This window comes from Chelonia mydas, chromosome 7 (genome assembly GCF_015237465.2).
Source record: "Chelonia mydas isolate rCheMyd1 chromosome 7, rCheMyd1.pri.v2, whole genome shotgun sequence".
Taxonomy (NCBI): domain Eukaryota; kingdom Metazoa; phylum Chordata; order Testudines; family Cheloniidae; genus Chelonia; species Chelonia mydas.
Genome location: NC_057853.1, coordinates 98,857,570 through 98,929,658, shown reverse-complemented (window position 1 = coordinate 98,929,658; position 72,089 = coordinate 98,857,570). Strand labels below are relative to the sequence as shown.

Sequence of the window (72,089 nt, the reverse complement as noted above, 5' to 3'; positions counted from 1 at the left end):
GATGAAGGGAGCAGCTGGGTAGGATCCGGGACCCTGGCAGGAACAGTTCACTTTGTGGATAGTGGTGAGTCAGAAGATTGGATCCTGAACCTCTAATACAGGAGGTCCATAGGATGGATTCGGGATCTGAGTCTGAGGACAACGAGGGTGGGCAAGAGCTGGTGAGCCTCACTCCCTTAAGCAGCCAAGAATCCAGTTTATGAAGAATGGCGGCCCAGGTCACTCCTCCTTCTGACAACCCCCTCAAGGGATATGGGATGACCTGGCAAAATCATTGGCATTGGTGGCCCATAGTTTGGGAAGTCTGCCTGACAAGCATGGGCCCCTCTCAATTGAGGGGGTAATGCTGTCACGGGTTCGGGGTGGATCTGATATCCCACAAAGGAATACAGAGCAATGAGGAAGGGACCCTGTCACCGGGTGGCAACGTTCCTATGGAACACAGGCAGGAGACATGTTGGCTAATGCCCCTAGAGTTTATGAAGGATCTAATCACCCATTCAGGAATCATCTGTCTAAAGAGGTTAAGGAAAACATTTGGATGAGGGAATTTGTGGATTTATGTACCTTTCTGTTTAGGGAAGAGCAGAGAGAGGAAGGGGGGAAAAAGGCCAAAAAAGAGAACTAACCCCACAGACCTAAGGTGTCTCAAACTCTTGAGAAGTGGTCTGTAGCCTTTCACTTTTATGTGAGTGTAATTTATTTGAGGAGCCCCGAGAGGTCTATTTTCTTGTTCAGGATTTAATAGCGGGGGCTTATGATACATATGGCGGGTGGGTTGCATGGTCAAGATATGACAGTTAATTTAGACAGGAGGAGGCAGAGGAGCCTGATTTACCCTAGGGTAAAACAGACCATGAACTTTGGTTGGAGTGTATGGCTCCTTATCACCCCGCCCAGCTGGCATTCACAGACAGCGGGTTGCCAATGCCAAAACCGCATTTTCAGAACATGAATATAAAAACCAATGTCTGCTTTGCACTTGATGATGGGAAATGTTTTTGTGCAAACACTACTGTAGGAGGTGCAGTAGTCAGAATAGTGCACTCTTCAGTTAGGGGAGTAAATGGCAGTTCCAACAGGGCAATAAAATAAGGGGTAGGCAAGGTCCCACTTTCTGGGAGATGCTACAAGGGTAGGTGATAACCACTGGAAAGGCTCCTTCTCCAATTAAGATACAGGTGTTATGTTATTGGACTACCCCAGGAAAAAAGAGGAAGTTAATTTATGGAATGGATTTTTGGCTGAATTTTAAAACCCATAGGAAGGAGTGAGGTGCCACACCTGAGTGGAGAACTTGAAGTCCGTTAAAGGCTTCAAGCATATAATAAGGGCAAAGATAGCCTCAGAGGTCGCAGCAGGGAGAGTGGCAAGGCCCTTCTCATGCATTCTGATGCCAGAATTGCTCATATTGCCCATGAGTGCAGTACCAAAGGGGAAGGGGAAACACAGGCTTATCCTGCCATCACCTGCCCTGCCCCCAGGGCTCATCAGTAAATGACTATATTGATCCCCTGTTGTGTTCAGTGAGAACTCATAATTTGATGCTGTGGTAGCCATGGTTAGGGAGTGCGACCCTGGGGTCATGTTGGTGAAATGCGACATCGAATCTGCATTCTGATTGCTTTCAGTGCATCCCAGGGATTTTAACTTGCTTGGATTTCAGTTTAAACTACTATTTTCATAAAGCCATGCCTATGGCATGCTCAGTGTCATGTGCCATTTTTGAAAGATTCAGTTCCATGTTGGAGTGGGTGACTGTGCGTGAGACTGGCCTGCATCACACAGTCCACTATGTTGATGACTTCTTATTTGCAGGAAGACAGGGGACAGGCAACTGCGAGTACATGCTTCAGGCATTTTGGAATCTCGCTAAGTGCCTTAGGGTTCCCCTCACCATGGACAAAACAGAAGATCCTGCCCATACTTTAACATACCTGGGCACTGAACTGAACAGAGTTTGGGGTATTTCTAGGTTACCTGCAGAGAAGTTGAAATTGGTCAGGGCACTGAGATGGGCTCTTAAAGGGGCAAAGAAAATTACACAAAGGGAACTACAGATAGTCATGGGGCAGCTAAACTTTATATGCTTGGTGGTGGCTCCTGTTCAGGCATTTTGTGCCCAGCTGGCATCTGCCTCCTCTGGAGTGTGAAAACCCCACCACTTTCTCAAGCTGGCAAGGGAAATGAAGGAAGACTTAGAAGTGCAGGAAAGGTTCCCGGAAGAGTTTAATGGGGTTTCAACATGGCGTTTGGACTGGTTGCTCAAGATTGAGTTGCAAGTACAATCCTCAAGATGCATAGGTTTTGGGGTTTACTTGCAAGGAGAGTAGTATGTGCAGAGGTGGCCAGAAAGTTGGGTGACTCGGGGTATTATAGGGGACATTACCTTCCTTCAGTTTTTTCCTATACTATTGGCAGTCACTATTTGGGGAGAAAACTTTCAAAACAAAAATTCCATTTCAGGTATGACCACCAATCCATGGTCCGTAAGTGAACAGAGAATCAGCTAATACTGTTTGGGTAATGAGGCTGGTGTGGGCCTTCATTTTACACTGCCTGAGGTTTAACATCCATTTTCATTTGGTGCATGTCCTGTGATTGGATAATGGTGTTTTGCTGATGCTCTATCTTGATTTCAGGATGACAGATTCTGGGAACTCACCTCACTGGTCAGCAGAGATCCACAATGATGACCCAACAACTCTGGAACCTTGACTTATAACAGCTTTGGGACTAGCTGAGGAGTCGATTGCCCCATGGACTCTGAGATCCTATAAAGCCAGCTTTTCAGAGTTCACAGAATGAAGTGCTCTGTCATGGGGACCCATACCCACACATCAGGTGGTGCAATACGAGTTTTCTTAACCCATTGTGGGTTGGTTCCTACCACTGTCTCTGGTCAGCTAGTGGGCCTCTCCTATTGGAGTAGGTTGGCAGGTTTCCCATACCAACGCAGCATTTCATAACATGGAAGCTCTTATAAGGGTAGTCCAGGAGGGGTGGGAGCTGGAGGGACAACAAATTACCCTAACACTAGAAATTCCGACAAGGTTATTAAAGGCTCTGCCATGTGTCTGCAGGTGTGGGAGGGAGGCCATTGCATTTAAAGTGGCATTTGTTGTTGCCTTTCTTGGTGCTTCCAGAGTGAGTGAGCTGGTGTCTATGGCAGCTGTGGACAGGTCCCAGTGTGCATTAAACATAACAGCAGTGAAACTATCTTCAGGATCAGTGTCCCTGTACTCAAAAGGTACTCAAAAACAGACCAGAAGAAAAGGAATGGGATTGAAGGAATGGACAGATGAGCACATTTGTGCCCCGTAAGGGAAATAAGTCTCACTATAAATCCAGGGTCCGCAGCCAGACCCACTGTTCACACATCGTGATGGAAGCTTCTTGACAAGGTACCAATTCAGCATGGCACAGAGCAAAATCTTCCGTTCCTGCAGTCCTGACCTTGGTACTCGTTCTTTCAGGATTGGGGCAGTGACGTCAGTGGCTGCAGGGGTTTTGGCCTGCGGCAGGTGCAGACAATAGGGCACTGGCAATCAAGGTGTTACAAGACTTACATCCACACCACAGAAGATGGCTGGGAACAGTAAAACGTAATTAACCCAATACACTTGTTTGTTTCAGAGGCTACCCAGAGTGTATGCAATATTTGGATTTGCAGGCACTCAATAGTGCATTGGGCCCATAAGAGCGCAGTCAGGATGGCAGCTGGAGCTCAGCTGGGGTTCAAGACCAAAGCTGTTTGCATCCAGCGGATCAGCAGAAGAGGCATCCAGTGGAATCAGCTTATGCCACTTCTGCACTCACTGAAGAACTGCATGGATCCACCTCAGGTCCTAGTTATTCACCTTGAGGAGAACAATCACGGGCTGTACAGGAGTCAACTTAAGGGACAGAATCCAGAAGGATGTTTTCTTGATTAGACAATCATGGCTGGCAGTGAGGTTAATATGGTTAGAAATATTCACAAGGTGGGTTTGGTGGGGAGCCACAAGATGATTGTTTCTTGCGTGGTGCTTAAACCGAAGTGAATAGGCAAGTCACCAAGATGTTCCTGGAAACAGGGGGTTCAGTGATACAGCACAGGGGCATTTACAATCGGCCTCAAGTTTTCAGAGACGATGGCATATGTTTGTCAAATGGAGGTGCTGACATACACCTACAGGATGTGGGGGAATGGGCTGAACAGGAGTTGTGACACCAGGTGGCATGATTGGGGAGGGTATGACTAAGCTAGTCGAGGGCACCCCTGTGGCCAGTTTCCAGGGCTGTTAAAAGGATCAAATGAACAGTTCCCAGAGGTAAAAGATTTGGGATTTGGTGATAGGCTTTGGGATCATGGGATATGGTGAGACCTCATGGCCTTGAGGGCCCTTCTGGGCCAAGGTCCCCACCTTCCTGCACCCTCTGTCTTCCTCGCAGGGTGAGGGTGCTAGGACTCATAGAGAGCTGTGTCCTGGGGGTAGGCTGAGCGGAGCCTAAGCAGAGTTCCGAGTTATATGATGAGCCCTGAAACCCCTGCACTGGAACCAATTAAATGCCTGGTATAGGTGAGGGGTGGTAGACCTCCTCCCGTGTGTTATAGTTTAATAAAAGTAGTGGCCTGCTACTTAATTCCATGCATGTGTCTGTTCTCATCAAGTGGTTCCAAATTATACTTGAAGCAGCTCATAGTAAGAGAGACAACAAGTAATGCTACATTAGAACTAATGATACCATGACCAAAAAAGAAACAGGCCAGTTGCCCATCACCCAAAATATGGCAGACCTGGCCAAAATATGCACAACATTTACAACAGAAGCATGCCATATGGCAGGAGAGAAGTGACTTGGTACTGAGGGGTTGCAGAGCAGTTCAGGGCAGCTTATATTTGGTGGGAATTTGCAGACAGCTGTTTCTTACTGGAGCTCTCAAAGGGTTGTAAATCTTGTTGCTGCTTCTGCTGTTTGAGCCATGCTTGCTCAAAGTGTTAGTAGGAACTATAGGCCAATCTATCTTCCATTAAAGTCAATAGGAGATGAGCCCTATATGCATGTTTTAAATAAAGACTGCATAGAAAACAATACCTAGTCTAAAGACTTGGTAAGAACTAGGAAATATAAACTGAATCACTGTCCACTGATTTATCTCCCAATGAGAACTTGACCCCTCAAGAATTGTAAACCTTTCCTGACTGCTCAGAAGCTTGGGCAATACTTTCAAAGAGAATCTAAATATTTTGTGGGGGAAGCATATTGATGTGATAGTGTCTGAGCTGCAAGTGACCAGTTCAAATTCTAATCAATATATACACTATGAAACTGCATTGTGTTTTAAGATTATTATAGTACACTAAATAATAATTTCACACTATGCAAACAAAATGATTCTTTTACTAACTCAATCAGTGAATTTAGTGAGGACTAAGGCACAGATTTAGTGAAGACTATACACAGATTTTAGAAATGAAATGGGAGACAATCTAACAAATCTATCAGGAATAAAATCAACAACTTAAAAGTTTAAACCAATCATCTTGAGTATATATTTGAACTTGGATATGCAGATGTGGTGCACAAGTCCCAATGGTTCAGCAATACACTCAAAGGATCAACAGCCCTATAGACAGCTAAATTACTCGGAAAGCCAGGGAATTTATCAAACATGAATTTCAAAGTGGATTCTAGCCTCCAGGAAAAATGGAGTTGCCCATTAATGTACATACAAAATAAATGTTGTGTTCAAGCTCCTCCAACTATTTATTTTTGACACAGAACTAGCTAAAGATTTTTAATTTACATAAAGAGGGACAAAGAATGTTACCTCTTTGATGAAAGTACTCTGAGTATATATGGTGGGTCTTGTTTATTTTTAAAATCAGTAGCGTAACAGTCTTACAGGTACAACACAAAGGAATCATTTACACTCTTTCACATCTATTAGTGCATTATTTATAAACATCTCCAATTTCAGAATGTTAACATTAAATATGTTTCACACATGTAGAGGAAATTCTTACAAACTGATCATATATTATGGATGAAAATTGTAATAGCTACCCTGAAACTAGTTAAAGCAGGCATTTTTGAATTGAATACACTGAAGTATGCTGTATCTTTGCTAACTTAGGTACCGTTTAGCTTGTAACCTCAATATTTTCTTTATTGACCAAAAGAAATGTTAAGTTCATCCATTGTTGACAGATCATTTATCAAAATAAAATAATAATAATAATAATAATAATAATAATGTTTCTTAAATAATGGAACATTTCATAGTGAGATTGTTCTCAAAATCAGTCACTGGCCTTTCAGCTCCAAGACCTTGGTTTGAATTCATCTAGAGAACAGGGGATGAACCTCATTCTAATCAGATTACTGCAAGAAATCCTAGATGAAATAATCTTGACAGATTCTGGTCAACTCCTGATGGGCTCTAGTCCATATATTAAAACGAATACATAATTGACAGTGTTCAGTTCTAACAACAATCTGCTTCTCAAAAGAAGACTGTTAAATGTTGCCAACTGTAATTATTTTATCCTGAGTCTTGTGATTTGGGTTTTTTTCTTAAAGTCTCCAACTGCTGGAATCATGTTATTACCTGAGAATCTCAGCTTTCATTTCACTTCCGCACCCTGTGGCCACAGAATGCCTAGGATTGGCAATACTGTGTTTATGAAAGAATGGTGCCTGTACTACCCTTTTTTCCTACAGAAATAGGGAATGATCCTACCAGTTCAAAACTGACGTGCATTGGCAAATTCTTATTGGAAGACCACTCTACTCCCCATCCTCAAACTCACACACACTTTAAGTCTAGCTTATGGATAAATAAATATAATGATCTGCAAAACATATCCATATTTTGAAGTTCTGGTTAGAAACAGAATATTTCAAAATTAAGAAACTGTAGAAATCCTTCATTGTTTTCAACAGTTTGGCAGTAATGTGAATAGTATTGCAGCGTTAGATAATTAGCCCCAATGTACAAAAACGTAAAGACTTAAGACATTAACGGCTGATGAAGAATTACAGTTTTTTTGCTCTAGAAGTTAACTCTGAGAAATACCAACTCAGAATGTGAGGGATGGTGAATGATACCCCTATTCTCAAATACTGTTGGAACAGAATATAAATAGAATCAATAGAACAAATTATAGTAGCAATTCTGCAGAACAATCTGCATGTAAAGATCCATATGCTACACAGAAACAATGAAGGGGCCACATATGTAGACCTCTGTAAATGAGATATTACAAACTCTGACCACCTCCTCACAATGAAGACATCACAATAAATAAAATAAATAAATAAATAATAATAATACATAGGAGACTAACACAATTTATTTATTTTCTCATAACTAATATGAAGTTTCCCCACATAAGGAAAATTTTCAATATATTGAAAACATTTGTAGATACGACATGAAGCTAAAGAGAATGCTTTATTAATTTATAATGCACCACACATAATGAATGTTTGTTTAACAAAGACTGTATGAACTTCAGACATTAATCAAAAGTGAATGCTGCATGATTTGTATAATTAACTAGAAAGTCATATTCCAAGTGATAAATACCATGAACAACAAAATGAAATGAGCTAATATTAACCCTATGTGTTCATTAATAATGAAAGTTCTTGACAGTCCACAACACAATTAATACACTTAATTGAAGGATCACATTTCCCAAAGATTCATAATTAGAGTTGCAATGTTCCATTCATCAGAGATTCAAACTAACAAACAGCCCATTCTAGGCTCTCTTCAAAATTGAGCGGCTGACCTCTGTCCATTAGGCTCATGTTCTGCTTGCGGAAGCAAGAGAAAAAAATATCTTGACGTGCAGCCAAATACTGTCATTCTTACTCAAGAAAGGACCCCTTGACTTTAATGGAAGTTTTGCCTGAGTGAGGATGTTACAATCTGGTCATCGGTCATGATGCTCTGGGATTTACTCAGAGAGCCAATAAAGTATGGTGTGTAAGCCCTTGTAGAGCATTAAACATACAGATGTTGAAAAGAGGACTAAAAAGGAACAATAGAGCAGGTTATGAAAGAGCCCTGCATAACCAGGAAATATAAACTAGAACTAAAATCAGGAACAAGGTTAAGGAAATTAAAAAGTTAACCAAGATGCTTCTTCAAAGATTTTATACTTTTGTTCCTCAAAAGCAGAAAAAGCTGCTCTAATTCCATTCATTCTATGGAGACTGACTGACTGGAATCAAGTTTGGGGTGTAGGTACTAGCAAGCACTTGGAGTTACATGATTTTGGCTGCCCCATCGTCCTGCCCCAATGTAGCAAATCACAGGGAGGACTAATCTTCCCCTCAAGTGGTTGGACTAGAGGAGTAGGAAGCTAACCATTTGACACCACTAACTAATTTGATATAGAACAATAAATAGCTAAATAAAAACAAATTATGTTCACTACTGAAGTGGACTAGATTTAAAGAGGTGACAGAGGTGAAAATGTTCATAACCCATCACCAGTCCTCAGACACAACTTAATCTCTTTTCTCTACATTTCTGTAAACGAGCTAGCCTGTGATTTTTCACTATATTCATTCACAGCACAGGGTCTATTAATTTCATGTATTTTCTTTTATTGAAATTATCTTCAATTCACTACATTCAGAGGAAAGATTTTGATAGTTCAGGTCCCAAACCCACAAACACTTAGGCACATGCTAAACTTTATACACATGCGTAGTTCCATTGTAGTCTCAGTCACAAGTGTGTTTGCAGGATCAAAACCTCAGAATGTAGCAAGTACCATATGAGTGAGGCATGTAAGCTTTTCTTACAGCTTTTTCTTAAATGTATTAATTGTATTGCAAATAATTTTGGTGAACAATTCTTGATAAGATGCTCACACTCAAGCTATTCTTTGCAGGTATTCAGTATTCAAAGTTGAGCCAGTTGGTTATGAACCGTGATATAGGCTTCCAGTACATTTATGTTCCCTAAATAAATCAATGTAACTCTTAGAATCAGGTTTCTGGTGCTATTATTGGTACCTACAAATTTAAAATTCACTCTCCACAAATATTCTTCAATATTTGTTTAAAATTTGCTGTTTCTATTAACATTTCCAACAGTAAACTCATTCACTAGAATATTTGTGGAAAGTGAACATAAAACAAGGAAGCACACAGCCAAAGCAAATGTGTTTTAAAATTGGAACAAATATTGGTGGAAAATTTGTTGCTGTAGTCACCTAGCTCTAGTTTTTTATTATATATATAGCATGTGCATATAGATGTGCATATGTGTGTATGTACTGTACATATTTTTCATGTCTTAGATGCATAAAAATTATCGTATCAATATCTTCAGAATACAGGCAGAAATCTGAGTAAATGACATCCTTACTACACTAAATTTTATGTTTTGTTTTTATTTCCTTTACTTGCCTTTCAGTGTAAACAGTAGTTGTTGTTATAAGAGGTCAGTTTTATATGCCCGTGTACCACTGAACTGTTTAAGTTTAAAATGACACTACTGTTTAAGACCCCGTAATTTTCAGAACGTTTGATTTACTACTCTGGCACTCAATAAGCCTCATTTCATACCTCCAAGAATGAACTAGTCAAAGTGTTAAATAAACATGAAGCATAAGGCTTGTTTTTTTTCCAAAAGTGCAAGCACTGTGTTACTCTAATGATTAAATATTGTTTAAACATACAACTGAGCGACTAGTTGCACAGTTGATTCTTTCCCTGTGCTTCATTTTATGTATTAATTATTTTGTGTTCAGACAAAGACTTTAATTAGGAATCATAAAGAGTTTGTGAAGAGTGAAGTTGTAACGGTTTCATCTGCATTAAACTGACTGCAGATGGATACATTTCTGAAGGAGGAGTTGCCGCTAGGAAAACCTTAACTGATCCTGAATCTATGAAGCATTTAAAGGAATGGATCCTGCAACGTGCTTTAGGTCTTCTACTGCCATTCAGAGACCATCATTTTGTTATCTGTATATACAGTGCCTAGCACAATGGGCCTTGATCCCTGATTGGGGCCCGGAGGTGCTATTCCAAAGCAAAGAATAATAATAATAATAATAATAATAATAATAATGATTATGTGAGCTGAAGGTATTTAGGTCAGCAAGTTGCAGTATATAGAGCCCTAAATAAATATAGTTTAATATAATATTTTGTAGATAATAAGTGACAGCAAAATATAGAAAAGGTGACTTTAGTTTCAAAAAAGGGGAAAATAAAATAAAGGTTTGTTCATATAAATGATTTTGATGTGAAAAAATCAAATCAGTTTAAATTATCTGAAACTCAGCTGTTGAAAATCTTTTTGCAATTTAATACATTCAGCATTATTTTTGTTGCTTTTTTAAAAATTCAGTATATTCAGAATAACATTATCAGTGCTGTGTAGTTCCTCACTATGTGCTCATGGAAAAGAAATATTTATATCTCACTGAATATATGTATCCTTTTTTAAAAGATAAAGAAAAATTAAGGGCACAAATAAATATATATAGCCTAAGTAAACAAATAATTTAGCTAAGTCCATTATATATATACAATTTTTAAATGCACTTTTAGTTATTCTAATGACATTACGAAAACTTTTGTATCTAATGTAAAATACATCATTAAATTCATGGAAAGGTCTGTGCCATAGCAACAATCTCTCACAAATATTAGCATAATCAGCTATATCAAAATCCCTAGGGGGGAAAGGGCCATATGATGCCTTCAATGAAATCCATACCCTAATGAAAGAACCTTTTGTTGTGTTGCTTTTTGTTGTTGTTTTTCAAAACGTTATGCTTTTAAGTGAAAGTGCTCTCCATTGCCATGAGGGAGATTTAAGTGTGGATCCTGGTCATGATCTCTCACTCTCTGAACCAGCAGTGTTGGGAATGCCAGAAAGGCTTTGGCTACCATGTGACACCCTGGCAGGGCGTGGGGGTGGGAGACGGAAGGTGTAAATCAGTTGCAGAGTATAGGAAGATTCATGGAGACTGCAGCAAGAACAGAGGAGACACTAGAAGAAGAAAAAATACAACTAAAAATCATAAGAAGAGGTGTTTTGGTTTTATGCTATGTAAATATTCCAAATTAAAAGTGGAAGTCCATTTAAGGAAGTCCTCAGTGTGGTTTCTCTAGACTTTCACTGCATGGGTCTGATACAAAATCCATTCAAGTCAGTGGAAGTCTTTTCAGTGACTGCAATGAGCTCTGAATCAGGGCCTATATTGTGTGTATAAAATCACCATATTATAGGGAGCATAGTAGTACAACCTATTATTAAGATTCTCTGTCACTTCCCATTAGAAGACTCTGTTTTCAGTTGCTTATAATTTTGTCAAATTGTAACTGTTTTGTCTGAAATTTTCTATGCCAGGTGCATGCCTAAAACTGGGAACAAATTTATGGAAAAATACATTGTTCTGAACATGTTAAAAATTCTGGGAACCTTCTCTTTGAACAGCTCTAACATCCCCATGCTTTGGAGTTGGGACATGAAATTTAGCGGAGGGAAAAGAGTGGCCTCTGTGTCCAGTTGTGCATTTTATGGTCACTATAAAAATGTGGCCAAATATGGTCAAGTTATAAACCTTTAAAAAATCATAGTTCACGCATATTCAGGAAGACTTCTTTGATTTTAGTAGCTGAATTACCCAAAGATTCTGGGAACACTGGCATGCTCCAGCTCACAGCTGTGCAGAACTTCCCTTGTGATTGCAGCTCAGGGCTGCTGAAGGCCTTGCTCGATCCAGCCACCTGAACTCAGAGCAGGGAGCCTGTCTTTGCTGTTCTCCCACTTATCCCCCTACTGCACCTGGGCTGTATGGAGGAGGAAGCTTCCTAATTTGTATGCAGACAGGACAATAGCTGGACCTGGGGGTTGGGGGGGCAGCACAGATCAAGATAAGAAGCCTAGAGTGGGAAGACAGGAGATGGAGGCTGGCAGGGTGGGAAAGGAAAACTGGTACTGGGAATTGTGGGGGGGGGGAACTTGGACTATCTGGACCAGGAGACTAGGACTGGGATCCAGAGAGGGGTACTGCTACTATTTGGATAAGGAGACTGGGACGGGAACCCAGGGAAGGAAGCAGGGATGTGGACTGTGAGCCAGTAATCGGTGAGGGACTGAGACTGGATGAGGAGCTCCGGGAGGGAGACTGAGACTGGAAGCTAGTTGGGGTGAGAAATGTTGGCGGGGTATGATGGGAGGCTGGAGTGGAGGAACGAGAGATCAGATGAGGATCCTGTAGTACAGTGGAATGAGACTGGCTGACCAAGAAGACTGAGACTGGGACAAGAAGCCTGGAGGAGTGGCGACTGGGACTGGCAAGGTGAAGAGAAGGTGACTGAGACAAAGACAGGTTGGAGGGAACAGAGCAGAAGTTTCATGCTTGGCTGGAACAGTCAGAAGAGTCAGTCCCCGTTAGAGCTCATTTAGGGCAATGCTTGTAGCTGTCTTTTCAATCACAGGCTCACAACCGTATTGCAAAAGATGCAGTCTCGGCTGGCTATGTCACACTCACATTAAGCAAAAGGCAAAAGGAGAGGGATAGGAAATAGAAGAAATGAGATAGAAAAGAAAAGCACACAAAGTGGGAGGTGACAAAGTCTCGTGTCCCAGTTGGTGTTCAGGAGTCAGCCAGAGTTGGTGGAGAGGGTGATGTCATGTGTATGCCTGTCTGGTCGGGACATTCCTCAGGATTAGGATGATGAAGGCCCAGTGGTGTTAGAGTGGATCCTGGGATCCCAGGAAATGATGTGGGTAGTAGCCACAATGGTGAAGTTCACTCATTCCTGTTGTCCCACTCCCATCTTTTAGTCAGCCAGTGTTCGCTTCCCGATTTCCTCCCAAAAGTCTTTTCTTTGAAGAATGCCAAAAGGGAGCTATGGGCAGAATAGGCTGTCCTCTCATTAAGTTATCAACCAGTTAGGCCTAATTTCTGACACACTGATTTTGATGTATTGATTTACGGACCCACACTTCTCTTATCAGGTATGATCTTAACACACTTCTTGAGATATATCAATAGGCTTTTTAGTTTATACTAATTCAGTCTGTCTATCTTTTGCACCTTTTCCCATCAACATTTGTTATAGATTATTATGACATTTTATGAACTTTCACTTACTTTTCACAATTGAGATCAGCATTATGGTAAATTTGTAGGCCCGATTATTATAAACAGCCCCCTTATCCATATGCATTATGATATCATCTTTAACTACATGATCATGATGGTTTTTCTACGGGCCCCCTGCCTGATTCAGTACATGGATGGACCTGCTACATGCAGTGAAGGAGATTGTTGTCTGTAAGATCTCTGCTTCATTTTTTGCAGAAATTGGAAGGTGTGAAGAGAATGAAGCAGGGGACTCCAGGAACAGAAAGGATGGTTTCCTGGTTAAGGCAGCTGAATACTCCCCTGGAAAATTGGATTCTATCCCTGCCTCTGCCACAAAGTGCTTATGTGATGCTAATCAAGTCGCTTAAACCAAACTTTTCATGTGTAGTCACTAATTGTGTGTTCCTCATTTTCTGGGTGCCTGACTTGAGACCCTGGAGTCTGATTTGAAGAAGTGCTGAGAACTCACAGCTGCAACTCAAGTCATTGGAAGTTGTGCTTTCAACATATCAAGTGCTGCTTTAATGCTAAGTATCTGAAACATCAGCTGTTAGGCATCTCAGATTGAACACTCAAAATTAGTGGATACTTTTTACCACAGTTTCTTACAGTATGTCTACACTGCAATTAAAAACCTATGGCTGGCGTGTGCCAGTTGATTCAGGCTCTTGGGGTTCAGGCTAAGGGGCTGTTTAATTGCGGTGTAGATGTTTGGGCTTGAGCTGCAGCCCCGTCTCTGTGACTCTCCCATCTCACAGGGTCCTAGAGCCCAGGCTCCAGCCCAAGTCCAAACATCTACCACAATTACACAGCCCCTTAGCCCAAGCCCTGCAAGCCTGAGTCAGCTGGCGTGGGCCAGCCAAGGGTGTCTAATTGCAGTGTAGACATACCCTGCATGCCTCAGTTTTCCAGCTGCAAAATAGGGCAATATCACTCCACATCTCACAGGGGATGTTGTGAAAATAACATGTTTGTAAAGCACTTAGATAATGCAGTGATAAGCGCCACAGAAAAACCTATGAGGAAATTAATAATTCTGTCTTCAAAATAGGGTTTGCATAGTAAATAAGGCCTGGGGTCACACACTGAACAATAAGGAGAAGACAAAATATTGAATAGCTGCTCATTAAGTGAGCACTGTCCATTCTGTGCACTGAATGAGGCAGGGATCCAGTGGAAAAATAGTATGTGATCATGTAATTAAGGACTGCATCATAATGCAGGCACCCAAGAGGGCCAGAGGAAGGTTGCACAGAAAACCTCCTGCACAAAACCCAAGTAAAGAAGGCTTTGCAACAGGGAACCATGGAGGTACAAAAGGAGGCCACAGTCTACACATAGGCTTCAGTTGATACTGCATCCTACAGGCAGGATTAGTTACCATGACCCTCTGCACCGCATTTATTTGGGAGTTTGGCCCAGTGGAATCATGTTCTGTCCATTACCCATGGCCCACTATTCCCTTGGTCCTGGCCTGTACTCCCGCGAGGAGAACTGCCCTCAATGCTACTCTGTGGCAAGCCAGTGATTTAAAATCCCTGCACCCAGTGCAAGGAACAGAACAGGGGACCAGGACTATAACTTCTGTTTCATTTCCAACCTTGGGTGCCTGAGGATGGAGGAAAGGCAGAATGTGGCCCTTTGAGTGGATATCCACTTTTGAGTGGATAGCTACTGTAAGTTATATCAAATATGCACAGCCTATATTGTAATGGCTCAAAAACATACATGTGAATATTATAGACTGTACCAAAATGTGCTATGATACCTAGGCACAGTAGAATGGATTAAGGATGGACTCTTATTTCTAATTTTTCTGTCTTTGTTGTTTTAAATCAGATCATTAATATTATTTGAATGTACAGTTTTTTTCTGTGGTTTAATATAGCTATACCTTTTGCAACCAGCCACATATTCCAGCTCTGACACATCTGAAGATAGAAGATCTACAGGGAAATGTAGAATCAAGAGCCATAAGACACTGGGTTACAGTTCATGAGAATTTGCAATTTAAGTATATGATGACTGAGAAAGAGATGTAGATGCATTGTGAAATATATCTTTTAGCTGATACAGCTACAAGTAGGTTAATTAAGTCACCAACATTCTGCAGAGAAGAGGGTAAAACACAGTTATCAAGTGAACTCTTCTCAAGGGTTACACAATTTGTTCCCTAACTGTAAAAAAATGTAGAGCTCTCCACCCCAGTTACCTAATACACTGTGTTATACAATGGCTATCCTAACAACGTGCATTATGACACAAATAAAAAAAGTCCTCCTTTAATTCAATTAAGTCTTGAATGTCTAGATCAAATTTCCAAAGCTCTTATGATAATTATCACTGGAGGTTTTCTTACTCTGTCTTCAAGGAAGTGTGACCTATGTATCTTGTGAGTTATGCAAGTGAACTGATAACTGCTCAATTCTGCAAGGTACTGAGTGTCGTTAAATTCCCATTAAAGTCAATGGTAGCTAAGTTAACTCAGCTCCTTATAGGAGATAATCAGCACCTTACAGGATTGGGCCCTGTCGTATGGGTTATGTGACAGGGAGGAACGACTCTCCGCCCCCTGGTGGGTGGAGCCAGGCAAGCTATGCCCCGACCAGAAGCAGAGGTGGGACAGGAAGTTTAAAAGACAGGCCCTGCAGCTCAGTTGTGCAAGAGCCAGAGAAGGAAGCAGATGTCTGCCTGCCTGCCACACTGAGGACCCAGAAGAGGTGATGGGACTGCCAACCAACCAGTACCCAGAGGAGCTACTGGGACTGCCACTGGCCATGTACCCCAGGGAGATGAAGGAATCCTAGGAGATGGAGGTACACACAGAAGTAGCCCAGGGACACCAGACAATAGTCTGGTTGTGTTGCCAGAGTTCAGATCAGCATGTTTCAGTGGGATCCCTGAACTTTTCATCCACAGATCTCAGTGTGCTTTACAAACAAGGTAAGTATCATTATCGTGACCCAGTGGTAGAACCACATGCCATCGTTAGTTACCTAGTCTTGGACCTGATTGAGTAGGGTGGGCCCGGGTCCCCATACTCCCTGCAGCAACCCCACCCTGGGGTGGCCATTTACCCACCTTAGGCCAAGATGCCTGTGTTTACCTGCTGTCTGCCTGAGCCAGGAAACCAGGCAATAGACTGCTGATTGCTCTGCCCTGCACAGCCAGCCAGAACCCTGAGACCACTAATTCTCCATTGAGCCTTACATTTACAGACATGCAGCAGTGAGGGGGCTTGGCCTCCCTCCAAGACTGACGGGGAGGGATGGCCACAGGACCCTACACACCCTAAAATCCTCCAAATTATGAAAATTAGCATATGTAAATTCTGCTGTTGTGGAAGCAGTGGAGATGCATAAGTGATTTGTAGATTATAAAATCATAAGGAAGGATTGTGATCATCTAGTCTGATCTCCTGTATAGCACAGGCTATAGGACAGAAAAGGGTGCAGACAGTTAAACAGGATGAATTCAGACCAATAAGCAAGTTATGCATTGTCTCCAGTGAATTGTAAGTTACTGCAGTAACACACCCAAGTATAAGGTAGTTCTCCCAGAAAAAGTTGAAGCATCTCCAAAATACGTAAGGGAATACTCATACACATGTTCTGGAATTGTTCCTCGTTGTTGGAAAAGTATTGGAGGGAAGTGTTAAGTGCCATGTCTGATACTATGAAAATACCACTACACTATGTCCTAAACTTGGTACTCTTCATGTAACAAAAGACATTGCCCCAGATAAATATCAGAACAGATTTGTTAATGCTCTGTTACTGGCAGCTAAAAACCTGATCACTCTAGACTGGAAGTTTGAACTACTGCCAATAACAAATGGATGGCTCAGCTTAAGGAATTACAGCCAATGGTGAAAGTGCTATACAAATACAGAAATAAACTAAAAGAGTTGGAGAAAGCATTAACTTTGTTGCATGCTTTCCACAAAACATAGGCAGGTTGGCAGCAGACAAGAAAGAAGCTCCTAATAATTTAAACATTGCTCCCTGCCACCTTCCCACTCTCTTTGGAGTAGCACATGCCCCAGTGGCATGGGGAGGTGCAGTGTCAGTACTTTCCTGAGCACAGGGATGCAACTTTGCCTGGCTATTTATTCCGGCTGCGCAAGAGAATGGGAGAAGGCTCTTTATACCCTCCCCACACTATTGTGCTCCAGTGTAAGGACCAGACCCAAAACTGAGTCCGAATCAAAACTCAACAGTTGAGCACACATGAACTTTGGGAAAGTTTGGGTCCGAATCCAAACTGTAAAGGAGTCGTCAATCTCAAATAATGGAAAATATTCAGGGCCAGATTTTGGGAGTTGATTTTTTCCCCCTTCACATCACTCCAGCAGGATCCACAGTGCCTCCCATAGTTCATTCTACAGGGGGAGCCTATCCACCATGTCACCTCACGGCTCTGGAGAATGGTACACCGGGGAGGAAAGCATAGCTCTTTGGGGAAAGCTTGCAGCACAGAAAGGGTTAGTAGCGAGCTGGCAAGGAAGGGGCAGGCAGTGTGCACGATCATGAGAGCCAGCCACAATCAGGCCCCATAAATAGATTTTCCTAATAAAAACATATATAAAATAAAACAACACAGCTTTAACTCACATTGCAGCCACGTACCCATGTCTAAATACAGCTCTTCTGTTTCACTCTCTCCCCACCACTGGCACTGAAATCATTTAAGAGCAGATGGCAAAAAAAAACAAAACCTGACAAAAGCACACAAATCTCAAAGGCCAGGCTCTAGCCCAAACAGCCATGTACAAGCACTAAAGCCCCCATACCAATCTCCTATGTATGGCACCTAACACTGAAAAAATTCTGCTATATTACAACCACAGTAGGGTGTATTTTGAGATATCCTGGATATCACCGCCACATACCTGCAATTAGCTGAGACTTAAAGATAAGAATGTCTATTTTTTAAAAAAATTGTGATAATGCCAATGTGTTTTTGCCACCTCAGTCTAACAATAAGTAACTTGTAAGTGGGGAAACTGCCTAAGGGATTGATTTATCTGAATCTATGATAGCAAACATTTGAAACTTCGTATCCCTTTTCTTCTTTCACAGGAGGACATAATTCGGCCATTGAGGGTATTATCATAATTGTTTAGATTTAATGGCTTTTTGGGAAGATCAAGTTTTTTGTTGCCGTTGAACAACTTTGGATGCACTGAGGTCTTTCCAAGACACTACAAGATTTTTAAAAAGGTCTTTGAAGATTTATGTACAGAAATACTTCTGATTTTGCCCTGAATGTTCTCCTCGGTTGTATCAGTTTATTACTATTTTAGGAAATCCATTATATAATATACATATTTTAAACAGCACCATAATAATTATCACTCATTAACAGCTTGCTGGCAATCACAACAGAAAGGCCAAGGATTGAATAAGCAGGGAGAAGGAACTCACTTCTCACGCACAGTAGTCTGCTCCAGGTGATGGTTGTGGCACACTGATTGGGAAGCAAGGCCTCTACCCGTACTATACTGATTTAGTGATAAATTGAGGATTTTGCTCTCCTCCAGTTGCTGTCAAGCAGGCCACCTCCATGATCAGTAAGTTTACAGATGCACAAAAGTAGGGTTTTTAAAAAGTATTTATACACAGTAGCCACTTGTCAAATTAAATATCTTATCTGGTTTGATTTTTTTTTTAATTTCAGTCACTATACTGCCTCAAAAAAAAAAAATCTCAGAAGAGAATAGACAACATTATCTAATAAACAGTTTTTTAACAAAACAGTCCTTTAAAAATTGAGATATTTTGTAACATGGATGCAACTAGGGCACCTGAAACTGGTAGCTCTCTCTTTTTAAGCACTCAGAAATAAAGAAGCCCAGATATGTATTGGAAAATCTGAATAAATTTTTATGCTGGGTAGAGAACTTGCATGGTACATTTAAGCAATGACTATATTGTTATGACTGTTATATAATCCTGTGATTAGGTGATCAGTACCCACAGCTGACCAAGTTAATGATCTGTACTGGACAGGGAGACTGAAGTCAGGCCAGCAACACCTGCAGGTGATATGAAACCTAGTGAGAAGGCCCTCCAGGTGGAAAGAATAAAAAGAGAGGAACAGGCTTCAGAGTTGCTCTCCTGTCAGAAGGAAAGGAGTACTTGTGGCACCTTAGAGACTAACAAATTTATTTGAGCATAAGAATGCATCCAATGAAGTGAGCTGTAGCTCACGAAAGCTTATGCTCAAATAAATTTGTTAGTCTCTAAGGTGCCACAAGTACTCCTTTTCTTTTTGCGAATACAGACTAACACGGCTGCTACTCTGAAACCTGTCCTGTCAGAGAGATCTTGAGTCTGAGGCATAGAGGACTTGAGGGTTAGGCTGAACAGGTTAACCCTGTTCTAGGAACCCTAGGAGCAACTACACCTCAGGAGGAAGCTTTGGCTGGACTTAGCATACTGTGAACACAAAATAAACCACTTAAAGGAAAACCACTAAAACTTTAGTTTTGTTTTCAGCAATGTTTTCCAACCAGTTCTTTATCAAAGCCAAACCTTAAGAAAGAGGTAAGAGGGAGGCAGGTGGATTGTGTCTTGGAGGAAATGGGAAAGTCACCTTCGTACTAACCTCTTAAATACTGAATAACTCCTAACTGTAGAGGTGCCAATTTATATTGCCAGATATACAGAGACTTCATATTTTGTATTATTATTTCAGGAAAATACTTAAATGACCTAGAGAAGTTATACTGAAGGCTCAAGGGCTGATTTGCCACTCCATTACACAGGAGTGTAATCAGTAGAAAAACACCAGTATAACCCTGATATAACAGAGTGGAGAATCAGGCCCTATTATCTTAGAAAATTAATTACATCTATCAGGTAATTATTTGTACACAGCAGGTTATTAATCTTTGCACATTGAATATTAACAATTCCAAGACAAGACAGTTAAAATGTACATTACTCTATCACTGTAAATTTAGCAACAAGAATTAAAGACACAGTAAGGAGGACTATTTTATACAGTGAGTCTGGAACAGGAAAATCAAGACTACTAACTGTATTTAGAGGAGACTCGAAAGAGGAAAAAAGTTTCCTAGTGAACATAAAGATATGAATTTGATAATTACTTGGAACCCAATTAATATCAGAATGGCTGCCATTATTCTCAGAGGATAGCCATTTCATCTATTGTGCAGGTGTACTCTCCAGTAGAAGATCATACTGATGAAAGACTGAAAGAATTTCAATGACACCTTGAGGGATCTTATGAATAAAATATCAAAAATGGACATCTTTTTTGTCTATGAAGATTTTAATATCAGATTTGAAATAGGTCTATGGTATAGCAAGAACATTGAGATGATAAGGTTTATTCTGTCTCTAGCTAGACAGGCAGGTCATAGCCAAATCAAGCTTTTTGATAACGATGGAACCTTTTTGTATAGACTCAAGTTCTCCTAGTCTTTAACAAGACAGTCCCTCTAGTTAGAATAATACATAAACATAGCAACTACACATTAGTAAACCAACACAAGTCTCTCAGGCACAAAGCCACTCCCAACACCTGGAAAGTTGAAAGTTTAACATCACCAGGCTTTAATAAAATAAATATTTTTATTAAATATTTAATAAATTTCCTATTGTTCCACATGTTAAGATATGAACAATACAATAAAGAATAAAGAAATTGAAAAACTATTTACTTATATCTACACAAAGAATAACAACCTCGTTCTCAAGAAAAGGAAGCAGCAGAAAGTTGTTTAAAGGAATAAATTTATGATACATATTCCCAAGTCAATATTTAAATATATTACAGAATGGGCTTAGGGATTTTCTTCTTCGTTTTATCAGCTAGGTCTCAGCTGTGCATTGGAGCAAGTTGGTAAAATCGTGGTGTGACATCACCAGAAATGCCCAAAGGCTTTGGAAATCAGCTTTCACAGCTACACTCCTGTAAGTCTTTTCCATCTCCTAATTCTGCACTTGTAGGATAGAAGAGGGGAAATGTTGATGGGGTGGAAGGGGGAGTCAGTGGAGTGATATAAGGAGATGGTATAAGGCATGTCAGCTTGCAAGTGATGAAGGAGACAGCTTTAGTTACCATATTTTGAATGAACTGGAAAGGAGCAGTGGCACAAGTGCAGCAAACAGAGTTGTAAACAGGGGAGTTTGAATGGGAATTCTGTTGAAGGAGATGGGAGGAACAAGCCCCTGGTCTTTCAGGGCAATGAGTGAGTTTTTGTGAGTGTTATGTGGGGTTTTTTTCTGTTTTTGCAGGGTGGAGGTTCCTTAACAGGAATTTAGGTGGGAAGACTATGACAGTTACAGAGGTAACAGTGGTAGTGACCAAAGCCATGGAAGAGACAATGAAGATGAACGGATGTGGAAGCTGTGGGATGTACGTGATCCTGGAGTGGGTACCTGAAAAGAGCTTCATTTGTATGAAGTGCCACTTGATTGAGCTGATGAAAGAGAAGATCTGAGGCTTGGAGATGCAGGTGGAAACTATGGTTGAGTTTTGAAGGGGGTTTGAGCAGATGATGGTGCAAAGGCAAGAGGGGGCTGAATGGAAAAGTCAAGACTTGCAGATATATGCTGGACTGAAGAACTTGGAGGGAAGACTGCTGGGTGAGGAAAGTGGGAAGTGGAAGCATGTGACTACAAGAACCAAGCAGAGGAAAAGACAAGCTAGTGAACGTGAATTAGAACCCAGGAACTGGTTTGCTGAGTGGGAAAATGAAGAAGGAGCATAGCAGGCTGTAACTGAAGGAGGGAGGGCAAGGAAGAAGAGAAGAGCAGCTAGTCCTGTAAGAAGAGGAGAAAGCCAATGGAGATATGCAGAGTTCAGAGCCCCAGGAGGATACAGGATGACTTGCAGAAGATTGCAAGAGAGAATAAAAGACAAGAGGACTTGCAGCCAGAAAGAACAGGAGGAAGTCTGGAGAATCACACCATCACAAGGAAAAGGCAGGTCTACGTGACTGGGGACTCCCTACTAAGAAGAATAAACTGGACTGTCACTAGAGCTGATCTACAGAACAGAAAGGTATGCTGTCTTCCAGGAGCTAAGATACAGGATGTGGACCTGAGGCTGAAGAGGATCCTAATGTGAGCAGGAAAGAATCCTCTGATTCTCCTTCATGTGGGAACAAATGATACTGCTAGATTCTTGCTGGAACATATCAAGGGAGACTATGCCAGGCTGGGGAAGATGCTTAAAGAAATGGAGGCTCAGGTGATCTTCAGTGGGTTTCTGCCTCTCCATATGGGAGGAGAATGAAGGCAAGACAAGATTATGATGATCAACAGATGGCTCAGAAAGTGGTGCTATAAGGAGGGTTTGGGGATGTCTGACCACTTGAAGTCTTTCATGGACAGAGGACTGTTCTCATGGATGGACTCCACCTGAATAGGGCGGGAAATAGACTTCTGAGATGGTGGTTGACACAACTAGGAACTCAAGGGAGACGGTTGGGAGATGCTCATGTCATCTCCAGATCTGATTCTAACAGTGAGTGGGAAGAAAAATCAAGTAAGAGAGGATACAGCAATGGAGAAAGGAACAGCGGTGGGTAGGAGAATGGACATTAAGAGGAAAGATAGTGCCCATACCAATGAAGCTAACAGTCAGGTAGGCGATACTGGCAATAGAATGACTGTACCCAATCAGGTGAGAAACCTGGGCAAAGCCAGCCAGAAACAACTAAAATGTTGGTACACCAGGGGAAGGAGCCTGGATAACAAAATGGAGGAACTAGAACTAGTGGTGCAGGAAGTGAAACCAGATAGTATAGGGATAACAGAAATATGGTGGAAAAGTAGTCATGACTGAAGTACAGGTATCAAAGGGTATGTGCTGTTCAGAAAAGACAGAAATAAAGGTAAAGATGGTGGAGTAGCATTGTATATTAATGATGAAGTAGACAGTAAAGAAATTAGAAGTGAATTAAAACCAATAGTAAAAGGTTCTATAGCCATATAAATAAGAAGAAAAGAAGAGGTGGGACCACTAAGTACTGAGAATGGGGTGGAGATTAAAGATTATCTAGGTATGGCCCAACACCTAAACAAATACTTTGCCAAAGTTTTTAATGAGGCTAATGAAGAGCTTAGGGGTAGTGGCAGGGTGACTAATGGCAACAAGTATATGGAGGTAGAAATTACCACATCTGAGGTGGAAGTCAATCTCCTTCTTTGAGAAGATAGCTGATTTTTTTTAGACAAAGGAAATGCAGTAGGTCTACTCTACATGGATTTCCATAAGGCATTTGATACAGTTCCACACAGAAAATTATTAGTTAAATTGGAGAAGATGGGGATTAAAATGAGAATTGAAAGGTGGATAAGGAACTGGTTAAAGGGGCAACAACAACGGGTCATACTGAAAAGTGAAATGTCAGACAGAAGGGAGGCTACTAATGGAGTTCCTCAGGGATTGGTTTTGGGACCAATCTTATTTCACATTTTTATTACTGATGTTGCCACAAAAAGTGAGTGTGCACTAAAAAAATTTGTGGATGACACCAAGTTGGGAGGTACTGCCAATACAGAGGAGGACCGGAATATCATACAAGAAGATCTGGATGACCTTGTAAACTGGAGTTACAGAAATGGGATGAAATTTAATAGTGCAAAATGCAAGATCATACATTTAAGGGCCAACAAGAAGAATTTTTGCTATAAGCTGGGGATTTATCAATTGGAAGCAACAGAGGAGGAGAAAGACCTGCGTGTATTGGTTGATCATAGGATGACTATGACCCGTCAATGTCATGTAGCCATGAAAAAGGCAAATGCAGTCCTAGGATGCATCAGGCAAGGTATTTCCAGTAGACAGAGGGAAGTGTTAGTAGCATTATACAAGGCACTAGTGCAGGGGTGGGCAAACTATGGTCCAGGGGCCACATCCGGCCCTTCAGGTGTTTTAATCCGGCCCCCGAGCTCCTGCCAGGGAGTGGAGTTGGGGGCTTGCTCCACACAGCTCCTATGCGCAGGGACAGCCAGGGGGCTCCACATGCTTCCCCCACCCCAAGCACCACCCCTGCAGCTCCCATTGGCCAGCAAACGGGGCCAATGGGAGCTGCAGGGGCGGTGCCTGCAGATGGGGCAGTGTGCAGAGCCGCCTGGCCGTGCTTCCATGTAGGAGCTGGAGGGGGGACATGCCGCTGCTTCCGGGAGCTGCTAGAGGTAAGCACCGCCCAGAGCCTGCACTCCTGACCCCCTGTTGTGCCCCAACCCCCTGCCCTGATCCCCCTCCCGCCCTCTGAACCCCTCGGTCCCACCCTCCTGCACCCCAGAGCCCTCACCCCAACCCCCTGTCCCAGTCTGGAGCCCCCTCCCGCACCCTGAACTCCTCATTTCTGGCCCCACCCCAGAGCCCACACCCCAACCCCCAATTTCATGAGCATTCATGGCCCACCATACAATTTCCATACCCAGATGTGGCCCTCAGGCCAAAAAGTTTGCCCACCCCTGCATTAGTGAGACCTCATCTGGAATACTGTGTGTAATTCTGGTCTCCCATGTTTAAGAAAGATTAATTCAAACTGGAACAGGTGCAGAGAAGGGCTACTAGGATGATCCGAGGAATGAACAACCTACCTTATGAGAAGAGACACAAAGACCTTGGCTTATTTAGCCCAATCAAAAGGAGGGTGAGGGGAGATATAATTGTTCTCTCTAAATACATCAGAGAGATAAATACGAGGGAGAGAGAGGAGTTATTTAAGGTTGGGGTTAATTTCAGGAGTGAGTGAGGTTCTGTGCCCTGCAATGTCCATGAAGTCAGACTAGACACGATGGTCCCTTCTGAACTTAAAATCTATGAGTATATGACAAGGGATATTTGCATCAGAGAGGCCAGAAAGGAGAAGGCTGTAATAACCAAGATGGGTTATGATGAACGTGTGGACAAGCATTCTGCCTGCCTGGATAAAGATGGAATTTCAATATGTTGTGGAAGAAGAAATGGCAGGATTTGATTAAATGACCTGAATCACACCACTAGCTCAAGGGAGAGGAAAATTTGAAGCCTGAAGTGCCTTTGGTTTGTGATGTGTAGTGGTAACATGCAGTAAATTCAGAGATACCACACAAGCTACATCATATGAAATCATGTGACAGTGAAAACATTTTGTCCCATTGAAAAAAATTGAGATATTTTCCTATAAATCTCACAAAAATATATAATTCCTATGATACTTGTGAAATTACTGTGGTTGTCACCACTTTATGTAGAAGATTTAGGGCATATGGTAGAGAAAACAGTGGGTTACACAAAGAGCACTGGAATTTCTGCAGAAGTTTCTGAGTATTGGATTGACATGGTGCAGAATACAACGATGCAGAAACTACAACACTGTGAAAGGGAGTGATTTAAGAGAGTGATTTGGAAGCAAGCACAGTTTGTACAACTGCTGCCAATGCTCTTTGATGTCATCATAGAAAACGTGTGGCAGGAACCTTGGATGATGGCAAGGCAAGGCATAGCTGTGTAAGGATGTCACTGACAGAGATGAAGAGAGAAGCAGAAAACTGGAAGCGCTAGAAGTCAGCGGTGTGATGCACAGTTACCCCCACAACCATTCAGAAAGAAGATAGAAAAAGGGAAATGGTCTGCCTGTTGTCATTATGGCTTATTGCTTTTAATTTTCTTTTCATGGATAAGATCACCTTTTCTTGATTCATTTAACTATACTGCTACAATCCCAGGTACTTAGTAATGTATTGTGCCTCCCTCCCACTTATTCCTCTAGTGAGAAGGCTCTTTAAGACATTATGATGCACAGTAACATGCTACTGGGACTCGCAACATTTCAAATGTATATGTTTGCCTGCTAATCTGCATCTAGTCAGTTTATGTTATGTAAGCTGTTTAGGTTCAAGGGTGTTTTAGTAGCATAGCTTATTGGGGACTACATTTTCTCCAGGGTACAAGCCAAGCTCTACATCAAAGCCTGATTGAGCAGAAAATATGTGCTAATGTTCACAGCAGTACTCTATTATAGTATAAGTATGCTTGTAAATATTCACTACATGTTATTACGCCATTTGAACCAAGAATATTGCAGGGTTAAAGGTCAGCCCTAATGCTCTCTCAGGAGGCAGCAGTTTTGAATATAACCAAATGGGATAATGGTCAGGAATACCCAGAGGGGGCAATGTAGCACATCGTAAAGAATTGTGCTGTGAGTTTTAAGTTTTCAGGACAACAAAGATGCCAACGGGATGGCTCATAAGCAGTCATTATTAATGGAATGACAAGGCTAATGTTAAGCAGGATGTCTTTACTATAATAAATCTTGTCCCTGTGCCATTAGTAGTCCTTACAACTGCAAATAGCAGTTAGGTTGTAACCTAACATGGCAGAATTTTATCCTCTCAATCTCTAATGTATTTTATAATGCTGTTAAAGTCAGGAATAGCAACTGTTTAAGCTCACTTAATCTATGAGAAGTTTAAACACGAATTTTAAATCCAAAATCTGCTTTGATATTAGTTTCTTTTAATTAAATAGAAGATCTGTTTAGAAGTAGACCTTTTAAAATATACACTGTGCTGTATTAGAAGGTGGGAGGAACATTGTTGAATTTAAAATGTTAAACATATTCCTTCAGATATAACTCTTGAATTCCTGGGGAAAAACAGGTGCTTTTTTCATTTTAATAGAAAAACTGTTTCTTTTTATTACATCAATCTTCTGTTGTTCTAGTACTCTTATTATACCAGTCTAAAAAAGAAAATTCAAACAGTATTCTTTATATTTTAAATAAGTATTTTTTATAGTTAAAGATTCTCTCTTTTAAAAAGGCTCTCTTTTTAAAACTGTGGGTCAGATTCTGATCTCAACACAGTGGTGTAAATCCAGAGTAAAGTAAATGAATTTATTACAGAAGTATAATAAACTCAGAATCTGGTCCAAAGGAATTACATTATTTTCTAAATCATTCTTCAAAATGATTTACAGAGCGAGCATACCCAGGTATGCGTATATATACAATAATAATTATAATTATAATAATAATTTTCAAAGGTTAAAAACAAATACATTACTACAGCACAGCAATAATTCACCTTAATGTATCAAGTGCAGTGAACTTAAATACAGTACATGAAATGAAACATTCAAATGGAAGCTGAATTTTAGCAAATTGTTGAAATATTTTTTTAAACAGCTTCACTACAGGCCATCCATTCTACCTGCTTTGCTGGTTTTCTCCTGACCTCCTGAAATCTATAGAAATCTACGGCTCATCAGTTGTAACTAGTACACCTGGCATCATTGTAAGGTGCACTTTGCTGGACTAACCTGGTATATTAGTCAGGAGTCAATATGTTATTCTACAATATGATAATATGTTTCTGAAATCTGCCAGTCCGGGAGAGCTGATTAACTGTGGATCGAGCATTATTTTCCCTTTGAATAGAAAGCTGCCTTCTTGGCTGCCTGGTCCAAAAAAATCCACAATCTAATAATCCGTGAGCAAACTAGACTCTGGAGAGACCCCAAAATGTTGAAATTGTAACTAGAGATAGCCCAAATATACAGATACAGATTATTCCCCAAGGCAGAGGATGTTCAGAGCCACAAAGCTGGCTCAGCCCAGTTGTGACATTTTAAATCCAGATCTGAATCCAAACTTCTTTAAAGTTTGGGATTGTTCAGGCCTGGGATATTGGTTCATGTACATCTCTAGTTAAAATAGCCTATGATTTCAGTTACAGAGATAAAATAGTCTAGTGCAACATTTTTTTTTATTTTGGACAAGTAACAGCAACCCCTACCCTCAAAAGTAACAAACAAACTCAAATCAAACCATACCACAGAGAAACTTTAGGTCCAGTTTGAATTTTGTATAAAGAATAGTGACCTTAATCAGAGGGTTTGGTTTTCCATGACATTGCAATGAATGTCTAATTATTTTTTTAAAATTCTGAAATGTCGCCTGTTGCCTTGCCAGCTATAAACCACAATGGCAAAAAACATGTGACATGTTACTGTAAACCCAGATAGTTACTAGGTCACAGTTTTAGAACTAAGAGATTTTGGTCATATTTGAGTATTCTCAGGTATGTTTTGCAGCACAAGCAATTGTGGATTCAAGTTTTTGTAGTGCAGTAGAGTAGGCTGTACTCTGGCCTACTTGTCCAGAAGATAATAATGGTACACTATTTTCCAGAGGAGAGTGAGTATTAATTCTCTATTTAATATGCTCCACCTTCATCTTTGCAAAATCATTCATACTTAGAGTGAACCTAAATGAACCTCTTGAATAAACAGAACTACATAATTGGTTAGATGTACTGACATTATCTGAGCATGGGGGTTCACAGAGACATATGCCTCAGACGAAGTGAGTACAGCTTCAACTCAATGAAAAGATTGTGTGGATAGAGTAATTCTGTTGACTCTTTGTAGTCAATACTAGCACTGTAACACAAGAAACTGATTTCTTTCAACTATAAAAACACTTTTTGAACAGGATATATAATTAACCCCTCAGCTACTAGGATTGGGATCATTTGTTTTCTTACTATGAACAGGATGTTTGTGACACTCGAACACACTAGATATCTAACATCTTTATCAAGAAGGTACATTAACCTAAAGTTGTGTAGTTAAGAAGTAGCTCTGCTGTGCCTTAAAGCAAGTTGCATAAGACTCACATCCGCCCACACACTTCCCCCTACATCATTAAAATAATATATTGAACACCATTGTGTCCAATATACTGGATAATGCCATTTACACATGACAAATCAACATTAAATATGGGAATTGTACTAATACATACGAACAGTACCCATCTCTTTTCTTACCCCAACAGCATGTGTAGGTAACACAGTCCTGGAATTAGTATCCCCCATGCCAAGTAAAAATAACCTTATGGACTGAGGACCGAATTCATCACTGCACCACTGCAGACCTGAGCTCAGAACAGGGTCTGGGTTAGAGGGGGCTTTATGTTACCTTTGAAACTCCACTATGCTGGAGGTGCCAGGGCAGTATCGTAAAGGCTGAAGTACCCCTTCCCTTCCTGACCACCAGACCATCCTGCCTCCTATCTGCATAGACTGCCACAGAATTTCTCCCTCATCATGAAGAGACCAGGTTGATTCTCTTGCATGCCAACGGTACTCAAATAAGGTATGCCAATATGGGCAGCACATCATTTACACTATCCATACCAGTAAGGCCTCTGAACATTATGCTTTCTGCATATCTCTCAATCTTCTAAACACAACATTTCAGATTCTTACCACTGGCCTTTGATTTTGCAAATACAGTTTGGCACCTGCAAGTGGTTGCAGCTGCACAGAATTGCAGGTTTAAATATTAGGAGTGAAATGTCTAATTACCTATTATAGGTGGGAAATGAGGGTGAATGAATTACTCTGAAATGAAAATTTGACCCTAAATGTGTAGCAGAGACCTCCAAAGGTAGAAACAAGGGCCCAAATTGGTAGCAGTCACTTTTTCCCATGCTTACATACAACTGTGGTGCTACACCATTGGAAAGGATACATCTGTGGGTGCAGATTTTTTACAGCCTTACGTGGATGTCCAATGGGGAGGTGTGGCACAGATGACTGCACAAGGCTAGAAGCCATAGTAGTGCTAGTGTCGCAAAGTGAAGAGTTGCCACCTTTCATGGTTTTATCACGAGTTTAATAATAATTCGTGTTATTCTTAAAGTGTCGGTTTCTGGAGTCATGAGATTACATGAGACTCAATTTTCATTATAAGGATAGCAGGTAGTTACCCATATTTTAAGGTTACCTAACACTTTCCAAAAGATTCTTGCAGCCTTTTTTCAGAAGCTAGCTGTAAAACCTTCATTGTTTGCAGCAGGCTTTTGATTTTGGGCAGGGAGAAAGTCCTCAGGCTAGGGAAGTGCCTTTTCCTTTTCCCATTACATACACATTCAAGTTTAGCTGAGTGATAAACTACTAAAAAATACACTTTTATTCTCTGGGGGAAGAGAACCCCAGAAAAACTGTTACAGTCAGGAAAAGGATGCAGCGATTGCAGCCAGAACCAGAGTTGTGGCTGGGCAGCAAATACAAAGCATGCAGATGGGGGAGGGAGAGAGTAGAGCTGCTGAGCATTTCCGATTTTCCCACCCAAATGCAGAGCACTCTGCAGAATACAGAGTGCTTAAGAGGTCTTCTCTCTGGTGAGGTTCAACATTAAGATGTGACAAGCTCCTCATATACAAGAGTATAAATTATATGCAAAGTCTATAGTCTTTGTTCTGACAAGTGTCCAGAGGGAAAATGCTTTAGATAAAGCTGTAGCTTTCTATGTCATAAGGGTAGGGTGGGTAGCGTGAAGATTTTGTCAAAGGAGTTGAGCACAGGAGCACTAGAAATCCCAGCACTTCCTTTGTCCGCACCTTTTCCCCACTCAAATCTGTTGTCCTTATTTCATTGCCAGCCTGTCCAATCACCGAAAAGGACACAAAACTATTTCCAGCAAGGGAGCTAAATGAAGAAATAAAGTCTTGCTATTGGGGTCTGGGATTAAGCCACAGCTGAGTACTATCCATTCATATATCAGCATCAGTATATACATGCCTCCTGGAAGAAGATTGTTCATCTGCTGAATAATGCAGGTTTGTGTAAATATTCAGGTCTGGAGGAACAGCACTAGGGCTGAGAGCCAGGAATTCCTGAAAGCTAATCTCAGCTGTGACTAACTCATTGCACTGCCTTGGCTCCGTCACACCTCTGTCCCAGTCTCTCTAGCTGTAAAATAGGGGTGGTATTTATCTACTTGACATGAGCTGTTAGCTAACATATGTGTAGCATTCTACAAGTATAAGGTGCTTAATATTATTTTATATGGATGCACCAAAGCAAAATTTTGACTGACTGAAAAACAGTAAGAAAGACCACAGAGAACTCTTCCAAATAGCTCATCTGTTTGGCAAGTAAAGAGTAGCTTTGTGCCACAACCAAAATATAACAAGATCATGAATCAGTCATTCAAACACTAAGATCAGAAACTCATGTAGCAGTTAAACAATAATATACTGAATTCACTAATACTAATTATTGTGCCAACCAGGATTTCTACATATCAGACCAAATTCACCTAGTTTACTTATGCCAGCAGTTTGGCATGGAACTACTCATATGTGTAAACCAAGCCAGATTTAGGCCTAGAATATTATTAAAAATAGCTTAAAAAAACCATGTGACTTCATTTTCAAGAAAAATATATCATCTCACAGATAAACCTTCTAGTTCCTTCTGATGGTATGTTTTTAAAAATTACACAACAGGACTATTATTTTAAGGCCTCTCAATGGAAGCGTTCAATCTATCTGTCTAGGTACTTATGTGGCTCTTACCATGTTGGTCCAGTCTAGGACCAGAACCAAAATTATGGAAGCTAAAAGCATGTGTGTGTTGGGGGAAATGGGAAATAAACCCACTATTACCATCATATGCTTTAGAAACAGTCATAAGCCCTGATCTTGTGTTGAGTAACATGCAGATGGACGCCTGCTTTCATGTGGCACTAACTTCTATGCAGGCTAAGGAATCTGACCACATGGAGCACATTGTAAAATCAAGGCTACAGTGAGGTGGGTTTGTGATTCTGGCAAGCGCTGTACTTTCTGCACTTAGCAACGGTACGATGAACCAAGGCATACTGAAATTAAATAAGACACACAGAGTGGTTGCAAATCTCCATTAATAACAGTTGTCCATTAAAATAATTCTATAATTCCACAATCAAAACATCCTGTTTTAGTTTACTAGAGATTAACAAACTAATTCATTATTGTGATGACCCTGTGTAATTAGTGAATTTAAATCCCACTGATACAGGATAGTATGAATTTGATATTACAGCAATAATACTATAAACAAAGATAGAAGAGAGGAAATTTAAATTTTGGCTATCTTGTTGAAAGAGTTAAATCTATGTGAAATCTATTTTAATATTAGAGGACAGTTCTCTTTTACTGGCAACATGCTATTTAATTATTTTGTCCATACATCTACATTAAGTGGTTTAGCTGCTATACAGTAAATTTGGGATTTCATTTTCCCAAAGTGCTGTAACATGACTGTATTCCAAATTAAGTTATATTTTAATTTACATAGGATTCCTAAACAGTGACATCAAACCAAAGAAATATGCAAATAAGGCTTAAACATCAAACACAATGAAAATCACCCGGAAATGGTATTACAGAAAAAAATCCCAGTGATATTAATTAAAATTTGGAAAATAACTCACAGTGGCAACATTCCTATTGACATCAGTGGTTCAGGATCAGTTGCTGTTTGAATTTTCTGAACTTTTTTTGGAGACCCATCACTGTAGGAAAGACAAGGGGTTGTCTATTCACTCTTGCCAAACCACCTCCCATGCAGGCACTCTTTCATATGCACAAATATTTGCGGGATCAGGGCCTCAGACTCCAATCCTACAATTTAGCACATGGACTGACTGCTATACCCATGCAGGGTCTCACTGAAGGCAATACCAGTTGTTATTTTCTCCCTGTATTCACAAGTCTATCTCAGTTTTTACTTTTTAAAAATGGCACCTGCTAGAGTTCTGACCTCGTGCCATCTGACTCTGTAGTTTGTTCTCTTTCTCCTGTTGCTGTTGAGGAATTTATCTTTCTGTGGTTTTTGTCTTCCCTCTTTTCCTCCTATTCACCGCTAGTTCCTTCCCAATATCTCTCTTTTGCCCTTCAAACTCTACTCCCTCTCACCTCATCACCCCAGATTCCCCTGATCCCAAATGATCATCCCTCACCTTATGATTCTTTGCCCCTGCTTTCAGATGGGCTCCTCCTCATGGTTCTGTCTCTTCTTTAATCTACAAAGCAAGGTTCCGCAACTGATTCAGGAGACAGCTAACTTTAAGCCAAGCTCCTGCCACTCTCCCAACTCTGCTTTCAGTTCTGGCTCTGTGTGCCAGCTGCCCAAGCTCTACTCACAGCAGGGTGGGTTGGGAGCAGCAGGCACATTAAACCAGCTCTGGGCAAGTGTAGTTGCAGTCCCGATGGAACATAGTCAGAGATGCAACAGGATGCAGCAACAGAAACTCAGCTGCCAGAGTACTGCTGCGGCTTAAATCTTTTGAGCTGTCCTAATGGGGTCCCTGCAGTGTCAAGCATCTGTGTACCATGGAGGCTGCAAGGGAAGGATTTACATTCCTGAATACGAAAGCTAAACCTAGGAGTTCTGACTCCCAGTTCCTCCCTCCCCTCCCACTCCAACTCTAACCACGAGAGCACACAACCCCTGAGCTAAAAGGAAGATATGTTGGGATGCAAACGGGTGGGATGGGGTGAAGTCTCTGGATGTATTTGGACATCTTTATGATGGGCTAGTAACCCTGTACTTTATTATATAGATTGCTATAGGGTTTTGTGTTTCTCTCTCCCTCTTTCTCTCCAAAATATTGAGACAATTTGGCAAGAAATATTGAGGACCCTTTGTATCCCCTGATGGCTCACTTGGAGCCATCAGAACCGCTCCACTTTCAGTGGACCCTCCGAAGAGTCTCTAGAAGCAGCTTTGCTAGGTGGGCACAGTGTGCAAATTTAGCACCATCCTTCATGATTTACACCAGCTTTGCAGCTACCCTACATTATACTCCACCTTTCGCAAGTTACATGCTCCCTGCCAGGTAGTTTAGATTCAAAAGTATACTTTAGTCATAGTTTAGCTGCTGAGAACTGAATATGATCCAATGGGACTACTCCTGTGAGTAAAATTAGCAGGATTTGGACATTCATTACTCCAAGCATGACATTAAGTATTGTTTGAGTTTTGCAACAGTTTAAATTTGTTTGTATGACCTGTGAAAACTGTCTTTTTAACTACAGAAAGGTTGCCGCTCCTCCAACAAAAGGTCAAACAGTATTTCCAAGCAATGAATGTAAACAGTACGTATTTTACCTTGCGCTGTTTTAATGTTGCAGTTCTCATATATCCTTATCCTGACAAAGTCGAGCCTGAATAGCTATTTTGCCTGGCGCATAACCATATTTGCCTGGGAGGAATAAAAACAACACATTTTGGAATTCCAGTGGCATTTATTTAAAATAAAAACAAGTTAGGAGTAATCTATTGTTGGAACGTAGGGCATTTTAAAAGTATAGTTGGCTAGAGAATTAAAATAATTTAGCATTGAATATTAAATACTAGTATAGTACATTTTATGTGACTGGCAATTGACAAATCAGAGCCTAGAAAAACAAACTGTTGATCAAAAGCATAGTTAGTCTTTTTCAGCATGCTGCTTATGTAAATGCAACATCAGTATTAAAAATACGCCCTTAGTAATGTTTATCTCAAAACTGTAAAGTTCATCGGTTATTAGATATTGTTTTAATGCACACAGTATGCCTCCACAATATGGCAATAAGTCCCAAAGACGTATGTAAAATATCTTTTTTTTATCATGTCTAGATTTGTAGACAAAAGTAATCACTAAAAAGCCACTGGCTACAAAAACTGCAAACAAAATGAACCTTTTAAAAGCTAATGACTTAAGGGTGATTTTACAGACATAAAGTATGTTAGGGGCTTACACTATTTGTCATTAACACATATTTTGAAAGCTTGGCTAATATAATGTGACACAAAATTAGTCAAACACAATTCATGCAATATTGTTTAATTTTACTCCTCATTTAACGTGGTTTTAAGCAAAATCATTATGTCACATGATAACATTCACTTGAACAAGAAATAGTTTATAATGGTCTCTCCATTTAGAAATGAGTTATTATGAGCTACATGCTGAACACATTCTTAACTATGAAAACTATAAAGCTAATAGCTTAATCATATTTTGACAACATCTACGTACTTTATGCATTATTTACAAGAAAGATATAAAAATGAAACCACTGAATATCTCACACCATACTTCACAGTCATAGTTAACTGGTTAAAAATATAACACATTTATCTTCTAGTGGTTTTACATTTGCATAGGGATATTTGCATACCATGTTGTGATGTGCTCTTAATGTAAAATTTAACCTTTGTACTTTCTCTCTGATGTGTAAGGTATACTCATTAAGTTAAAAATAATGGTAAAAATAGTCTGCTAGTGAAATACAATTCAAGAATGATTCCCTTGAGCTGCAAGGAAAGGTGAAATACATGTGGGAAAATGTGTAATTGAATTTATTTCTTATTTTTTATATTTTCATTTTTACTTTTCAGGGACTGAGAGCGATATGACTGGTATTTGTCAACCATGTGAAGTACGCAAAATTTTATCTTAATTATTCAAGCCTCTAACATCCCCTTAATCCTGTATGAAAGGAAGGTTACATTTCAACATATAGATGTAAGCCTCTAAAATGTATGATATTAATTCCATGGTCATTTACTGTGCTTTGGGACTTTGTAAGAGATGCATAAAGCACAATTTATTTTGTTGTTATTGAACCTTGGACGAAGTTTATAAGCTTCAGATCTGATCCAATTCCCTAAAATTCAGATGCTAATTCTGATCTTTAATTTGAAACAAGACTAATAATATTGACTTCAATATCTGTCTAAAAAAACTGCCTAATTATTTTTCAATTACTTCTGTCTTGTTATGGCTAGGCTTTACACACTAAAATAACCTGTTTATTTCCAACGAAATACATGAATATTAAGGACTTGAAGAATGTATGATCCACCAGGAACGCGTCTTATACACCTAGGAATATATATGCAATATACAGTAGTTTAGCAGCTTGATTGCTCCAAAGTAGTTAATAGCTGTACCTTGTATTCCTTCCTTTCCAAAAATTCATCCATGTACTCCCTTGAACTCATACTTCTGCTACTGAGTTCTCCAATTTGTTCATACTCTAAAAACCCTTTGTGTAAAGAAATTCTGCATGAATCGCTTACATACTGTAATTGGAACATGTTTGTTTATTTTTTCCTTTTTAGGCAGATCTAGTGTTGGAGTTTCTCTACTCTGACCCACCAATGACCTCTAATGTTGACCTCCAAGGACTACTTTCTCTTTTGGTAAGGGATAATTCAGTCTCCTTGGTATGCCTCCTGGGCACAGTCAAAATTATGTCTCGTGATTTTGTGATGTAGACTACTGTCTACTAAGGACTGAACTAATACCACTATATTCAATTAATTCAGGACCTCAAGATGGCCTTGAACTATAGTCCCAGATGGTGAATGACTGTCTCCAGTTAGCTACCCAGTTCCCTGTGGAATGTGCACCTTTAATAAACACTACTATTTAAAAATAGACACAAAGCATATAAAATATGTAAATGTATGTATACATTTCGTAAAGTGAGTTATATTCCAGTCTCTAGTTCACTTTAGTATAGATAAAAATACATAGAGAATTCCTGGACAGTATATAATTGCTTTACCATCCTTAACAAACAAATGATTTGAAACGAAAATTATATCACCACAGAAAGTTTTAAATAAATAGTAACAGGCTCTATTTCCTGAGTAGCAGGTTCACTGTATATACTGAAGAAATGCAGTATTGAACTTTTACTCATTTACTATATCATCTGGACTCCTGCAATATGCGCCAGTGATTGCTCTTGTAAAGGTTCTTACTGAGGTAAATAAAACTGTAGAACCTTAGGAACATGCTATTATTACACCACACAGCTAAGCTGTACAGAACAGGAAATAACTCTCTGAGGGATAAATTACATGTGATGAGGGCCAAAAGAATACAGTTCCTATTTCAGGAAGTCTTCCAGGCAAAAGCAGAGATTTGGCAGTTTTAGCGTTCCTTTCAAGACAATACACGTACACCAAAAACATTATTCTTCACAGAGTACCCCAGAGGCCTTTCCAATCATCTGGATGCTCGTAGTTATTCCATTCCCTCAAATTCAACACAGATCTTCTTTATTAATTTTAATTCGTCATCAATAACCTGACAGGCTCTCTTTCGGCAAGAAATACTGTATTAACTGTTTCACTCACTGTGGCAGCTATTAAAAATGTGATAATGATTAGCAGTAATGAGGTCAAATAGAATAATGTGAGTATAAGTTGCTACCAGCGAAATATATAACACAAGAGGATTTATTATGTTCACTTGCTGAAATGTAATTTAAAAACAGGATATTACCACCTGCTATGCTGGCTCATAGGGTTATCCAGATCATTTAAGCATTTCCTGCTAATATGTTTATTTGCTTCTGGCAGATATTACCACTACTGTATTTCAAATAACTACAGTTAAAACAAAGTTAATTGTTGCTATCTACTTAATATAAACAAGTTTATGTAAACAAATCATGAGATAATTAGCTTCATCAATGATAAATAAAATGATTTGAGCATCAATATTATCTGGAGAAAATGTACAACAATATTTAGGATTGTATGCAATGAATCAATCTTTCTTAACAGCTAAACTTGTGATTAAGAAACCTTGTTGCCCCTTAAATATTGTAAGACCAGAGCTGTTGAAATACTGTCTTCAGATATGATAAACCTATAATAGATATAACCTTTAGACACATTGAGTGAAATGTTAAAACTTTGCCAATGCAAGAAATCTACAGATAATCTCATTATTCACCTATAACCTCTAAAAAGATTTAAGATTTAGATGTCTTTATATTACTTTTCAATATGTTGATCTAAATATAATAATCCCAGTGTTTTGACTGTAGTAACACAGAACAACCTGACAGGAACCTGGATGAAACTGTAGCTCTGCCTGATCTACAAAAGCTTTTTTAGATTGGGGAGATAAGAATTTAATACCAAAAAAAAGCTCTTTCTCACTTGGTTGAGCTTTAATTTTGAGCAAAAAAAAAAAAAAATTATGGATGCAAGGCCAGATTCTGGCTCCTTAGTTTGGTTTAAATCCACTGAAATAAGTGGATATTCTCATCTTTAAACCTGTATAATGTAGAGCAGAATTTGGTCCGAGGACTTTGAAATTGTTATACCTTGTGAAAAACTGGTTTCAAAATTGAAGTCCCTCTAGATAAAGGAGATATCATCCGGATTATTTCTTATGTGAAATATGTACTATAAATGGCTGTTGGCAGTTAATCCCTACATTACAGATCTTTTAAGTGTAAACTGCCTGACTAATATTTTCTATTGTTTGGCCTTTCCATATACTATTTTGAAGAATAATAACATATTAATTACAAATGAGCAAAAAGAGCAGTAAAAAGGAATAACAAATGAGTGATTGTTACAGGTCATGTTAAGAGCATAGAATGGATAGATGTTTTGGAAACAAACAGAAAAAATACAACTGTCTTTTAATTTTGTCTATTTAAACTAATAGATTTTAATTTATTTTATGCTTCTTTATGCTATCATACTTGCACATGTCTGTTGAATAAATCTTGCCTATAAAAGTGATATACCCTGAGAGGTATAGAAACTATATTCAAAAATAAGTTCCATATGTATCACTTTAAATTATTGCTATAGAAGAAAGTAGTAAAAAAATAAGAATTCTGAGTAATTGTAGGAGTGTAACCTGCAACTACCATTAACACTATGATGTAAAGGCTTTCTCTGCCTGCATCTTCCTGAGCACACTAGAGGGGGAATCAGTGCTGCTAGTCATGTCATAAAGACATGCAAAGATACCAGGAAAAAGGATTGCCTATTTTGACATTTTTGCAATTTAAAGCCGGGTATTTCACCCAAAGCAAGCAGTGCAGGAATATTTTGGACTAAAACCTGTTCACCTCATTTGAGTAAGGAAAGCTGATGGTTCCCTGTTCACAGTGTTCTTCCAAGCACTAGAAACTGAAATAGAAAGATCCTGATCCACAGTTACATTGGGACTGCTCAAGAAATTCTAGAGTCAACCTTTCTGGTCTTGGCTGGATCACCTCACTATAGGGGGATCCTCTGATGGCGTAGACCTGGCTTAATGGCTCCCATGCCTTCTCCGCTCACTCACTGTAGGAGACAAGGCTAGGGTTTTCCCTGCACCCCAGCAATTCCTAGCTGCTGTATGAGCTCACTGGGGTCATTATTAGTCAACATACTTTACCCACCAGGGGACCATCCCAGCACACAGTCAGCGCATGATCCAGGGAATGCAAAGGCCAATAGCAGCCATCTTTGCATCATCACCTTCCCAAGTTACATTTTGTACCCCTCAGCAAAAGCCGGAGATCAGTGATGTTGTCTGTACAAAATTCAAATGATTGACAATGAGTTTGGGGTGTGCAGGGGTGATAGTTGGATCCCGACTGTTAAACACTGCATGTTAAACACTGTACATTATGAATATAAATTCAAGATCTTTGCTTTCACCATAAGAAAACAATAGCTAGAGCTGTGTTACTGGATGAAGTCACTAGAGACTACTCTGTCTAAACACTTTTTTTGTATAACCATACCAGTTAACTTTCCAAGGTTACTGTTTGCCTGATGTAATAACAACCCAGACTTTACATATCAGATAATTTGAATCGATGATAGATACAATGTTTGTAATTATACATCAAGCAGCACTTGTACCTGGCATTTATTTGTGTTGTTGCTTTGGCAGGTTCTTCTAGAGATTCTTCTCATCTGACACGTCAGGTCTACTATCAAAGAGGAATAGTGAATTCACTTTTACTGTTAGGAAAGCTGAATGCTATTACCCATGTATTTGTCACCACCCTGCAGATCCCAGCCTCCAATCTGCCATATGGATGGATGCTACAAAGTTAAGAGCCAGGGATGTGCAATTCTCAGTAACTACTTGCTGTCACCTATTCTTGTAAAGATCCTGTGATTTTCTTTTATTTTGACGAGAAAAAATGAGGCAGCTGCAGTAGTCATAAAAAGGAATATCAAGTAGCTACTTTCTGGCAGATTTTTCACTGGTATGGATACAGTAGTGGTGAGTTTGGGGTTTGTTTTGGGGGGACTGTTTGCAAATATGTACACTGGGATCTAACACTGTAAAGCTATAGTATGTTCTTTAAAAAAATATCCTTTTTAGAACCTTGTGTCAGGGGACTGTTGCCCCCTTACTAACAGTCAGTGGGGGTGTTTTGGTTGGCTAGCTCCCAGTACTAAAAGGGGAAGGATCTATGGGAAATCAGAACCCTGAGACTGATAGTTCCCAGGAACAATGGGGCGAGGCCAATGCTCCAGGTAAGCCTGAATGACAGGATGGGCAGGCTAATCAGGGAGTCAGGAGGCCAGGGAGGTTCCGTCCCCCGTGTTAGCTGGAATTGCCTAGGTCAGACAGAGGGGGGCCGAGCTAAGGAGAAAGCAGGGGCCCGAGCTAAGCTGGGGAGCAGAGCTGTGCCAGATCCAGAGGGACCAGGAAAGCAGCCCAGAGAGAGCAGACCCTGTCCTGGGAGCAGAGCTGCAGCCCCAAAGCCAGAGGCACAGCCCAGAGAGACCAGACTTGCCCTGGGAGGAGAGCTGCAGCAACCAGAGCCGGAGGGGCCAGAAAAGCAGACCAGGGAGCTGGAGGCAGAGCAGCAGCAGCAGCAGTGCAGAGACTGAGTGGTGGAGCTGGGGCTGGAGCAGTCTGGAGCTGGGTGCGGTGAGCAGCTGGGAAGAGCGAGGGGGACCCTGGGCCGCAGGCACAGCACAGGGAGACGCCTCAGCCAAGGGGCTCTGCAGGCCAGGCTTGGATCGTAACCCCTACAGGGCAGGGGCAACACTGGAAGAAGGTCCTACCACTTAGAGCCTGAGAGCATGTGGCCACCACCAGAGCAAGTGTCCAACCCACGGCATCCCTGCAGCACAGCCAGGGCCTGAGAAGAAGGCCTGAGACTTACAAGGAACAGACTGTGAACTGCCCGGACATTCCAGAGACACTATTTGTGATGTTCCCTGCCACAGAGCGGGTTGATGTGTTTCCTTTAACTTTTCCCATTTTTCCTTATTCTTTTAAAATTAATTGTTGATTAAATAACTTGCATTTGTTTTAACTTGTGTGTAATGATTAGTGGGTCAGAGAAGTGCCCAGTGCAGAGAGACTACTCCGGAGTGGGGACACCCTAGCCCCCGTCCTAGGTGACCACAGCAGGGTTGGGGGTCGAGCCGCCCAGGAATCCTGGGCCCAGCCTTGTTGGGGTTACGAGGACTCTGCCAGACAGGAGAGTGGAAGGAAAGTCCTCAAGGGCAGGGAGGCCACTGGGTAAAGGAAGTGGGAGCTAGGACTCAGATCCTTTCGCTAGCCCACTTCACCGGGGTAGTGCAGAAGCCAGGAAAGTTCCCCACAAGATCGGGACTATTTCCCCGCTTACACTTGCATACCAGTTAGCAAAATAAAAAATGAAAGCACATTTGCATGCCCCTTATTGCACACATACGTTATATATTTATTCTATAATATTGTCCACCATATGCAATATATTTTTTTAAACAAACACAGTGTTTAGAAAGTGTTACTGTCCTCCAGTCACCATGGTTCTGACGGTTGTTTTGTATTGCTGTAAACATCCTCTGTCATTCTGATCATAAATGTTTCCAGAGAAATAAGGGTGGGGTTACACTTTGGGAATCCTCAGTGCAAAAGTTTAGCTTTGCAAGTCAAATTAATTTATAAAAAATGTTTAAAAAACCCAGAGTCACTAGAAATGCAATGAGTGACAACATATTGGGCCTGAAGTAACTATTTAAATCAATGTAATTACACCAGCATTAATTATAATTAATTGCTATTTAACATTTTAATATAGTGCCATTGGTGCAAATGGTGATAAACACAGAGTGAGAAAGATACAGTTCCTAACAGCCCAGCCCATACAATCTAAGCTGCATGTGAAGAATTTGGCCTACTATCTAGAAATACTATAAGAGATTTTGCACAACTGGTCAAATGATTTTTAACATCTCTAATGAAGAATGTGCCTCTATCCCACAATATAGGTGTAAAGCATCCTAACCAGTGGAAAAGGTGCAATACCATAGGGATAATCCAGGGAGGTAAATGCAGATGAGCTCTGCACACCATATGCTGTGGACAAAAATGTGAGGTGGTTCTCTCCACAGCAGCCTTCACAGCTGCAGAGGGGATCTGGAGGCAAGGCAGGGGCATGACCACTGGGCGTGAGACTATGCAGAGCAAGCAGCCAACCCCCACTGCTACCAGTGTGAGCACAAGTGCCAGCCTTGGAGTGCTGGTATGGGTGTGCTAAGGTTGAGGGAAAAAACCCTGTGCCTTGTAACCCCTGCAAAGATCCCTTATGCAAGAGTTGCATCTGGATTTGTGAAGGGGACAAATATTTAACCCTTAATAAATACCGTAGACTTTCTCTAAATTTAACCAGGACTTGCCCATAGTTTCTATGACAGTCTTTTAATAATTTGAGGGTTTTTATATGTCAGACCACATAAAATTGCACTTTTCTTCTTACATTTCAAAACCAAAATGTTCTCCTCAGGATTTGGTACAATATTGTAGCCCTCAGAGAGTTGCCATTTTAATGCCCACAGCTGATTAGGGGCATACGTTGCAGATGCATATTGGACCTATAGCTATCAGTCAGGCAGTTAGCCAATCAGATTTACCCAGGTCTGGCCCTGGTATTGTACAGCCCAAATTGTTGGGGAACAAGTATCACGGTTGTGACAAATAAGAGGATCAACCAGGTGAATACATTTTCTCTCTGGTCTCTGCCCATGAAGGTTCCACTTTGGGCCAATATAGTCAGGGATGCAACCCCATGCTCTGGGTGTCCCTAGACTCTTACTGCCAGAAGCTGGGAGTGGACGACAAGGAATGGATCACTCAATGATTGCCTGTTCTATTCATTCCCTCTGAAGCACCTGGCATTGGCCACTGTCAGAAGACAGAATATTGGGCTAGATGAACCATCAGTCTGCCCCATTATGACCGTTCCTATGTTCCCCTAACTGACCTTCACATTTTCAGTTTGTCAATGCTTCCACGATCACACTGTTCTGTAGAAAGTCACTGCTGGTTATCTGACTGCTATATAACATCCTCAGTGAATGACTTGTTTTTGAAAGATGCTATTGTACCATATTTCACTGTCTCATTTTATTGCTCAACAGTGTGTTCACGTGGACTATCCCAGAGATCACATCTGGCCACTTCTGGTGTCAGGAGGACATTTCCTGATAGTTTTCTCCACCTTAATTTAGTACACACTCAACTTATATTCTTCCCTCCAACAAGTTTTTGCCTTCCTTGGAGATACAGAGATACATATCTGCATATTTCTTGCAGTCTGTGAATTTCTGGCCGAGGTAGGCCAACAGAGGATGATCTAGGTAAGCAGCAGCATCAAGTGACCTGCCTCTGACAGTGTGCAAGATGGGATCTTAATCACATGAGCATCCTCAGGGTCATCTTAGCATATGCGCAACGCACCTCACGTGGCATGGGATCAGGATCATCACCAAATTTTGTCCACTGGTTGGATCATTAGCTTTCCCGGCCCGGATACTGATGAGAAGTGCCACATTAATGCTGATCCATGCCCCCCATCCTCAGGGTAAAGCCTCATAATCTGAAATGGGGAAAACACCTCTATGTCTGTGCCCTAGCAATGGCCCAACCTAGTGTGCTGTACGTGTAGCAAGTCCTAGGGCCACACCTTACCAGAGGGAGCTGACCCCAGCAAACTAATACAGAGGAGAGCTGTTTTACAGCACAGACCATGTTTCACAGCCAGAGTGTGGGTGGTCATGCCTCACAGTTGGAGCTGTAATCAGGCCTAATGAGTAGAGTCAGAGCCAAGGGTCAGAACCAGAAGCCGGAACTAGGGTTAAGGGTCAGAGCTGAAGTTGGAAGCCAGGAACCAGAGCTAGGCAAAGAAATAGGGTCTGTCATAGAAGCCAGCTAGAGAGCCACCCAGTTGCGCAGACAAATTCCTGGCACTCCCTTCAGGCTTAAGTAGTGTGTCTGGACTAATCAGGTAGAAGCACTGCCAGTCAGGCCCTCTGTGGGCAGCATATCCAGTTATCCTTGGTCACACAAGGTTCACAGCCCATTAATCGCTCCTCTGCAAGAGCTGTTCGTGGTGGTGCAGATATTGCAGTGACTCACAGACCCAGGTCCTCGCCCTGTGGATCCTCACACCATACTAAAGCAGCAAAGAGTCCTATGGCACCTTATAGACTAACAGACATTTTGGAGCATAAGCTTTCGTGGGTGAATATCCACTTTGTCGGATGCACGTAGTGGAAATTTCCAGAGGCAGGTATAAATATGCAAGCAAGAATAAGGCTAGGGATAACGAGGTTAGTTCAATCAGGAAGGATGCGGCCCTCTTCTAGCAGTTGAGATGTGAACACCCAGGGAGGAGAAACTGCTTTTGTAGTTGGCTAGCCATTCACAGTCTTTGTTTAATCCTGTCTTTGTTTAATTCCACTACATGCATCCGACAAAGTGGGTATTCACCCACGAAAGCTCATGCTCCAATACGTCTGTTAGTCTACAAGGTGCCACAAGACTCTTTGCCACTTTTACAGATCCAGATTAACAAGGCTACCCCTCTGATACCTGACACCATATACTAAGATAGCCATCAGGTTCCCACGAAGTCATGGGTTACCAGTGCACATGGACTTGGGTCAAATTGGCAGGATCTTCCTTCCTGATTTAAATTTCAGTAATTGGTTCTTTAACCGGAAAAAGGAAAAAAGTGAACTTTCTCTTAGCAATGGGGCAAATGGAACCCATACTGAAATAGTCTGCTTAATATATGCTTTCTTCATCTCAGGTTTTCCCCATAGTTATGTTATTTAGTGGATGTTAAATATTCAATTAAAATGCTTGTACATTTTGATATTTTGAATTCTATTTTAATAAAAATCCTTCCTTCTTACATTGATCTTGGACAAACATATGTCCCCACTTTTCAATACATTATTTATTTCATTTAGCTTTCTCATTGAACTAAAGACTTGCTAAAAGACTTGCTGTTGTTTTTTAGAGGAAACATATATCATGTAATTATTCTTTTCTTACAAGATAAATGTTGACCATTTAATTACATGGGGCTCGATTCAGCAAAACCTACTTCCATGCTTTCTGGCCCACAAAAGCTTCTCAAGCCTTCTGGTCTCCACAGCTGTGAAGGATAATCACTGTTCCCCAGGGAAGGCAGCAGACTGCTACATTAGGCATTATGCACTATTCCACTGGTGACTGCCAAAGAAGAAAGGTGAGGAGAATCTGCTGAGCATACTCAGGGATTCCCACTCAGGGTGGGAGAGAAAGAGAGAGAGACAGAGTAGAAAAGGTGGGCAGGGGAATTCCAATGACAGAACTGTAAGAACCATATACCATACCTGTTACATGGCTCAACCTCCTTTGGCGCTCAAATGCTGGCTGGGACAAATTTCCATTTCATATTATTCTCCCAGGCTCTTGCCAGGAACCAAATATGTTTCCTGAAAATTTTGCATTTTAGACGACCATTTTTTTCCGTTTTTGGATTTTAATTTTCCCCCCCACAAAAAGATATAAAAAATCCAAAGAAAAATGTCATTTTCAATGAAAAAAAATCATTTTCCAAATTAGACCATGATGGCAGCTGGGACCCAGGATAGTCAGCTGAGACTCTGGGTGCAGGGTGGCCGCTGGGACCCTAGACACGGGGCTGGCAGCCAGGACTCAGGGGGTGCTGCAGCACTCCCCCACCTCTAGCTCCCGCACCTATGGTTAATGTTGTGAAGCTGAATATATACATTTGAACATATCAAAAAAATTGAAGAATCCAAGATGAGAATAAATTCTATTTTCAGTATACAGAAACTTTTACAAGTGAATATTTGTCATATGAAAGGCATCTTCCAAAGCCAATTTATTAGATGCTGGATATCAACCAGGAACTGGCACATTGGCTTAATAATTAAGATTGCCATTGTTCACAAGATAGATGGAGAGGAGAAGGAGGGAATAACCATTCTGAACTACAACTCTTTCACCAGTCACCTTTTGCTTCAGAAATCGGCTGATCAGTTAGCTTGAAGTTCTTGAAGTGGGCTGTCAGACTCAGAATCAGTATATTGAACATAAAGAAATTACAGAACTTGCCATAATTAGCATTCCCAAAATTATAGACATCTTATTCACAAAAAAAGGAAAAGAAATCCATATGCTTTGTTTATCTATCCTCCACAGAACTACCAAAAAGATCATTCCTTTTAAGTGGGCACAAGGGTAGAATCTTTGCCTGCAAAAGTAATCTTCTATATATACGCACTAATTTAGAGTTATTTAGCGCACAAAAATTCTGCTAATGGATGAAAAGACCGTCTCCTAACCTTTTAAGATTATTTATTAGTAATTTATTAATACAGTTAGAACGAAAATGGCTGTTGTTTTCAGAATTCATTTTTCAGCCTGTAGTCTTATACCAGATGACACTCAGGCTCCGGTTCTTTGGGAATACACATCAAACTCTGGTTCATAATTTATGTAATGACATATACTTGGACACTGATTAGCTACCTTATCAGCCCTGTAATAAAAGAAGCATAACCCCTAGTTTATCATTCATTTATCTGAAGTCATTTTGAATAATATCACAAGATTGTAATGTAATCATTATGCTGTACAGCATGTGTGGGCCAATACACTACACTGTCAGTGTCAGAGGACTGTCATAGTTCATACTACTTAATTTGCTCACTTCTTATACATTTATGAAATTGGAGTCAACAGTCTAGTACAGTAATAATATTCTGGATGAGATATTTACACAAATTGTTAATAAGATGTTCAAGGCAAGTGCAAGAAGATGCAAGACAAAACTGGTTTTGTGGCTGAACTTAGAGAAAAGATGACCTTATAGTCAATGAGCTGATTGAATTTCCTTTGACTTTTACATCAAAAGTACCTAGAGATTGTGTTGATATTTTTTCTAGTTATAACAATTAGGGAAGATGAAGTTTTCTAGCAGAATGCTTAAATCATATGGTGAAAGCAGGATGCTTGTAAGGCAATGAGATGTGTTATTTCTCCAACATATTTTGTCCAGGTTATGGAGTTAATGGTGAGGACTAGTCAAAATAAATGAGGGAAAGTTCTGTATTGCTGACTCTGGTAAGGGTATCTTTTCGCTGAAATAGAAAATAGAATGCAAAAGAGTGCTGTAAGGACTAGAATACAACAGGATACAATACATACTAAAGTACAGCCTGTATCTATCCTCCATGTTACTAACTCTTGTGATTTTATCATGAGTTTCATGATATTTAATGTTTTACTTAAAGTCCCAGCTCCTGGAAGGAAGTGATTACATGAGAATTTCAGCTTTCATTTTTAAAGAAAATTTCTAGCCCTTGTGGTTGAAGAGAAAAGCTTGAAAATGTAACCCTAAAAGAGTCAAAAACCAAGAGAGCTCAAAATTTATTTTTTAAAACAAATCTCATTATTTTTAAGCAAAGCTCATGTATTTTTTCATGCCTGACTCATGATTATCAAATATTTGAGGTTGACAATACTGTATCCCTTAGGAAATTTGTAATAAAGACAGAAAAAATATCCATAGTAAGGAATTTCTAGAGCAGAAAGAATGGCCAAGAGTCTGTGAAGCTGATATGATGTCTGGATGATGGACCAGTAGTATGGAAAGGAGATCACCTCATGTGAAATGTTAACCACACCCTGCAAAGCTCCTTGTGCACCCCTGTGCTGGAAGCTAAACAGATAAGCCAGCACTCTGATCACTTAGACACCAGTCAGCTCCACTGGAGGAGGCTGATTCCAGATATGCAGCGAATTTGTTGATCAGTCTGGGAGAGCTGACGAACCAATTGCCATCAGATGAGGGTACTCCTGGGGGAATTCTGCGCCACTGCACATGTGCATAATTAATGAGCCATGCAGATTTTAAATTTTTTGTGCAGAAAAAAGCTTTGCCAAAAAGTTGCTGCAGTTCCACCTTTTGCCCACCGAAGGGTGCTATGGTGCTAGAACAGAGCAGCATCAGCAGAAAATAACTTTGGCTGGAAAGTTGCTGCAGTTCTGCCTTTTGCCCACCAGGGGTCCTGTGGTGAATGACAGAGCAGCAGCTCCCAGCCAGCTAAGGAAGAGAAAGAGCCTGCCTTCTTCACAGCACCTGTCAGGCAAGGTCAGGAGACAGGGGCTATGGGGAGACAGACAGTGTGAGACTGCTGGAGGATCAGACAGGGGCTCATAAGGGCTAGTGGGGAAGGACAGACTGGGGCAGGGGCTGAATGGGAGTGGAGACAATGGGCCACGGGGGAGGGAGTTGCAGGGCCATATGGAGACAAGGGGAGGGGGTGCAGGGCCACACAGGGATGGGGGGAATGGGTGTCTGAGTGTGGGCGGTGGGACTCATGTGGACAGGGGCAGATGTGTCTGACAGAATGGGAGATGCTAGGGGTCATCCAGGGTCTGCCTGGGGGAAGCTCCCTAACAATCCTTCCCCACTCCTGCAAAAAACCTGTTCCACACTTTTACCACCCATACCCAACAACCCTCCAAGTTCACACCCACGCGCCTTCCCAGCAATTACTTCCCTTTCTCTCAGCTCCTCCATTACCCCTAACTCCCCCAAGCCTTTGCACTGCTTCTGAGGGGTGCGGGAAATACAGTTCTGTATTGTAGTTTATATGAATTATTACTCAGAGTTCTGTATTGATATGCCTAGTAAGGAATCTATTTGTAAAAAAAAAATTTCCTGAATCTTTTTTCTTGTCTGTATTGTTACAGACATACTTGCTGACAGATATTTTTAAATAAATGACCCAAAATAATTGAAACTGGTGAATCATCTTGTGATTATATTGTGTTATTTTGACAAATAAACTATGCAGAATTTTGCAGAATTTGAAAATATTGTGTGCAGAATTTTTAATTGGTTGTTGCATAATTTTTAATTTTTTGGTGCAGAATTCCCCTAGGAGTAGTTGAGGGGTATAAAGATGACATAGAAAGGAAGTAAGTGGGGAGGACTTGGCCAAGTTGAGCTCAGTACGTGCTGAGATCCCAAGGAAGGGAGATGTCTGATCCTCCCTGGCCCTGTGGAAAAGGGCAAGAAACACTGTAAATACTTTGCTGCATGAGACTGTATTGGTGTTGGTGATGGGAATATAAATAAATTCACAAGATGTTGCTAGTTACTGATGGAGTCTGAGAGCATCAGAGGATAGGGGTGGCCCCATTTACATGAAGTAAATCTGGAATAATTCCACTGAAGTCCATGGAGTTACTCTGGATTTTATACTATGTGAAAATGAGGGAAGAATCTGGCCTATTGACTTAAATATCAGTTGACGCTGCTCAGTACTTTACAGAATTAGGCTCTAAGGGTTATAATCTAAGTATTTGACCTTTCAAGCCTTAATTTTATGAGTTTGGTCTTATCATTGGCTTTTTGTGTTCTATGGCAGTGTATGAATTGACAATATTAGACAGCAGAAGAGCAAACACTAGGTTAGCATAGAAGAATGAAAAAATTGGCTGTAGAGGATTTCTAGGATTTTTCACTCAGGCTCTTCCTTAAACACACTGACGTTATGGTAGTGAAAGGGCTGCGATCTCGAATGCAGAATCCCAATAGATCTGGCACTAAAATAAAATGAAGAAGGACCGAAGCCCCAGTGGAATGAGGGGTGCTGTTGCAGACCCACAACTCTGAAGTGGGATTGATGGATAGAAAACTCTGTGACAAGTGGCACTAAGATAATGATTGTTGGGCAGCAAGAGCTATTACAGTATGATGAAAAAAATGCAAGATTAATGATCTTGAACAGTGTAACTTGCTTAAATAATGAAAAAGGAACAGAATGAAATCAGAATCATAATATTTATTTTAAGATAGGTAATCAGAAGAAGAAAACAGTGAAAACTACATTTTTTCCCAAAGCATAATATTAGTTTAATGGAACTAATCCTGCGAACACATTATTACTGAGTAATAGTGTCCTAACAGAAGAAGTCAAAGCACCATTACTAAGGGTTTTTTTTAAAATAGAGCAGGGAAAGTTTTAGTAAAATGCACTGTAAGGAACAATCCTGCCCTAGGTCCTTTCCATCTCTGGTTTCTATGACTATGAACAGAAATTTAAATACTACGCTTTAGACTGTTACTGCTCTTCTGTCAAAGATAAATAATTACTCTGATGAAAAATTAGAGGATATGTTTACTGTTAAACAATTAAATTAGTCTAGCATTTTTTTAATGTAAGACAATAAAGACAAATGAGTTAATCATCAATTAAAAGGTGATTTGAAAGGTGGATCCAAAGAGGATGGATCTAGACTATTCTCAGTGATAGCAGATGACAGGACAAGGAGTAATGGTCTCAAGTTGCAGTGGGAGAGATTTAGGTTGGATATTAGGAAAAACTTTTTCACTAGGAGGGTGGTGAAACACTGGAATGCTCTACCTAGGGAGGTGGTGGAATCCCCTTCCTTAGAAGTTTTTAAGGTCAGGCTTGACAAAGCCCTGGCTGGGATGATTTAGTTGGGATTGGTCCTGCTCTGGGCAGGGGGTTGGACTAGATGGCCTCCAGAGGTCCCTTCCAACTCTGTTATTCTATTATTCTAATCTTGTACCCAACTGTTATTCATGAAGAATTGAATCCCATTTAAGATTTTATTTCCAACAGAATTCCTTACTGTCTTGTTTCACCACATCTTTGTTGGCAATCAAAAACTCTGACAAATCTCAGCATTCGCCTTCAAGGTTTATGTAATAAAAACGATATTCAGAATACAGTATACCAGATTATCTCTTCATAAATACCTAATACAGTCCATGAAGGAGTGGTAGCATCTTAGGATATGCTAGAATGTTATAATTACTGTAGCTATCACACTGTGAATATTTGTTTTGTTAATATTAGATGTGTGATGAAGATCAAATCATAGTAAATGACAGTGATTGTACCAAACCTGGGTCAGAAGTAGATGATACATAATATAAAAGGGGACTGTGATGCACTGAACAGCTGGAATATCTAGGATGGGTAACAGTATGCAAAAGTAGAAATAAACCTGAAATACTGGTTTTCATTTGAGCAATACATGGCACATAAAACAAGTCAGGGCACATCTGGAAAGACAGAAATTTAAATATGATTGAAATGTATACATTTTTGCTTGGAAAAATAGAACATGCAAGAAGCTGTTCACTTGTAAAACTGACTTTTACTATAATCTTAAAATAACTAATGTTATTTTAAGTAGAATAAAGTAGAAATAAGCAAAAGGAAAAGGTGTCAATGTGGACAAAGATGTCAAACTAGTATAAGTTATTAAAATAATGGGTTACTAAAAATGGCAGATCTGGTTAAATGAACGATACCAAAAAATTAATGCAATTTGGAGTACTGTGCAAAGTTCAAAACAAGAGGATATGGTTAGAGGGAAAAGTGTTTCTTTCTGACTTGCACAATGGTTCACTTCAAAGCAATTCTACTCCCCATAACACACAGAAAATTCCCATTGACAATTCCAGTGATGTCAATACCAGTGATGGAAATTAGTTAATGATATCTGATTGTTTTAGGATATTACAAATATTTCATTAAAAATGTTACATGAAGTGGAGAAGTGTTTTCACATACTGTGATCTTTCGAAATGCTGTGCTGAATATGAGTGCAGCTTTGCTTCAAAAGCAAATTCATCCCTTTTTAAAAAAAGGCTCTGGATGGGGGAAGAGTGCAAAAGGCTGTTCAAGGGCAGGTAGCCAAATTAGAAACTGTTTCAAATTAAACTGAATCAGACCTTTTATTGCTCAGTCTCTGCGAACATTTATGCAACAGCTCTGTTTTTATGGATATTTGTAAAGAGTACATTTCAAGCATGTAGCCAAGATCGAATATGTTTTGTAACAATTTGAAATTAACTTTAGGCAGGTGCGGAAGTAGGTTGTAAAAGACAGGTCATCCAGTGAGGGAACAGAAACTAGACCATATGACTTAGATCAGGGGTTGGCAAACCATGGGTCAATACCCCAAAGTGGGTCACAACCCCATTTTAATGGGGTTGCCAAGGCTGGTGTTGGCCGTGGGTTCAAGCAAGGCTGAAGCCCAAGCCCAAGCCCAACCACCCAGGACTAAGGTTACAGGCCCCGCATCCAGTGCAGAAGCCTTTGGGCTTCAGCTTCGCCCCCATGACCCGGGGTTATGTAGTTAATTTTGTTGTCAGAAGGGGGTCACAGTGCAACGAAGTTTGAAAACTGCTGACTTAGATGTTTCTATGTAAAAGTCTTCGATAATGTTATTTTTCTGTGTGAGAGGCACAAACACTCCACCTTCCTGTCTTATCCACGATGTGAAAATAAACAAACAATAAATAATAATAAAGTTGACTTTCCTAACAACTTGATGCACATTTTTCCTTAAATAATAACAATATTTCTTTACGTTTATATAGCACCTTCCCTCTGCAGATCTCAGAACACTAAAAATATTTAGGACCAGATTGTACCACTACCACACACCTTTGTGTAAGGCAGGGGTCTCAAATACGCGGCCCGCATGCAGCCCGCAGAGTCATTTCCTGCGGCCCACCATAGCTCCCCTCACCCCCACCCCCTTGCCTCTGCCACATCCCCGCTCCTCCACTTACCTCCCAGTGCTTCCCGCCGCCAGACAGCTGTTTGGTGGCACTTAGGATTTTCCAGGAGGGAGGAGTGGGGACACAGCACGCTCAGGGAAGGAGGCAGAGAAGAGGCGGGGCTGGGGCAGGGATTTGGGGAAGAGGTTGGAATAGGGCAGGGAGGGGGCGGAGTTGGGGTGGGGACTTTGGGGAAAGGGTTGGAATGGGGGCGGGGCAGCATTGGGAAGAGGCGGGGCAGGGGTGGAGCCTCATGAAAGGGGTGGAGTGGGGGCGGGGCTGGGGCTAGAGCGGGGGGCATTTTGTATCTTTGTATGAAAAGGTGTCAGTGATGCGGCCCTCGGGCCAATGTACTAGTCCTCATGTGGCCCTGGTGGTGATTTGAATTTGAGATCCCTGGTGTAGGGGAAAATGCAAGAACTCCAAAGGGAGCATTAAGAAGGTGCAATGTGAAAGATGCATTCACTCCCCTACATCACCAGCAAACTGCACTGGCTGGAGCCAAGGTGGGGGGAAGTTCAAAGCCCTAAATCCTGCCTTTCCCTGCCTCTTTTTGAGTGGGTGGTAGAAGCAGAAGGGTTGCAACTGTGGCCAGTACGTTGGCAGTAGGAAGGATCCCTCCGAACCCTCACTAGAACAGAGCCACTAGCAAGGCTGTGATGAGTTATCTTCTCAAATATTATATTGCATTTTTATTTACAATTTTCAAATCAGATTAAGCACCTGTGTTTTCAAATGGAACACAACGAAGGTGTGGTATAGCATTCTTTCAATGCACTGAAGGCACATTCTCAGCACCCACTTATTCTAATTTTGCTTTCCTCTGAAGTCATGTTTTAATTCCATCCTAAGTATTCTGCTCTTTTTGAAACTATGACAAATAGAAAAAAACATGCTTGAAGTTTTTCCAGGATCTATGCACGTACTTATGGCTCTTGGGGAGAAAAGAAGGTAGGTATCTGCTTACTAAATTAATGACATACAGCATAAAAGATAACAATGCAGCATTAAACGTGCTAAAAACATTCTATAAGTCCATAAAGCTTTTGTACATAATTTCTCTGAGTTCAGCTATGGAACTTAAAGGCTCATAGTCCAAGAAGGCCAGCCAAACTGTTCATGGTTCGGAGAACACTGTAAGCCTATACATAGCAAGGAAAAAATAATTGAAATCTTTCCAAAAATGCAAGAGTGTAAATTACTACTCCTGAAAACATGGATACTGCTGTAAATATGCTATATAGTGACATGGTCAAGTACCTCAAGACCTCAAATTTTAATTACCTTAAAAATCAGATCTTCTTTTAGTCATTGTGCTTCAGTTATCCTGATATGTTTTGTTATAAAATTACTCCCACCAGCTTTGACTAGTTAGAAAACAAACCAAAATAAAACAAATTGCCACTTTAATTTAGGTCACACCATAAACAAACCTATGCAGAGTGCCCTCTGCAATAGTGGCACACATTTTACTTTCATTTAACATTATAGCCGCAACTTTGTAAGGTCATTCCTAGCTACTTTTGAATGAGCAGAACAGCCCAGCAATGCCACTATACCAGAGAATTTGTTAGCATTTTAAGGGTCCTGTAACACTTTCATTTATATTTATCCTGAGGGGAAAACTGGCATATAAGTTCACAAATCAGACACATTTTTAAAAAGGGTTTTAAATTATGTTGTCTACCTTTGACAAAGAGTTGTGCAAAATATGAAGATCTTTAAAATATAATCTCCCTTCTACATAGTTCTAGAGTTAATAATGTAGCTCAGTTGTGGAAATAAAATGCCTGGGTCTCAATTTTCAGGTCTGGCCTAGAGGCACTTAGTGCAGAACCTAGTTTTGGGGCTGTTCTGAGGGGGAAGTTCAGCCCACCACTATTTCAGAGCAGCCTGGCCCACAAGTGTGCTCTGGTAGCCAGGAATAGCTGGAGTACACAAGTGCAATAGCAACTCACCATTTTCCCAGCCATGCCCCCTGTATTGGGGACTGTAAGGGTGGTGGCACAGATTCACTAAACCAGCTCTGCAGGTCTACATGTCCAAGGACTCCTCTTACTTGGGGTAATTCCTAGGTAGCTGATTAAGCCATCATTATGACTCCTTTGCACCACCAGAGTTTCACAAAGGGGTTGTATGAGACCTAAGAACTGGGCCCTGGCCAAGCAACATGATTCTTTGTTAACATGTAAGGAAGCTTCTTCTCCAGAAATATATGTAGCTACCACTTCAGCAAATAGAATATCTCCATCAGGTATTGGCAGGAATACTGCTTTTATTATGTCCTGTTTTCAGACCAGCCGCTAAACAATTTCAAACTGAGCAGATTGTACAGCAATAGTCACTATGTTACACGGGGCACTATCTCTTGCCCTTCCCTCCCCCAACTGACTTTTATGTGCAATCTCAAGAGTACTGCTCTGATGTTGCTTCAGTGCATCATTCCCAGAGCAGCCTTGACACAAAGCCAAAACCAACACTTGAAGCACCACAAAACCACACTTGCTCCTCTCTTTTCAAAGAGTTGAATAGGTCAGGATTTAGCCACTCAACTCCTATCGATTTTAGAAGAAACTATGTGGCTTAACCCTATCGCCTGCAACTCTGAATATGTCGGGGACAGGTCACAGGCCCCTACGATACTGTACGTACCTTACCATATCATTGTGAAACATACTTTTGCTAATATAATATACATTACCACTAAAACTATCATGTCAGTACAAATAATTACAATCATAAGATTCTACTGTTAATTGGCTTAGAGGACAATGGGTTTAGTAGACAACAGATATGAGAACTGCAAATGAAAAAGGTATTATTCAGGTCATTATGATTGGTAATGTTGGTAAAATTCATTATTTTCTTTATTATCTATATAGTGCCATAGCTGTGCTTATGTATACATAAACTGCATATTTATGTGCCAGGTAAGTCTGTGTTCTGGATATATGTCCACTGAAATCTTCATCCACAAATTCTAGGGATGTGTATGGGACCAGAAATTTGGAAGTCAGGAAGATTTGGATATCAGAATTGTCATATTAGCATTAACATACTTTGAGCACTGCTGTTGTCTTTTAACACTCCCACACGCATGCTCAGTGAGTCACCCTCTCCCCTCAGTGGCTGACTAGTCACTCTCTCTCCTTCTTCCCAAGTATGGGGAATGGGTTGGGGCCAGGAAGCTCCTTTCTTTTCTCATCCCTGAAGAGTGATCCAGGGCCATCCAGAGCGTTATCCTCTTCCCCTTTCCAGCCAAGTTAGGAAAATGGAGAGGATCCAGTTACTACAAGAATCCCTTTTGGCCAGGTAGGTGAGTGATAACTTAGTTCTGCCTGCTCTAAGATTGCAGTCTTTCTATTGTGGCAGCTACCAAACATAAAATGGAGCCTGTGGTTATTCTTCAGATGCACACAGTATTCTCTTAACTGGCACTAACATGATGTAAAGCACATTTATGTTTGTGCTGAATGAACAGAACCACAATAATTAATCCAAAATATTGTTCCAGGAGGGATTATGTGAGATAATGTTTTCCAGAAATGTTATGTCGCAAAAGGCCAAATATTACGCAATTTCTCTGCTGGAGCCTCCAGTAACTTATGTGTCATAAAAATAAAGGGAAGGGTAACCACCTTTCTGTATACAGTGCTATAAAATCCCTCCTGGCCAGAAGCAGAACTCTTTCACGTGTAAAGGGTTAAGAAGCTAGGATAACCTTGTTGGCACCTGACCAAAATGACCAATGAGGAGACAAGATACTTTCAAAGCTGGGGAAGGGGGGATAACAAAGGGTCTGTCTGTCTGTCTGTTGCTTTTGCTGGGAACAGATCAGAAATGCAGTCTCAGAACTTCTGTTAGTAAGTAATCTATCTAGAAATGCGTTAGATTTCCTTTTGTTTAATGACTGGTAAAATACACTTTGCTGAATGGAATGTATATTCCTGTTTTTGTGTCTTTTTCTAACTTAAGGTTTTGCCTAGAGGGATTCTCTATGGTTTAAATCTGATTACCCTGTAAGGTATTTACCATCCTGATTTCACAGAGGTGATTCTCTTATCTTTTCTTTAATTAAAATTCTTCTTTTAAGAGCCTGATTGATTTTTCATTGTTCTTAAGATCCAAGGGTTTGGGTCTGTGTTCACCTGTACAAATTGGTGAGGATTTTTATCAAGCCTTCCCCAGGAAAGGGGGTATAGGGCTTGGGGGGATATTTTGGGGGAAGACGTCTCCAAGTGGGCTCTTTTCCCCGTTCTTTGTTTAACACACTTGGTGGTGACAGCATAGGGTTCAAGGACAAGGCAAAATTTGTACCTTGGGGAAGTTTTTAACGTAAGCTGGTAAGTATGAGCTTATGGGGTCTTTCATGCAAGTCCCCACATCTGTACCCTAGAGTTCAGAGTGGGGAAGGAACCTTGACATCATGTTTACCAAAATGTTAGGTTCCAAAAGATAGCAGTAAGGGCTGCAAAATTTGGTAGCTTGTTGTATGTGCTTGTAAATTAAATGACTTATGTATTGACTCATGACACTGCTTTCCATCTACAGTTGCTAGTTTAAGAGATGGCCCATATTAAAGCAGGTATCATATAACAGCCAAAAAAACAGGTGTTTCCATAGCTGAGGAGGCTGTTGTGTCAGCTATCCTACTTCTAAGGGACATAATATATTTTGAGCCTGAAATGGTCGTTTCATCCAATGTCAGCACAGTTTAATTCAAATATTTGGAGTGATGAGTTGATAACAAACTTTCTTTTTTTGGTGGCGAGTCTTGCATCCATTTGGAGATCTGTTTGCCCCAACTTGAAGGTGGGGTGGAGTCAGTAGGAAACACTAATAGAATATTGTAAGTATGCAGGGGATTAACATTTCTACATTACAGGCAAAATAATCCTTCACTTCTACTGAGTATCTGATATCGATCTGTCTGAGACCTGCCCCATAGCAGATTTATCGCTAAGAGTAGAATTATGTCAATGAAAGTTTGATTCAGCTCTTCTTTTTCTCATCATCATTCCTTTGCAATATGGAGTTCTTCCACCCTATTGTTTTGAGATCTGCATTGCCAACCCGAAGCTCAGCAGCATGATTATCAAAGCAAGGAATATAAACTTGACAGATGCTGTTCTCTGTCTTGGCCAATCATATTTTATTTCAAATAGTGAAAATAACAGTTCCAGCTACATAAAAGACTTAACTTTAGTTTGTTTAAACAGAAAAAAAATAATCACACAGGATTTCTCTAAGTAAAAGCCAAAGTCAACAAAAGATTGGTACTTTCCCCCACAAATGATAATGCATTCAGTCACACAATGCTCCCCAAGTCTCCTTCTCCCCAACCCCTCTCCCAGCACACAAACATATAGAATCTTTCACTTAGCAGTGAAACTCCAAAAGAGTTGCTTATCTAGCCTTTCCATTCACTCATCTCCCACATTGTATAATGTATGAAGCGCAGGAAACTTGTTCAGTTAGAATCATTAGGCTAAATTCCCTGGTGATGCAACTCCATAATTTCACCCACATACTTTTTATTATTATTATATAGCTAATGTTTCTAAATGGCATCTGCCATATTATTTGTGAACAGTGTATGATAGCTGTAGGAACCATATATTTGGAGCCAGCAAGGGAGGATTGTGTTGAGGACTGCTCGCTGCACATGCCCTCAGGGAACGGGGAGGAATGAAGTTGAATGGGGCTGCCACCCTGGGCAAAGTGTGAAGTACTGCAAGAAAAGATGTAGCTGTGGGTTATTCCCCTTCCATTTCAGGCTGCTGGAGGTGATGTTTCACCTTGAGGAAGCATCCACCAGGTATTGTAGCTCCACACTGCCAATTAAGCAAACCTGTTGCTAAATGCCACAATTTGTCCCTTATAAACATTTTCTCATTTACTTTCTGGGCCTGATCCAAAGCTCATTGAAATCACTGAAATTACATTGACTCCAGTGGTCTTTATATCAGGCCCTGTCACTCACCAATAGGCAAGCCTTAAAATAAAATCTTGCTCAACTATATGATCAGACTAATACAGTCTTGAATCATGAGACCACATTTGCTTCATTTCCATACTAAGGAAGCTACTAGATAAGCAGATCATATACCAGAAGAGTTCTCTTAACCCAGTTGTTGTTGTTTTACTTTTTCACCAATTTGAGTACCCTTGCCAGTAGTTTCCACTTTATTTAACTGAACCAGCTATTATGACAAAATCCAAAGTAAGATGCTGAGTCTTTAAAAAGAATCTGCATTTTTTTATTCTTTTTTAAAAAAGTACTATATTCACTACTGCCCATATTTACTCAGAACCATCTGTTACTCATCTAATTAAAATATATTTGTAATGAGCTTATTAGGGCACAGAAAATGTCCTGAACAGGATGTTAGTTAAGAAACAATAGGTTTGGAAGATAAGGTACCTTAAACTCCTGTTAGTTTAACACAATAATGCATTGATATTTTGACCCAATATAAGAGCAAATTCAAAGAGGCCATGCATTCACATATTTTATAATAATTTGCTTTCCAAATATGTTGCTGTTGCTTTCTAATACAGAGTCAGATGGCCTCTTATAATTGCAGTATCAAATCTTTGCCTCAATTTTCAACTGCAGGTGATTTCAAATGATTAAAGATGCACAACAGGGAATAAACAAAAATGCTTACATGCAATTATTTTTAATTAGTATTTGGCTATAAAGTGTATGCCTTCATAAAAAAGTCTGTTATTCACATAAACATCTGTTACCATACACACAAGGAAACACACTGTAAGTCTGTCATCACATCACCAAAACAGAAAATACTAAGGAAGGCTGGACAGGAAAGCCAACACTTTGAGTTTTTAAACAAAAGATATAAGCATAACTGCCAAAACAGACACAGCACCACACCTTTCAATTAGCGTAGTTCACAATCAAAGGAAGAGCTATTACCAATGGAATTATACTTGAAAATGTTAAAATAGATGGAATTATTCTTTGAAAACAATAGAATCCGTAAGCATAAGACAATTTCAAACTCTTTACTAATTTTGCACCAGCGAACATAATCAAAAGGTTTCCTGTTTGCACAGTTTCTGGTGGGTACTCTTCTGACAATTTTTTAAAATCTTATTTTTGTCCATTATTTAAGAACTCTTCCCATAGACACCCCACACCCCACCAAAAAATAAAGAAATAAAATAAAAAAAATCTGCTATGGAATTAGCACATGAAGAAACCCACAATATTAAATTCTGGCCTAATCTTACAGAAACCTACTCAGGGAAGTAAGTTAAGCATGTGACAAACAGCTAGGTCAGAGAGATATATACAGCAAAAGAAATTAATACCACAGTAATTGATAGGTGGAGATGAGGTTGCTCTGTGGAATACTGAGAATAAAATGAAGAGGAGGTATGAGAGTACCTTGCACATGAATTACTGAATCAGTGGGAATTGCTGGGCTCTGCTGTGCAAAAGCTCTTGGAAATGCTTTGCTAAAGTGACACCCCCCAGCAACTGAAGATAACACGTTACTTTCAAGTCTATAAAAATCTGTACCATTATTAAACACACAACTCAAGAGCAGAAATAACTTATCTTAATTTGCATGAAAATGAAAACAATAATTTAATTAAACAGCACAAATGACAATATATACTATTGTGCTGCAAGGATGTCTGTAGTCAGATTAGGAAAAAAATCATTGCATCTCGATTGTAGCCTTACAGGGACCAATAATCAATCATTATACTAAAGCCAATGTGGATGAAGATGCCACATGCAATCTTGAAGAGCATATGCACCTTGACCCGTTATTTGTAAGCACAAATCCTTCCACCTGGATGAGGAGTCATCCCTCTTACGATCTTTCTTTCATATGCTGTTAATGAAGGCCCCTCGGGCCCAGCCACCTATTCAGACCAGTACCTCTGTGCCCAAAAGGAAGTCAAAACCATCTGCAGAGTATATAACGGTAAAGATGACCCTCTGCCTGAAAGCAAATCAGAATCTTTTCCAACTCCCTTTGATTTACAAACCTTCTCTTGCATATCAGCATTTCATATATCTTCCAAAGTGTCAGAAATGTGAAAGCCATACATTATGTGTGGGGAATGGCCCAGTTCATTATTATCATTTTATTTATTTAACAAATACTGTATTTAATCAGGAGAAACAGACAGCTACAATAGTTTATTGCAATCATACAACACAACAATAAATAAACATTGTATAGTAAGTAGTAGGTACAAGGATAACTGAAAACATCCCACATAAAAAACCCTCCTAAGAATTCCTCACTAAACAGACAGTATTCACAAACCTATTGACAAAGAGCTCCAAAAAGATGAAGTAGTAAATAAAAAAACATCAGGATCAGAGAAGGTAGGTTTTACATTAGGAACAAGCAAATTCGGTCCTTCCAGCAGATTTTCCATAACATAACATGGTACAGTCTCTCATAAATAAAACAAGCTGGATGAAAGTCTAATCTGCCTTTTGGTGATAACTAATTTCTCATACACTAAACAGCAAATTACCATTTTTCAGTGGTATATATGATGTTAGGTGAGGGTCAGCATCCAATAAAGCAAAATCCTTGGGTAACTTATTGGTGAGCATGTGTTACAAGTCCCCCTCTGTGCCAATTCACAGAGAATAGAGGTGTAGCACAGCTACAGAGCTTTAGCTCAAGATGTAGTCGTTTTTGCTTTTAACTCTGGAGGCCCCCAGTTCCATCTCCACGTGTCAGTCAAGAAGGCAGCCATCACACTGGCCATCTTCAAATTCAAAATTCCCTCACTCCCAAATGCCTGCGGTTTGGTTTGGTTTCGTTACCAGATGCAACAAGGATAAGACACAAATTCAAGGAGATGGATGGACTTGTCCGAGGCAAGCTCTTCAGGCTCTTCTCAGCAAAACTCCCACTTTTTCTGATTATAAGGCAAATGGAGTTTGGCTCTTAAAGGTACCTCTATCTTCATGATTTCAGTGAGAGTTCTGCACTATTAAGTTGAGCAGGATTTGGGTATCAGTCACTGTGACAGATGGCTAGGCTCAAGTTTGTAAATTACAATTGCCTCGACTTTATTATCCATTCTCATGAAATTTGCCACAACATCACTGTAGGGCAGTGGTTCCCAAACTTGTTCTGCTGCTTGTGCAGGGAAAGCCCCTGGTGGGCCGGGCCGGTTTGTTTACCTGTCGCATCCGCAGGTTTGGCCGATCGAAGCTCCCAGTGGCCGTGGTTCCCTGCTCCAGACCAATCCCGCTGCTGGAAGTGGCGGCCAGTACGTCCCTCAGCCCTTGCTGCTTCCAGCAGCTCCCAGCTTTCCCTGCACAAGCGGCGGAACAAGTTTGGGAACCGCTGCTGTAGGGAACAAGAATAAAGTTGGTACTTTTCTTGATTTCCGTTCTTGGTTCAGTCTTTCATCTGGCTTAAATAAAAGTATAATTCACAGTTGACTGATGTCTGTGGAGATGACAAAGACCCTGGTAGAGAAAAAGCAAATAGAGGAATTCCACCAACCTAGCAGTGTCCAGCTTACCACATCCTGGAGAGTCTGCAGGCCCTGTAGTAAGAGAGAGCCTAGAACAGGGGTTGCCAACCTGTGGCTCTGGAGCTGCGTGCAGCTCTTCATAGGTTAATATGCGTCTCCTTCCATAGGCGCTGACTCTGGTGCTAGAGCTATAGATGCCAGCTTTCCAATGTGCCAGGGAGTGCTCAGTGCTCAACCTCCTGCTCTGCCCCAGGCCTTGCCCCCACTCTACCCTTTCCCCTGAGCCTGCCTTGCCCTTGCTCTTCCCCCCCCCACCCACCAGAGCCTCCTGCACACCGCTAACAGCTGATGGCAGTGGGCGGGAGGTGTGGTGAGGGAGCAGGAGGCACTGATTGGTGGGGCTGTCTGCGGGCAGGAGGCGCTGCAGGTTGGAGTGGGGGCAGGTGATGGAGGGCTGCTGACATATTATTCTGGCTTTTTGGCAATGTACATTGGTAAATTCTGGCTCCTGCTCAGGCTCAGGTTGGCCGCCCCTGGCCTAGAAGGTGCACTGATCTTAGCAGCACTGGTTAGACTGAACTGCTCTCCCAGATATACTGATTCAATCCAGCGATGATTATAATTTATTATCTGTATTGTGGTAGATCCTACTGAGGATTTGATCTAGTTATGCGTGGTGTTTTACAAACACATGGGAACATATAATTGCTGCCTCAAGGACCTTATGTGCACTGGTAGCTGGAATCAGACCCAGAGAAAGTTTGGATACTAGTGGATACTTCCATATTTAATGCATAGTTGCAGAGTTTAAGGTTTGGAGATGAACTAGAAAGGAAGGAGGAAACATTGGAAGAGATAGTAGATGTTACAGCTCCACTTGATTCTTGTTTTTTCACATTTGAAGAAGAAAGTTTTAGATGCAGTGTCTGATTTCAGTGCAGCCAACAATGAATGAAGACCATTGAAATTTCAGTGAATATTCAAGGAGAATCAGTTTCTTCATAGGAGTAATTTGAGATTGAAGGAGATGTGAATTGATTTGATTCTGCTTTGTTTGAGTAAAGGGGAATATAAATTAGGGATTGTGAATGGGAAACTTCTACAAAATGCCAAATACATTGGAAGATCTGGAAATGCCATCCCCGTTTTCAAATAGGAAAAGGCTGTCATAAATAGGTACAATCAAACAACATTTCCACAGTGTTTTAGGTATAAAAGGAATATGGTCGTTTTGGATGACAAAAGAGACAGTGGCACGGGAAGAAAACACTGTCCAGGGGGGAAGGAACTGGCCACCAACTCACCTCACCACAGAAAAGCCACTGAGCAGGGCCTCATTTGAATTGTGAGCAAGAGGTTCAATTAAATGCACAGTTACACAAAATCATGAATGACACAGTCCCAACCTGAAATTTTATTCTTAAACCATTTGTAAATATAAGGCCCATTGCACCTGAAACTGTAAAAAAAAAAAAAAAAAAAACAACCACCACCCTTAAATTTCTAAGCAAATCAGTTTGGGGTAATTCACACATTCTATAAAAGCGGCAAAGAGTCCTGTGGTCCTCATGCATCTGACAAAGTGGGTATTCACCCACGAAAGCTTATGCTCCAATACGTCTGTTAGTCTCTAAGGTGCCACAGGACTCTTTGCTGCTTTTACAGATCCTGACTAACATGGCTACCCCTCTGATACTTCACATGTTCTAGAGTACATGCCTCATCTAGATGTGACTACAATCTTTAAATTCAGATAATTTAAAATATGAGTGAGGACATATCTGAACCCAAAACTACATGAAGAAGAGATGGAGTTCAATTTACAACCACCACAAAGTAAAGAGATTCAATGTAGCTAGGATCACAATAGGATCAAGGCGTTAAAAAATAATAAATCTGTATTTATCTTCAGATTTGGCTTGGAAAATATTTGTTATCTGCCAATGCTGTTTCAAATGAAAAGTGAAAGACACACTGAACAGGTTCTACAAAGCACTAATATTGACTCATACGGACCTACAGCATGGAGGAACAGCCGGACTAATTCTGAATATGCTGCTTAGAAATGAACAGTAATTGACAGTACCAGAAAAGTGACTCATTCTCGGTAACTAAGTGCAAAACATAGAAATTCTTTGAATAGCCTTGACAATTACAGATGTTTTAGTTTCAAATTTTTCAGAACCTTAGGATAAGAGAGCAAAGAACATCACAAGGGGAAAAAGCTGTACTCGTTATATCAGCTTTGTCTGTGATGTTTTATACTTATTTACTCATTGTTAATATTTGTGTTTGGCTCAAAATAAATTGTGAGTTGTGACAGAAATACTAATGCAATGCACCCAAGAAGTTCAAACCCTAAATTTAACCTACACCTTTAGAGCTGTAAATTATAGCTGTGTGTGTGAGATTCTCATTACATTCAGTGGCAGAAAGGTAGAGGAGAGGAACTCAATCTCTTCCAGGAGTGAGAAGTTTTAAAAACATGCATTAAAGTGGTAATTAAAGAAAATTCTTCAAATAAACAATGTTATGTATTGAATAGGACAGTGTGTGTATATCTTTGCTTATGGTTAGGATTAAAATAAGTATCATGTCTTGAAGAGATTAATTTTAGTTTTTGTTTTTTTAATTAAATTCCACCCAGAAACATAGTACTCCTATATCATACAGCTTTAAAGGAATGTTCTACTTGGGGCCCAAGCAGTGCTTATTTAAATATGAAAATATATTGCAAGTAACCATGTTTCCAAGTCTTAAGATTTTATTGTGATTGTCACGATATTTGGTGTTTTCCTCAAAGTCCTAGCTCATAGAGTCAGGTGATGGCAAGAGAATCTCAGCTATCATTTAAAATAAAAAAAGGAAAGTTCCTAATCTTCATAGTTGTGGTGGGAAATTTGAAAACATGAACCCTAAAAGCTCAAAAACTAGCAGGCAAATAAAAAGGACCCAAAATATATTCTTTTTAAAATCATGTGAGTTTCTAAGTCAATCTCATGATCGGGGGCGGGGGGGGCTGATTCATGATGTGGAACCCTTCAGGGTTGGCAAACTGCAAAGTTGAGAAAAAAGAAACAATTCAGTTACAATTGCCAGCTAATAAGTCACCAATAATGCTAAACAGACAGATATTCACACAGCTGACCAAAACCTGCTCCAAATACCCCAAACTCCAGTTTCTCAATCTAACTCATTATTACCAGCTTCTTTGGTCTTCTCTAGGATTCCTTTTCTCAGTGCTGCTACTCCTGAGGCCTAAAGCTCTTTTCCTTCAGACCCCTGGTTACTAGTTGCTGTTCCTGCTGCTTCTCTGACCTGCAGCTCCTTCTCTGGGCTTATCACAGGTTGTAGTTGTAGTCTCTGGTGTTCCATGCTGCTAATGCTGTGGTGGGCAGTTCCTTCCTCTCCAAATCACTTCCACGGGCTGCAGCCTCTGCTCCTCCTGAAGCTATTATGTTTGCAGCCCCTTCACATCTCCTCTCACAAGCTGCAGCTTCTGTTGTTCCCATTGCTATTTTAGCCTGCAGCTCCTTTCCCTCTTAATCTCACAGGTTGCAATCTTTGTGATTGCTGCTGTTGCTATGGCCTGCAGCTCCTTCTCTTCCCAACCCTTTTCACAAATGGCAGTTGCTAGCCAGGGGCCCAGTCCCTCTCCCACTGGGTTAGTGGGTGCTTTGCCAGTATGTCTAGGGCCCTACCAAATTCACAGTTGTGAAAAATGTGTCGCGGACTGTGAAATCTGGTCTCCCCCGTGAAATCTGGTCTTTTCTGTACTTTTACCCTATACCATACAGATTTCACGGGGGAGACCAGCGTTTCTCAAACTGGGGGTCCTGATTCAGAAGAGGGTTGGGGGGGGGGGGGGTCGCAAGGTTATTGTACAAGGGTTGTGGTATCGCCACCCCCACTTCTGTGCTGCTGCCTTCAGAGCTGGGTGGCCAGAGAGTGGCAGCTGCTGGCCAATGGCCGAGCTCTGAAGGCAGCAGCACAGAAGTAAGGGTGGCGGTACCACAGCATGCCATCCTTACTTCTGCGCTGCTGCTGGCGGTGGCACTGCCTTCAGAGCTGGGCTCCCGGCCAGCAGCTACTGCTCTCTGGCGGCCCAGATCTGAAGGAAGAGCGCTGCCAGCAGTCAGGGTGGAAATACCACAACCCCCCTACAATAACCTTGCAACTCCCTGACAACCACCTTTTGGGTTAGGACACCTACCATTACAACACCATGAAATTGCAGATTTAAATATCTAAAATCATGAAATTTACGATATTTAAAATCCTATGACCGTGAAATTGACCAGAATGGACTGTGAATTTGGTAGGGCCCTCATTATGTCCAATGAAAGCTGGACCAGTCCCTCAACTATTAAAAAACTCTCTTGAGATTAACCACCAGAGAGCAGGTATTCTCAAGAAACATTTTGATGAATGCCTCTTTGTGTTCTTTAGCAGGAAGAATGTTTCTTTGATAAACATGAGGTTATGCCTCAAAAGGAGATGTCTAAAATACAGAAAATAAATCAGAGTACATTTTATCAGTTGCTTAGTTGATTGTAAAGAGTTCCTTGGTTTTATCTGAAACATTTCCCAGAGCTCTTCACCAGGCTATCTCAGGTGCTAGCGCATGTCAACACTTGAAAGCTATAAATCGGGACATTAGGGAGAGAAAAATAGGGACCTCCCTTTTAATTCCACTGGAAATACAAGAGCTTTTTGGAAGAACAACGTGGAAACATGGTAAATATTTTGCTGGAAAAATCGTGGCTATCAAATAGAGACTGTTGACATATTTCCTAGGGCACTTTTGCTACAGTATTTAGAAATCATGTACACAGACACGGCCAGCTTTGTTCCTCATTTGCAACACAAAAATATTCAATCAGTTGCATTTTTTTCCTTTGTTTTTTAAACCACAAAGAAAGGTCTTGGTTGTAGAATATTCTCTTATTAATGAATGACAGAATTTTCTTGTTTTTCTTAGAGACCTAGGAACCACTTACAATGATCAATTTCTGTTCCTGCTTCCTGCTTGTCTGCCCTATAATTCCTGGGACTAGTTAGGGTCCATCCTAGATAATACAGGATGTCCAAACATTAGTATGTCATATCAGGAGTCAGGGCATATGAAATCGGTTAAATAACAGTCTTTTATGTAAATGATTCAGCAAGAAGAGTTACACCGTCTGATTCTTTCCTGAAGTTTCTATCTCCCATCCCCCAGGTTTCCTGTTTCCTTCTTGTTGGCTCTGATCCATAAAGAGATGATACTCTCCTACTGTAATAGTGTATAAAGCTATAGAATTACTCCCTTCCTTTCTAATGGAAATAATTCCAGTAGCAGATTAATTTTTTAATGAATGCTAAATTTATAGTATTTGCTATATATTTTGCTAATGTGACACCAGTACTATCAAATATGCTTTCTTCTCATCGGCTTGTACTTTTGATACCTTCCTGCTAGATTTTAATTAGCCCAAATAGCTGGCCAAGATAAATGGACTCCTTAACATTCACCATAGCAGTTTTCATTTCTGTTGCAGGTGGATTCAGCATGATCTCTCTTACTTAGATATTTCAGGCTGACTTCATTGCTTTTATTTTAATTTTATTTTATCGATGACACACCACTATGTAGAAATTATCCTAACAAAACAGGTTTCTGATAGTGGGCTACACTGGGTACTTCAGAGGAAGGTGAAAATAAAACATATTTTCACCTAGCAAATGCACCCTATAATCCTCATTTAGGGCCATACGTTCCCATGATTTTCATGCTAAAAAGTGGAGCAACTTACTACAAAACTTGCTTCCAAATTCTACACACAAACTAAAACCTCCTATTTGGTTTGCTGCCATGCCAATTTAGAACACGACAATTGTTTCAGTGCAGGAAATCTGCAAAATATCTAAAAGTTCCAAAAACCTGAGGTGTGCACTGGAGAAATATGGGAGGACTCAGGGCCAAACCCAAAACACTTGTCTAAGTAGGCTACCCTTCAAATTCAGAATTCTGTTCCAATGCTGCAACGAGAACCTAATGGAGCCCCACTGAGTTCAGTGGGGTTCTGTGCTGTGCAGGGATCTGCCCAGAGTTTTCTTTCCAGAATCAGGGACTAAGTTACTAAAGAAAACAGAGTAAATTTATGCTGCGCTGAGAGTAGTAAATTACTTCCAGCCAAAATCTGTGCCTCAGTCTGACAAAATATAAACATTTCTACAAGCACTTAAGAATTCTCATACTTCCTGGAACCAGTGGGGATATGTTTGCTTCATCTCACATGGCAAGATGTGTAGCAAAGATTTCCAAACATTCCCTTATGTTCTTTCTCCTTACTATAGAGTCTGCCATGTGGTGATACAGTTGTCTACATCTTCCTCAACCTAGTATGTTCAGTTTTTAATCTCTTTAGTGAGAGTTTCTAGTCAGTCCTACTAAATTTATTACATTTTTTGTAATCGTATTATGATCTGAGCACCTTCTGCACCTTTTTAATAGAAAAGGGAGAATACAGGCATTGGATTTAGGGTTTTCTTTTCTTTGCTTTTGTTTTTAAGGGATAGTATTGGTTAAAGTTTTATGTGATCCCCCTTTAGCTGTGAATATTTTGTCTGTGAAGCTGAGAAGAATGAGATGGATATTCCATGGCTGCTGAAAAGCTTCTTCTTATGGAGAAGAGTTCCATGGAAGTCTTGACCTCTGTTTGTCAGTAAAGGCTGGAAATATCCTGCTTTTAACCATCCCATTTGTGCTTCAACCTTTCAGCACCCTTGCCACTTATCACATTTTTCAAGGTCACCCACTAACACTGTCTTCCCCAGTTGCCAAATCAATACAAGCAACATCACACTCTTTCCATAAAAACTGCTTTGCTTAAATTCAAGCTCCATAGAACAAACTTATGCTGCAACAACACAGAGGTCTCCTCAGTGGAACAACCCAATCCTGATCCCTTTGAAATCAACAAAATTACGCGAAAGACTTCAGTGCAAGCAGGAGCTGGCAGTACTGGAAATTCAGCAAGCCTGTTAAGCACATGTCTAATTGTAAGCATGTGAGTAGTTTTATGCTTAAAGTGAAGCACATGCTTAAGCACCTGGCTGAATCTGGGTTTAACATTACTCAGATCAGTCAAAGCAAAACTGCCACTGAAGGTGAAGATGCTTTGACTGAGTAAAGAAAGCATGTTCTGGCACCAAAAATGAAAAATGCCTGATTGTAATTTAGACCTTTTCCAATATGTGCTCTACTGCACTGCAAATTAGTTTAATACACTTTCCTTACTAATACGTGCAGAGGTTTTATTATTAAATCAGCTGATAAACATTTTGTTCTTCTCAGTCTTTCCACGTATATCCAAGTGTGGGTTCTCTATTCTTATGCATAGTCCCAACACAAAAACCTTTGAGTTTCATCTTCATCTTGTCATTCAGGGGCTACTTTGTAGTATTTGATGGTCTTTCATGTGTGTGGAGGAGCTGCTGTTGTGTAAGGATCTGGGGTATGGCACACTGACCGAAGGTCATCCTTCATTTTGGAAGGCAGGGCTCTGGCTGCAGATTGCAATCACTACAAGGTTTTGGTTGCTTTTATGTTACAGTTACGCAATTTTTAGATAACAATATTTCCAGAATAAATTAAAAATTTCAACACCTTAATAAAGAGAGTGCCAGAAAATACCTCTTTATAATATTTATATCTTAGTGCCAGAAAGCAAAAGGGCAAATGGCCTCCAAAATCAATACTTCTTCATAAATTCAATGAAACACAGAGTTCACAGAGCGGATAGTTCTCATTCTCCTTTCCCTCCCTCTCTCCCCCCAGTCCATATACTCTCTTGTCATGGCATGACTCGAGTAACCAGGAGGGAAAAAAAAGCCTTAAGGTTAATTCTGAACTGAAGCTACTGTTTATTATATATTAATGACGTATGCCTGGATGTCTACTTGCCAAAAATGGTTTATTCGTTAAGAAATTCAGGCACATTGTTGTTATAATCATTTGTATTGTTATACATTAGTATTATGTCATAATCTTACACTTTATATTATAGGCAAAAATTCCTACTACTTATAACATGAGATTGGGATTTAAGAGATTTATGTTCTACTCCTTGTTTGGCCGCTGGCTTGGTGTATGACCTTGGGTAAATCTCTTAACTTCTCTGTTCCTCATTTCCACATCTGTATGATAGGATGAATAATTCTTAGCTTTGTAAACTATATTTCCATCTTCAGATGAAAACTGCTACATGAGTGTAAAGTAATAATAATATTCATACCTTTCATACAAAAGAATTCCACAATATATAGGGATCATTCACCCACCAAGGAAATTCAGCTAGCAGCCATTTTATACCAGCAATAAAACTCAATAGTTTTTAGATGGAAGTAAAAATTATCTTCTCCAGCTGAAACTACAGTGGGAATTTCAGGTATGATATGAATAATGGTACAAGGAAAACATCCAGTTGTTGTATGTTGAATGTTGTATCTTGACCACATGGGACTAGATATGTCAGACAGAGCAGATTGCTGCTCAATATAAGCCCTCATTATAAATACCAGAACCATTATCTTTGCTATGTATGGGAACAACTTTAAGTTAAGAGTTTGCAACCATTCTAACTGCCATGAAGACATTTCATCTAAATGGTTCAGGAAAAACAGCAATATTTCATATGAAGCTAAGTGGGTTTTTTAAACCATGCTAAAAATTTTAACTTGCAAAGTAGTTCTTGTCAGTAAAATTATATTCATGCTAAATTCAGATGCCCTGTTAAGGACAACAGCTGTTCAAATCAACTGCTTTAGAATATAATCCTCATGTTCAATAATGCCTTTTCTTCCAACACTGCAATTTGCATTTTTGCCAAAGAATCAAACTTGCACTTAAATGTGAGAACTGTTGAGGATCTTGCCTCTTTGTTTCAAGACAACTGATACCCGAAGCTCTGCTATGGCATTATATAAATATTCAAAAAATGCTTGTGCATACCATAATTTCTCCAGGTCTCACAAATGAGGAATTATCCAAATAATGGATTATGAATGGGATCACAACACATGGAAACATTACCCACTCAAAACATATTAGAACTCCCAAAGTCTCCACATGAAACAAAATGGCTTGTCGTCATAGGTTTAATGAAATAAAGCTGTCCTCTCCTGAGATTCAACCCTAGTAAGTCAAATTCACATAGGTGGAACCAGCAAAAGGTGAAAATCTGTGTAAATATTGTTTATTGATTAAACACATTGTCAGAAGTTGATAGATACAGACAGACAGGAAAAGCTAACTGATGTAAACCACCACCAAAATGAATGAATTTTGACTGAATATAGAATGGTAGGACTGGAAGGGACTTCGGGAGGTCATCCAGTCCAGTCCCCTGCGCTCATAGCTGTTATCATGTCCCTCTTGGTCTTCTCTTCCCCAGACTAAACAAACCCATTTTTTTCAATCTTCCCTCGTAGGTGATGTTTTCTAGACCTTAAATCATTTTTGTTGCTCTTCTCTGGACTTTCTCTACATCTTTCCTAGGGACTGTGTGTGGGCAGGAGGGATAGCACAGGGTGCAGAGGCTGTGTGCACACAGCGGGTGGCTATGGATGCAGGGAGGGGGTGGCTAGGGGCTTTGTGCTGTCAAGGGGGTAGCTCAGGGTACAGGGTGGGGTAGCTCACAGTGCAGGGAGGGCTAGCTGGGTCTGTGTGTAGTGTGTAGTCAGGGGGTAGCTCAGGGTGCAGGGAGGGGGTGGCTAGGGGCTTTGTGCAGGCAGGGGGTAGTTCAGGGTGCTGGGAGGGGGTAGCTGGGGTTGTGTGTGGGCAGGGGGGTAGCCCAGGGTGCAGGGAGGGGGGTGGCTAGTGGCTGTGTGCAGGCAGGGGTGTAGTTCATCGTGCTTGGAGGGGTTAGCTCAGGGTGTAGGGAGAGGTGTACTAGTGGCTGTGTGCAGGCAGGGGGTAGCTCAGGGTGCAGGGAGGGCATAGCTCAGGGTGC

At 40.5% G+C, this 72,089-nt stretch overlaps 1 long non-coding RNA gene across 1 annotated transcript; it reads right to left on the bottom strand.

Moving 5' to 3' along the window:
- Positions 1-32,894: 32,894 nt before the first annotated feature.
- On the bottom strand, positions 32,895-65,413 carry LOC122466585. Its single transcript, XR_006292218.1, has 3 exons — positions 65,298-65,413; positions 34,046-34,139; positions 32,895-32,957 (listed from the first exon to the last, which is right to left on the bottom strand). It is a non-coding gene; the product is annotated as an uncharacterized LOC122466585 (long non-coding RNA).
- Positions 65,414-72,089: the final 6,676 nt, after the last annotated feature.